The sequence below is a fragment of the Melanerpes formicivorus genome, unplaced genomic scaffold (assembly GCF_026170545.1).
Source record: "Melanerpes formicivorus ecotype bairdi unplaced genomic scaffold, bMelFor1.0.p_v2 SCAF_63, whole genome shotgun sequence".
NCBI lineage: Eukaryota > Metazoa > Chordata > Aves > Piciformes > Picidae > Melanerpes > Melanerpes formicivorus.
The window spans coordinates 684,923-744,430 of NW_027142415.1; the positions used below are offsets into that span (position 1 = coordinate 684,923).

The 59,508-nt window shown below is 45.9% G+C and overlaps 1 protein-coding gene across 1 annotated transcript; it reads left to right on the top strand.

Annotated features, from left to right (window-relative positions):
- The first annotated feature begins 3,629 nt into the window (after positions 1 to 3,629).
- Positions 3,630 to 57,639, top strand: DCBLD1 (discoidin, CUB and LCCL domain containing 1). Its single transcript, XM_068162292.1, has 15 exons — positions 3,630 to 3,995; positions 18,776 to 18,988; positions 30,908 to 31,045; positions 32,062 to 32,113; positions 32,858 to 32,930; positions 35,199 to 35,332; positions 41,369 to 41,409; positions 42,718 to 42,933; positions 43,536 to 43,666; positions 46,998 to 47,145; positions 47,709 to 47,825; positions 49,422 to 49,512; positions 50,497 to 50,546; positions 52,096 to 52,215; positions 55,190 to 57,639. The coding sequence occupies exons 1-15, from the start codon at positions 3,734 to 3,736 to the stop codon at positions 55,705 to 55,707; spliced, it is 2,304 nt and encodes a 767-aa protein (XP_068018393.1). The 5' UTR covers positions 3,630 to 3,733; the 3' UTR covers positions 55,708 to 57,639.
- The last annotated feature ends 1,869 nt before the right edge of the window (positions 57,640 to 59,508 follow it).

A 59,508-nucleotide genomic window follows, 5' to 3' on the forward strand; every position in this document is an offset into this window, starting at 1 on the left:
GACCTATGAAGAACAGGAACTCTCCTGTTAGCCACACAAAAGCAAGGCTGCTCCACTAAGATGAAACTTAAGCCTCACTGTATAAATTAGTGGGCTGGGGGTTTTGTTTGGTTGTTTGGTTTTTGGTTTGGTTTGGTTTTCTCTAGGACATGTACAAAACAAGATGGTTTTGAATGAAAGTATCTATACAGTGTCAAGCTTGCAAGACAAGCTTAGATAAACTTCAGCATGGTTTTCCCTCTTCCTCTGCCCCTTGCCCCAGACAAATTATCACCTTAACACAGCACAAGGGACACAAGGACTCATTTGATGCCGCTTAGGAGGAGCTCTTTCAGTATGTGTAATATACAAAGGCCTAACAGGTAATCCATGAAGCTACAGACTGTGAATAAAACCTGGGTATGTCCCTGACATAGTGACCAATCACCTTCGAAAGTGTTTTGAGCTGGCTTTGTCCTGAAGTCCTACCTCGCTGTCCATGTCTATGGCCAGACATCTATGAAGTAAACCCAAAATACCTCACTTACAGGTGGCTGCACCAGAAAAGCATCCATATAATGGATATAGGAGTATTTGTGTGATTATTGGAAATGTTATTATCTAAGTCATATGCTTGGAAAACTAACTGTGAAGGAAGGGCACATGCTCATGCTAGAAAGTAGCTTGCCTTTGCCCTTGAGTGAATCCTGTCTCTTCCAAATGAAGTCAGTGCTAGTGACCAAAATCAGCTGCATTAAGCTGTCAGAAGTGTTCTGTCAGGCAGTTTTCATGTTATGAAGCTCCTGTTCTGTAACATCCTCACAAGTTATTAGTCAGGCTCAATGTATGCCTCCTTTATGAATTAATCTTTTGCCTTGACTCAAAGCTCTTGCCTTTAAAACTGTATTTATATAAAAGCTGGTTTTAATTCTCCTCCTTGCAAAGGGAAACTTGGAAGAGTCTACTCAAAGCACTGTAGCAATGTGACAGGGGTTAAACAAGTCCTTGAATAACAGCTTTGAGAGCTATAGACTACTCCATTCATCTTAATGATTATTTAATCTTGGAAGCTGACAGTAAGTTCCTTGCCTACAGCATATTGAAAACTGACAAGGAGAGGGCATGATAAAGTAATGTGAATTTAATAGCAAAATAAATAATACAAAAGCTACTGCACTGATTGCATTTTTCATTATCCTCCTGAAGTCAATATGGAAGCCATGATTCCAACACCCTCTGGAAGAGATGTAGAGTTTCCCCCTCAGTAGCATACATATTTGCAATGGGAAACTCATAGCCTCAGACAACCAGCCAGCTCCTGCTGAGCCCAGGGTGGCAAGCAGGTTGAAAGGGAAACTGGACTACCCTTCCTTCCGCCAGTGCTCTCCTGTATGGTGTACTCCCTCACCAGTCATGAAGAGAAAACATACCACTCCCAGATGTTTTACAGCCCCAGTCTCAAGGGCATGACTTAGCCTTTTTTTACGAATCACTGCAATAAAAATTACTATGAAGGGAATTATTTTCTACCTATCTGTCCTAGAGGACATTGTCAAGCCTCCCACACCCAGGACAAAGAGACAGCTTCCTTTCCTGGCATCTGCCAACTCACTTTCCTCGTCTTTATGGGCCTCCTGAAGGTATGTGACAGGCAAAAACCATTCTGGCCTTCCAAGGCTGCCGACTTGCCTGTACCAACGACTCAAGTTCTGCTGAGAGTTCAGCACTAGCAGTGAGCACCATGGCAGAGGGTTTTGCATATTAAATTACCCAAGGTTGCCAGACCCGATTTATTGCATCACTACCTCCATGAGGTTGACTTGCAGGACTTTTCTGCCAGTATTTATGATGACCCTTAACATACATAGTTAAAACCTGGCCCTATGATGAAATAATGTATTTTAGACCTCAACCTGTGTGACAGAGCTGTTTTGATTGCTCACTGAGACTAGTACAAAACAGTGCATGCTCTTATGTTATACTGCCTTTCAGCAACTGTAATTCCTTCAAAGGTAATATATGTTTTGTACCATCTCTGTTGTCCTATTTATTTCTCTTCCTCATTTTCCTTTATGCTGGATCTCATTTGCAGGTTTTGAATCAGTACTTGGCATGGGAGAAGCTTATTTTCTGTGAGCACAATATTTTCACCAATTCCATGTTCTTTTTAAATCCACTCTTGGAGCTGTTGCAGTTTGACTGTCTCACCAGTTCCCCTCCATAATCACCTTCATTTGTATGGATTTGTTCTCCACGATCTCTGAGACAGATTGTGGAGAACAAATTGGATTGGATTGGAACAGGCCACTTCTATTCACATAGACATTCACGTCTTCAAAGGTCTCTCAGCCTTCAGAATCTTGAAGCAAGTGACCCATCACAACCTCCTTCAGCCAGAAGGATGCTGACAAGGTCCAGTGAGGATTAGTCTGACTGATGAGCTGCTGCAGCAACACTCTCCCTGCCTTGCACCACATTCAACATTTTAGTCTAGATTTCAAACTCTCCTTTGCAAAGAAGGGTTAAATCTCAAGTACTGAAAAATCTGTTTAACACCTATACCAAGAATATAATGTACCAGGTATATGGTAAAAAAAATACACCTGATCACATATGGTGTCTGAAAAGTTAAACAACAGGCAGTAACACAAAACAAGAGCTCAGTTTGGGGGGGGGGGGGAGGGGGAAAGGCTTACTAAATCTGACTTTTTCTGAGATACTAGAAAACCTAACAGTTATCAGTTGTCTCTAGGGCATGCCAATTAATTATGTGCTTCAGTTTAGCACAGTAGCAGAGTATTTCTGACCTGCCAGCAGTGTGCACCCACCTGCCTCATATCAACCTACCCCTGTAAAGACTGGATAGAGTCGCTTTGAATTCTCTGGCACACCTTGAAGAGGTCAGTCACTGGGGGCTGTTTAATGCGTGAGCTTCCCGTGGCTGCTGGCACTGCAGCCAACTGCTTACCGTGTACCTGCGTCCTCCCTGTGCCACAAGCCTTCTCCAGCCCCTAGCACCTGAGACTGGGAGCTGCCCACAGCATCCTTTAAAATTCTGTAATTTACCATCCCAGAACTTTAACCCACAAAAGCTTGCACACTTTGCACCCCTGCGTGAAAAATACCGCCCCGGGGGCAGGTTACAGAAGCAGGCAGCCCCAGCATCACCCCAGCTCTGCTGTAGGGGCTGGGCCTTTGCCCCGTCCAGCTGCGTGCCCACCAGCCCCACTCGTGTCCGCCGGCCTCGTGTCCGCCGCCTCCCTGCGCATCCCACCGCACCCCTTCTCCCTGTGGCAGCTGGAATTAGCTTGGGAATTAGCCTGCAAACGACAAAGATATTCCTGCTTTCTTTAAATTACATGTGTGTAAGCGTGTGTGCATGTATACGTGCACGTGTACGGCCTGCCAGCTTCGGGGGCGCGCAAGCGATGCGCGGGGCTGTGGGGGTTCGGGGAGTCCCCGACCCCGGAGCAACGATGGTTGGCAGAAACAGCTCCTGCGGAGGGCAGGCGAGGGGGCGGCGGGGACGAGCCAGCCCCTCGGTCCACGGCAGGAGGAGGAGATCCCCCGTGCTGCAGCCCAATGGGAGCAGTGGCTCTTCCCTTTCTCCCGCTTCCTTTCTCCACCCCCAGCCCCGGGCTGGGGAGGCGGGAGGCGGCAGAGCTGCAGCCCGGCCACCGGAGGGGCGCGGGGCCAGGGGCAGCCCTACACGGCCCTCTCTCCGCCTCCGCTGAAACACCTGCGGGGGGGAAGGATGTCGGGGAGCGGCCGCCCCCGTCCGCGGGAGCGCGGGCTGGCCCCGGAGCCGCCCCGGCGAGGAGGAGGAGGAGGAAGAAGAAGACGAAGAGGAGAGGAAGAGAAAGGAGCAGGAGGGAAGTGGGGAAGTTGTGCCTTGCCCGCCCGGTCGGGAGCCGGAGCCATGGGCCCCGCCGGGGGGGTGCGGGCCGCCCCCTCGCTGCTGCTCTCGCTGCTGCTTGGAGCCTCGGCCCCGCTCTGGCTGCGGGCGGAGAAGCTGGGTGAGTGAGTTTGGGGGGTGGTGGATTCGGAAGGGGTCCATGCTGCACGGCCCCTCGGGGCGTCCACCTTGCGCAGAGGAGAGCGGTGGGGTGCTGCGAGGAGCGGTCCACGCCGTCCTCGCCTTATTGCTGTGCGGGAGCGCAGCCAGGGCTCCTCTCGGGCTGTATATAGCTGACCTGGTTAATGCTCGCCGGGTTTATCCCCATGTCTGAGTAGCTGTGAGATTAAGGCGGTAACCGGCCCTAGGCTAAATGCACACTTGGGTTTGCTTCGGATTTCCTTAATTAGGATTTAAATTTTGTTTTTTTAAGAAGTCAGACAAGCGGAGCCAAACTCTCCGGCAAGTTGTAGACAGGGTCTGGGAGCGGCTCCGGTCCTTCCCGCGGCCACCTGGGTGCCTGGCCCCAGCGGAAGAAGTCCCGAGATCGGCAACCGGCGCTGGACGACCGGCAACAGCTCCGCCGCCCCGCTCCCCGGGGCCGCGTCCCTCAGCTGAGTCCCCGTGTCTCAGCCGGGCGCAAGCGAGTCTGTTCGCACACCGCCCCGCTGAGACCGAGCACACTCGTGTCGGGACAGAGCTTGGCAGGGATCTCGACAGCCCTTTTGTGATGCTGCAGCTCGCCCAGTGAGGGCTCGGGCTGTCCTTTCCTTAACCGGTGTTTTTATGCGGCTCCCAGTTAAGCTTCCTGTGTAAATTACAAGCACAGCCGACTGCTCCTACCGAGGAGTTGCAACCTTTTGGTTGTGGCATTTGCCTAGCCTGATGCATCCATCTTGGGGCAGTTCACTGACAGCTACTGGGCTGGTTAAATAGTTAACGCTGGAAATTAAGCGTAATGAGCTTGATCGTGCATTCAGATAAATTAATAGTCCCTGCACTAATGTTCCAACTTGGCTGCAAATTCCAGAACCGAGGGCATTAGCAGTGCATCCAGGCAGTGGTACAAAGTACTTTGTTTGGCTGATTTGTGCCTCTCCTCCACACGACTTCCTACGAATGGAGATTTTTTCGATATGGATCACCACAGAAGGGAGAATTTGGTATGAGTTGTGTTGCTTTTCCACTTGTCAGCTTCGTGCCAGCTTTGCTATTCCGTCCTCAGTATGTTTCCCTGTTTTGAGACTCCCAACTTGGTATGCTCCAGGAAATACACATGAACCAAAGGGGGGAAAAAAAATACACCCTCATTCCCCTGTTTTCATCAGTGTTTTGAGGGGTTTTGTTTGTTTGTTTCCTCCTTCACTCATGTCTGTCTCACGCGAGACGACAATATTTTGTTTCCTCTTTCACCAATGTTTGTCTTGCATGATGACAAGAAGCAGAAAGTTATTTGGAGAGTCAGAAACTAAGTTTGTTGCCATTCTGTGATTTGAGGAGGTTTCAGTGCGCACAGTCGCATGAAGCAGTATGAATCCTACTCCTAAATTAATTGGTGAAAGCCCTTAGGTTGCACTAGAAAATACTTCTACTATCAAACCAACAGCAAGGAAGCACAAGTAGTATTTTGTCTGGTTCTCTTTGGACCGAAGTCCAATGTATATGAGTCTGACCAGTGTCTAGAAAGCAGAAGAGATTCCGACCTCTGTCTTTCCTTTCTCCTCAGGGTGCAGCTATTCTATTCCTTTACTGATATTACCCTGTAAATTAGGGGCTAAATGTTCTAAAGTCACACCAGTGGAGAAAGGAGATAAGGATAAGTGGATCCCAACTTCCTGTTGCACAAGCTTCTTGACTTGACTTAAAAGTTGTGATGGAGCACGGGAAGTGCCCGAGCAAATCAGGCTCCAGTTGCAGCTAGTTCTGTATCTTGTCACCGCTGGTGCCTTCAACCAGCTGCTTCAAAGAGAGTTGTGCTGCTTTAAATATATTGATTTAAAAATACTCATTTTTAGAAATAAAGTAGCACATTTTCCTGGCTTCTCAGGAGCTGTCTGCACAACCTGCTTTTTTTTTCACCATGACCAGCTCACCTTCCTTTTCAGTTTTCCCTGAGGGATGCTACGGAACGAGGATGAAGCTGCTGTTACAGCTTCTGTTCTTTCACTTAAACTTCAAATTAAGGCAAGGGCCCAATTTTTTCACTGGTTACTTCATAGCATTGCTCATATCCGAGTGTGACCGTGCAGAGCCCAGGTGTCAGCTTACCACAGTGCCACCAAGGTTGGAAGAGACCTCAAAGATCATCAAGTCCAACCTCTTCTGCTCTTGAAAATCATTTCAATGTCTGTGTGTTGCCCAGAGCCATCTGAACTGTGGGATTCTGTTGTTCAGAGAGTGGTGATGGGGAAGGATGTGTGTTTAGGGATCTGACTTTAATTAAAACATTTTTATAAGCTTAGTAGGTCTCACCTGGGGACAAATATCACATCTATGACTGTCCATGAGTAATAAGTAGCTTTGGCATTTATAATAAAAGGTTCTTCTTTTCCCTTTTAATTCTGATAATGCGCCGATAATTTCTCTTGTGGTTCCAGTTGCCAGCTCTTTGCTGACAACAACATCTTGCTCCCTACATGCCAGCCTCACATGGATGTGCCCAACCTGGTCTGTCTTCTCAATCTCTCCTTCTGGTGGTTTAAACCTAAGGTAGAAAGGAGGGAAACCTGAACACGTTATCTTTGCCTTTCACTGCCTTCTGTTTTTTTTCCATCTGGTCTCATTGAGCAAGACCTTGAACCATGTCATTATGGAGGGCAGAGTTGAATCTAAGTCTGTCTTTATTACATTTCTGGCCAGTAGGACTTCAAGCTCACCTGAGGGCTGTTTGTTCGTAGAAGGGCATAATAGGAAGGGGAATTGTACTCTGTTAAGATTTAAGCCACTGCTCCTGCTATAACCCATTTATTTTCGCTTCAAATAAAGCAATGAAACTATTTCTTGTGGCATCTACCGATCAGCCTCTGAACATGAACTTTGCTTATGGGATTCCTGAGTCTAGTGACACTTGCACCCAGTCCCCAGTTAGAAGAATCGAAGGGCAGTAGACTCTGAAACATTTTTGGAGTGAGGCTTTTACTTAATGTGACAACAGCATATGCAGTAATTATGGGAGCTTATGCTTGTTCTCGGGGGTGGGGGTCGTACAAACCCCATACCAAAGAATATCAGTGTGATCGTGCTAATCCACTTTGCATGCCCATATCCAGCAGTCTGAAATGCAGAGAGAGATGAATCTTTCTTGTACCCACCCCCTTCCAGTTTCTGAGTATAAGTGATTGGTAGATTTTTCAGTTTGTTTGCATTTTGTCCTTATGTCTGCTTCTTTCCTTGGCTCGCTCTGTCTCGCCTTGTGAGTGCTGCTTGGAATCACTAAAGAGGGAGGCAACAGATTTCTGGTTGCAGTTCATAAGCCACATGAAAATGCCACATGAAAATGGCAATGTTTCCAGTTGCACAGGCTTTGCTATAAATAGCTTTAAGCCCTTTATATGTACTTCTCTTTAGGTTATCAGGGGACATATTTCAAACACAATCAGAGACAGGGAGGCTACTGGGAGTCTCACTGGCAAAGGAGGGAGGGAAAAAGATGCCTTGGGAAAGTTGTTACCTGCACATTCACATAACATGCATGGCTGTTGAATCATAGCTCATGCAAATTTCTTATTGATTTTCATATGCAAAGCCAAATCCATTTATATTTATCAGCGTGGTGCCACCTTTAGTCCACTGGAGCTGCATTTGTAGTACAGTAAAACATACTTTGTAAAACATTGACTTTGAGGATGCTTATGCTGCTGTATAGATGCCTCAGAACTAAGTCAGGTACCAGTTGTACAAAGCTGGTACCCATCTGAGCTAGCACACCGCCCCAAGAAATGTGGCCTTGAGTGGGGGCAGGCACTGAAGCCCTCAGCAGAGACCCCACTGTAGTTTGGGGCTGGCTGCATTGTATCACATGCTCTCCCGTGGCATGTACTCATCAACACATGGCTTTGCACCATCTGCTAAGAATAAAACAAGCCAGGCAAAATCAAAATAAAATCCTTCTGACTGGATTCAGTGGAATGGTGTTGGATCCCAAATATCTGCAATCAACCCAAAAGTTGACAGCAATGCATAAGAATGAGCACACAGCTCCCCTAAAAGCCTTAATTAGCTTTTCAGCTAGGATTAGGAAACTTCAAACTGGGACAATCTACCAGTGATGCTCAAATAAAATACAAAGGATAAGGGTTTGAGTAGTTTGAAGAGTATGCAGTGTCTTAATCATTGCTTTTGGAATAAATTATGAACTAGCTAATTAAATTCATTTAGATTGGGAAGTTTGCTGTGTGCTAAAGACATTTTTGAGGTTTGCTGGACGCTTGCATGTAGAGAGGCTGCCAGTAGTTATGGTTAGAATTGTTGATCCTGTATAATTAAGCCTGGGAGCTGAGGGTGTTATGAGGAGGAAGTACTTTGGTCTTTCATTCCCTCTCTCCCTGTCTCTTCTTTTGTCAGAGCCAGGGCTTGCCTCTCAGGAACCTCCTTCCAAGATATGAAGGTTTAGCTTGGTGGTGGTGCGACTTTTTCATCTTCCCTGAGCAGGATTTCCAGTCCCAGTGCAACCATGCTAATTATTTCTGTTCACCTGATGTCTGTTGGGCTGCTGTCTGTTGGCAGCAGCTGCCTGCCTGGTGGCTCCATGCTGGCTCTGCGTGCAGGGAGAGGGAAGAATGAGTATGCTCAAGCTACGCTGGCTTTGCACATCTCCAAAGAGCTTCGGTAAAGGTGTTTTCACGCATGAGAGGGACAGAAGAATAGAAGGGGGAAAGCAGAGCAAGGCTAGAAATCCAGAGCCAATGCTTCCTGGAAGACCAGAATCTTCATTTTGTTATTTAGCATCACACATTTAGCCTCAAGCTGCTAAAATAGCGTTCATCAGGCAGTTAGTAAAGCTCTAAAACACTGTTTCTTCTCTCAGCTACTGCAGAAACCTTGTTTCTATCACAGCTTTAATCTGTGATGTTCAAGTTTTTGGCACTTCCACGGCAGATTGTTCAGCAATATTGGATTTCAGTCTCGTGCTTTGACATTAAAGTTGAAGTCATGTTGATGTCATCTTCCAGATGTTCGTGTCTACTGAATAAAAACGGTGTTTATTTGTTTTATTTCCAATCACAAAACCACATGGGGAGTTCTGGACGAGATCCCTGATGCTGTACAAAGGCCTGGGTGTCCTGTCAGAAATCAAACAAAAGTTTTTCTTCATGGTGTAGTAGGAGAGACCTCAAAACATTGGAATTGTAGGTGGGTGTCTTCACCCATCAGAACAGAATGGCTTTGTTGTTGCAGCTGTGGTAACTGCCCAAAAGTACTTGTGTTCTGCTCTGGTGCCACGCTCGTTCTGTGTTTGACTTAATATAGTCAGCTATGCCTTGGTTGTAAACCAAGCTCAAAACAACAACAACAACAGGAAAGTCCTTTTTCTCCTCCAAGTATGAAAAACATTCTATTTTACCCTATACAGTCAAGCATCCTGCTGGTCACACTCTACTGGAGACTTTGACAGCGAGGTTCTCTGCTGGCTCAGGAGCTGTTGCTCTTCCTGTTGCCTCAGCTTGCTCCCAAAGCCAGGGATTTGTAGCATCTCATATTCCTTGTGTCAGCATGGTACAGGGGAATGGAAGTTGAAATGCCTGGAAGCCACAGAGCTGAAGGCTTTAAAGCAGAGCTTCAAAAGATAAGCTCTTATTGTAGTGTGTGTTGTTTTGTGCCACATTCAATGAGTGGCTGGAAGTGGCAAGGAGTCAGCACTTGCTGATCTATTAATATTTTGTGACAGACAGAAGAGCTGTAGTTAAACTTGTGGTCCTTAAAACTCACATTAATGTGTCACAGAAATGATGCTGTGGATCACAGTGGCACAACCAGCACTAGAATAGAATAGAATTGACCAGGTTGGAAAAGACCTTCAAGATCATCGAGTCCAACCTATCATCCAACACCATCTAATCAACTAAACTGTGGTACAAAGCATCCCATCCAGTCTCTTCTTAAACACCTCCAGTGATGGTGACCCCACCACCTCCCTGGGCAGCCCATTTCAGTGGCCAATCTCTCTTTCTGTGAACAATTTCTGATTTCCTTTCTATTTATTTTGGTAAATTATTAATTTCTTCACTAAATACCTCTCAGATCAAATCCATGCAGCCAAAACCAGCCAGGGAGCTCATAAGCTTCACTGGATTAGGGAGCTGCTGAATACACCCTTCTGGTTAATACCACAGTATAACTAACTAACTAAGGGTGGAAGAGCCCTCGAGGATTGAGTCCAACCTATCAACACAGACCTCAGGCCTAAACCATGGCACCAAGTGCCACGTCCAACCCCCTCTTGAACGCCTCCAGGGACGGTGACTCCACCACCTCCCTGGGCAGCCCATTCCAATGACATACCCTGACAATGAGCATCAGGCAGGCTGCTCACATGAGAATACAGGGGAAAAAAAGACATTTCTTGCTTTCAGTGTTCCAGACCAGCAGCCTGATGTAACTCTTTGACCATACCTTTGTCTTGGTTCAGTTCAATTTTGCTTCCATTCCCACTGGCATTGTAAGGAACCGCTTGTTAGATTGTGTTACCCATAGAGGACACTGCTAGTTTCCTAGAAGTTGGACTGACTGAGTCAAAAGGCAAACCAGAAAATTGTGTCTTGCTAATAAATGCCAATTACTGTTTCCTTACCAAGCTAATTAATGTTCTCTTGAGACACATATTAATTTCCACCTTGGGGATAATGGGAGAGGTTGCATAATTTGCTTTCTGCTGTCCTTTCTTACTAAAATATCATCTATTCCACCCAGGCACGCAGGCTAAAAAGGTGAATGTGTGATTTATATTCAAGTAAGGTGGGACAGGTTTGCTTCCCAGAAAAAAAAAGTGCACTCTTCATCACTGATAACTGTCAGTCTTGCTTGACTTGTGTCACATTAACAAGGGAATAGCATATTAAGGGGAAAAAAAAAGAGGCAAAAAGAGAGTGGTGGTTTCATTCTATCATGTTCAGCTACTTCCTCTTGCCCAAATTAAAGCTGTTTTGAAACCTTGCCTTCCCACCTGCTCCTGTAACTGGAACAGCTCTGCTTCAGCCTCTCCTTACCCTAGTGTCTCTGAATTTCCTGTCCCTGTGGGTTTGTCAGTCCTTAGCACTGCTGTGAATATTCCTATTTCTGTGCAACCCAATATTCAAGTCTGGCCCTGAGCTTGCAGCATATGTTTCCCACACAGTCCAAATTTGGTGCAATATACTGTAAGTTAATCTCCAGTAAAGCACAGCAAAGAGGAAAAACTTGGGGGAAAAAAAAAAAAACAGATGGAGAAAGTAGAGCAAACAATTTGCATAGATATGATGTGTCTCTCAGTTAAGATTAACATTTCCTACTTTGCCTGAAAAACCCTTAATGGAAATCCAACTGCATGTTTGGCCAGATCAGCAGAATCAGCAGAGGTGCCCTAGTGGCACAATGTTCTCCCAGCACAGAGGGGCCCCAGGATGAGGGAGCAGGCCTCCATCTCCTGCTGTGGCCTCACATCCCTGTCTTGTTGCTGGGATGCTGTAGGCAGAGGGACATGGAAGAAGCATCTATCTGAAGCTTCATGAGGGTCCTGGGTTACTCTGCATGGGGGCTGTGGGAGGAGCACAACCATCCACTCATTTATTTACAGCCCTTTAAGATTCCTTCTGGGCTTGGGAGTGACCTCCTCAGTGCCCTCCCTGCACTTGAGGTGCATCATGTAAACATATATCCTACAGTGGGCAGGTATTTGTTAGAAAACAAACAAAATCAGCTTCCTTTTAGCAAGCAGGGAGACTTTCCACTTAAAATTCCCCTGAAATTTCCATGCTTGTGTAATTCCACACGCAGAGACCAATAAAATGCTGAAGTGGTCAACCCCAGCAGCGCACCACCTCCATGAAAGAAAAGTGGTGAAAAACACTCTGCAGGAAATAAATCAATTACAAATCTCCTTTTTGTTGTTGTTGTGGTAGCAGTTGAAAAGCCAGAGAAGTTTTCTCACACCCTCAGTCTCCAGAGTGCTGTATTTAGAGTGCTGAAAAGCAAATTCCAGTGCTGAAACTCGCTTCTCTTGAGCACTACGTTTGGGTGCACTGCTGAAGTCCTGGAAGCAGCGACTAAAATACACTTCTTTTTGACGTGCACTTCAGTACTCTCTGTCTTTCACAGATTGTGATGGAACCAGATAGTGCTCCTGAAAAGCAAAGGCAAACCTAGTGTGCTCCTATTTCTGGGTATTTAATAGAAGGAAAGCAAGCAAACTGTATGGTGCTATTTACATTCCCGTGTCAGCCTTGTCCCTTATGTGTTGCAGGATCTTGTTCTTTGCAGAATGCAGTGATTTCTTAATCCTGTGTCCTCATGCATAATTCACAGCCAAAGGTCTGGCAGGCTGTAACTGCCTTCTCTCCTTCGGGCACTGTGACTTCTACAGTAATCTGAATCATCTTGCCACCGAGGTCTCATGCATAAATGCAGCCACGTAGCATAAGGTTTCATCCTGTCACGAGTGCTGAAGGTGCGTGTGCAGACCACAGAATCACAGAGAGTTAGGGGTTGGAAGGGACCTTGAAAGATCACTGAGTCCAACCACCCCTGCCAGAGCACTTAGAATAGGACACACAGGGATAGAGGATAGGATAGGATAGGGTAGGATAGGATAGGATAGGATAGGATAGGATAGGATAGGATAGGATAGGATAGGATAGGATAGGATAGGATAGGATAGGATAGGATAGGGTAGGATAGGATAGGATAGGATAGGATAGGATAGGATAGGATAGGGTAGGATAGGATAGGATAGAAAGAATAGAATAGAAAATGGAATGGAATGGAATGGAATGGAATAGAATAGAATAGAATAGAATAGAATAGAATAGAATAGAATAGAATAGAATAGAATAGAATAGAATAGAATAGAATAGAATAGAATAGAATAGAATAGAATAGAATAGGCTAGACCAGACCAGACCAGGTTGGAAAAGATCTTCAAGATCATCGAGTCCAACCTATCATCCAACACCATCTAATCAAATAAACCATGGCACCAAGCACCCCATCCAGTCTCTTTCTAAACACTTCCAGTGATGGTGACTCCACCACCTCCCTGGGCAGCACATTCCAGTGGCCAATCACTCTCTCTATGAAGAACTTCTTCCTAACATCCAGCCTAAACCTCCCCTGGCACAGCTTGAGACTGTGTCCTCTTGTTCTGGTACTGGCTGCCTGGGAGAAGAGACCAACATCCGCCTGGCTACAACCACACTTCAGGTAGTTGTAGAGAGCAGTAAAGTCACCCCTGAGACTCCTCTTCTCCAGGCTAAGCAGCCCCAGCTCCCTCAGCCTCTTCTCAGAGGGCTTGTGCTTTTGAAAGTCTCCAGAGAGGGAGATTCCACAACCTCTCTGGGCAGCCTGCTCCAGGGCTCTGTCAGCCTCACAGGGAAAAAGTTTTTACTTATGTTCAGGAGGAGCCTCCTCCACTCCAGCTGACCTGAGATGGTTGCTTTCCAGAGAGTTCTTTGGTTAAGCAGGAAAATTAGTCAAGTTTTCATAGAGACCATGAAACTGGAAAAGTTCCAGTGTGTCAGCTTCTGGGTCATATCTGTGTGGCTTTAAGTAAGACTCAGAAGAGACCTTGTTGCTGTCTACAACTACCTGAAGGGAGGTTGTAGCCAGGTGGGGCTTGGTCTCTTCTCCCAGGCAACCAGCACCAGAACAAGAGGACACAGTCTCAAGCTGTGCCAGGGGACAATTAGACTGGATGTTAGGAAGAAGTTGTTCACAGAAAGAGAGATTTGCCATTGGAATGTGCTGCCCAGGGAGGTGGTGGAGTCACCATCACTGGAAGTGTTTAAGAAGAGAGTGGATGAGGCACTTGGTGCCATGGTTTAGTTGATTAGATGGTGGTGGGGGACAGGTTGGATGTGATCTCGAAGGTCTTTTTCAACCTGGTCTGGTCTATTCTATTCTATTCTATTCTATTCTATTCTAGTCTATTCCTACTCTAGTCTATTCTATTCCTACTCTATTCTATTCCTACTCTACTCTACTCTACCGTACCCTACTCTACTCTTACTACTTGTTAAGGTGGCCAAGAAGTTTAGGGGAACACAGCTTCCTGTTGATGGAAGAAGTTGCTTATAGGGAGATTCCTGCTTCCTTTAGGCATTTTAGCAGCAAGTAATTAAAATCACAGCTCTCAGTTGCTCTTTTTATTTTGTTTTTGTCTTTGCAAACTTCTGCAAAGATGGGAGGTTTCTGGGGGTAGTAAAGGTTGCCAAGGGCTGTTTGTGGCAATCCAGCAGAGCTACTGCCCTGTAGGTCAGCGCAGCTGGACAGACCTCCCCAGCTCCTGGCGTGTGGCTGTGCCTGCAATTTGTAGAGAGCTCTTTTAACTCTGAAAAGTGGCAGTAGAGTTGTAAGCTCCTTTGCTAGATAAGGCATTTATAATGGTTGTCAGGGAGAGTTTTTCTGTGCTTGATGATGCTGATCATTGCTTGCCAAAATAGCTTCTGATACGTTTGAGGCAGAGCATCTCCTGAGGCTGGCTTCAGGGAACTCCCTGAGGGAAGCCAGCCCCCAGCCACAGCTGGGCAATGACTGGTGGGGGGTAAGGGGGGGGGGGGGGGAAGCATCACAGCTGGGCACGTGGTGGGAACTTGTGACTTAAGGAACCACTGTGGAACCAGTTGGAGATCATTTGCTGCTTTCTCATTCCTACTTTAAGAGGGACATTAAAGTAAATAATGTCTGTGAAGAGGAGGGGAAAAAAAATCATGCTGCGGTTTGCTTGACCTCCTTCTCCTTTTGCATCCCTTTGAAGTTGGTAAGTAAATAATCTGAGCAACAAGATCAGCACTCCACAGCATTGCTTTGTTTCTTCTGCTCTTCTGCCTTCCCTTCCTGCTCTCAGTCCTCCTCCCAGCCAATGCTTAGTTGGCAAAAGCAGTGTCCTGAGGAGCTGCTGCAGCACAGGGGTTAAAATGTTTCCTGGAAATAGGATAGGATAGGATAGGACAGGACAGGACAGGACAGGACAGGACAGGACAGGACAGGACAGGACAGGACAGAATAGAATAGAATAGAATAGAATAGAATAGAATAGAATAGAATAGAATAGAATAGAATAGAATAGAATAGAATAGAATAGAATAGAATAGAATAGAATAGAATAGAATAGAATAGAATAGAATAGAATAGAATAGAATTAACCAGGTTGGAAAAGACCTTTGAGATCATCAAGTCCAACCCATCACCCAACACCATCTAATCAACTAAACCATGGCACCAAGCACCCCATCCAGTCTCTTTCTAAACACCTCCAGGGATGGTGACTCCACCACCTCCCTGGGCAGCCCATTCCAATGGCCAAAACAAATTAAAATGCAATTCAAAGGAAATGTTTACACACTGTTTGTTTTTCCTTTTGTGCTAGAGCATGCTGCAAAGTGGGGGACTGCTTCCCTTGAAAATGTATTGATACTAATTTAAAGGCCATGGAAGATTGGAATGTGCTGCCCAGGGAGGTGGTGGAGTCACCATCCCTGGAGGTGTTCAAGAGGGGGTTGGACATGGCACTTGGTGCCATGGTTTAGTCATGAGGTCTGTGGTGATGAGTTGGACTTGATGATCTTTGAGGTCTCTTCCAACCTTGGTGATTCTGTGATTGCAGTCACTATATTTGTTGGTTTTTTCAGGTCATTAGAGACTTGCCTTAATTTTCCCTGGATTCATTCTTTATTTGAAAAGAGGGTTTTCTTTCTGTATCCACAAAGTCTCCAGAAGAATGTAAAGCTGGGCTTCTAAAAAATATAGCAACTAAAAAGAAAAAGCAACCAACCAAAATCAGAATTGTGTATTGGAATCTCATTATCTGGCTCTGGATTGACCTCTCCAGCTTTTCACCCCAAAGGAGTCACAGAATCCCTCTTGTGGATTTCTGTACTTCAAATGCAGGGCTCAGCCAGCTGCTCAGCTGCTGTAAATGGCATCTAACTCAGCTGCTTCTGAGATCACCACCATGTATCCTTGGGACTGTACTGAGGAGACAGAGGTCAGAACATATCCCAGCAAGATGAAGACTTTTCATTTGAAGGAGCTCATCCCCATGACATCTTGTAGTGGTTGTGTAACTGTTACCATTGTTTTCCCTTTTCTTTCTTTCTTTTGCAGCAGTAAGCTGCAAACCAAGCTCCAGATCGCAGCTGCTTTACTTTCATTAGCCCACCCAAAGCAAATGCTTATAGTTAAAAGCACTCAGTTTAATTTAAAGGCCCTGGGCAGTTCTTTTGTCCTACTCAGCTGTCATCTACACAGGCAGCAAGGGTGTCCTGTGTCCTGCTGGAAGTGAGCTAGTTTTGTGCTGTTTGGGCCTCCCTGGACTCCTCTCCAGGCTCAAAGTTGATGGCTCAGGTACTGTGTTGGTCCCTATATTAGAATCATAGAATCAGTCAGGGTTGGAAGGGACCACAAGGATCATCTAGTTCCAACCCCTCTGCCATGGGCAGGGACACCCCACACTAGATCAGGCTGCCCAGAGCCTCATCCAGCCTGGGCTTAAACACCTCCAGGGATGAGGCCTCAACCACCTCCCTGGACAACCCATTCCAGGACTTCATCACTCTCATGGGGAAGAACTTCCTCCTCACCTCCAGCCTCAATCTCCCCACCTCCAGCTTCATTCCATTCCCCCTAGTCCTATCACTACCTGAGATCCTGAGAAGTCCTTCCCCAGCTTTCTTGTAGCCCCCTTCAGATACTGGAAGGCCACAATAAGGTCACCTCAGAGCCTTCTCTTCTCCAGACTGAACAGCCCCAGCTCCTTCAGTCTGTCCTCATAGGAGAGGTGCTCCAGCCCTCTGCTCATCCTCCTGGCCATGCTCTGGACACGTTCCAGCACATCCATATCCCTCTTGTAATAGAGGCTCCAGAATTGGACACAGTACTCCACATGGGGTCTCACCAGAGCTGAGCAGAGGGGGAGAATCACCTCCCTTGCCCTGCTGGCCACACTTCTCCTGATGCAGCCCAGGATACTTTTATTCCTGTTGCAGAAAGTTTCTATTAAAAAGATGATCTGCTCAAGAGGCCAATTTGCTTTTCATCCTGAGCATATTCCTATGCATCCTGAAATGAATAGAGACTGAACAACTTGAACAACTGATGTGTTTTTTTTCAAAGCCTGTGAACAAAGAGATCTGCAAACCCATATTTAATTTGGTTTATGGTGATATGACTTTGGATCTATGTCTCCTGTTCACCTCTATTCCAAGCACGAACCTGCAACAAAATTAAATGGCAGGCAACAAAGCTGGTAATAATGACAAAGCTTCAAAATAAATGCTGTTGCTTGTGGAAAAGCAGCTGAGTGAGTTGGATGAAATGGCAGTGTAATTATATAGTAGAGAGTCAAAATTTGATGGCTTGGAGCTTATCTCTGCACAGCATGCCACTTTCCCTCCAGCCTCAGCTACAGCATGTTTCTTCAGCGGCACTTTGTTTCCAGTTGTTCACCTTTAAATCATCTCATCAAGTTGAAGTTTGTTCCTCCTAGTGAGTGTGGGAGGAAACTCAGAATGTAATTAAAACGAAGAGACCAAAACAATTTAACCAAAACATCCCCAAAAGTAACATCCTGGGTAGTTAAACGGAGCACTGTGAATCCCCAGCTCTGCAGGAGTCTTTCTTTTGTTAACACTTCTAGGACAGGTTTCAGTTTTGCAGGGATAACAGAGTACAAGACTGCCATGTGAAGAGTGCCTAACTGACCCAGAACTGGGGGCTGCCTGTTGTGTGCACCAGAGGCACAGCTGCAAGAGTTTCCATGAATTGAAAGGTTCAGCAGAATGAAATGGCTCCAGCTTGGGCACAGAACTTAATCTACTAGTACACGCTTAAATAGTTCACCAAATTTTTCTTCCTTTGCTAGTCAAGGTCTCTTGTCTGATATCTGCTTCCTTCCCCTCCATGTATGCTTCCTGTTTTCCATCTCAGCCCCCACATCCCCCCATGCATTTCCATGTGCCTTTTCCTGTTGTCATACATACTGCTGCAGCTGCTCCTCAGATGCCTCCACCAAGGAAAGGCTTCAAAGCCAAACTGGCTCCTACAGAGTGCCAGGAGAAAAACACTTTGTGGGAGCCCACCCTCACCCCTTGAGCAAGGAGGGAGCAGCCCTCCTATCTCTGGGCATGCCCCCATGAAGTACCCTGGGCACATTAATGATGCACATCCCACCTCTGAAGCCCCTCTTGTGTCTTTGCCTTGCATTCTTTGCTTTTTGTATTGTGCAAGTGCTGCCAGAAGGCCAGCAGGAAAGTAAGATGGCTCAGGTCCATGATAGTATGTGGTGAAGCCACATCTGTGCTTTCATTGTGAGTCAGTTACCCTCTCTGACAGCTCTTTCTATGAAAATAAAATGTGGAATGCTGAGTGGAAGAGAACTGCTTAAAAAAGGATCATACCTACTGCAGGTGGAAGTCCATCTTCAGGGTTTCAGTGGGGTTTGGCTTTAAAGCCTGGGAGACTCCACAGGACTGTCCAAAGGCATCGTAGTTGATGGGTGATTCCAACCCTCCTTTCTACTGCCCTACATGAGAAATGTGACTGTGTTTATTTAGGTTATTTATGTGCCAGCAACTATGGGATTGAGGTGGAGTGTTACAGACTGCTGTTTTCAAAGGTGGAAGTGCATGTGAGCCATGACTGAGTGGCCAGGATTTTCTTACACATTGGAGGAATATGTTGGGTTTCTATTCCTTGTTTCTTCTCCTACCGCAGGGGACGGATGTGGGCACGTGGTGATGTATCAAGACAGTGGAACCCTGGCATCTAAGAACTATCCTGGGACATACCCCAACTACACTCTCTGTGAAAAGAAAATCCAAGTGCCTCCAGGAAAACGTCTGATCCTAAAAATTGGAGACCTGGATATTGAATCCCAGAAATGTGAATCCAGCTACCTAACCGTTCAGAGCTCTTCAACGTTGCATGGTAGGTAAAAGATAAGGCAGTGGCTGGTTCATGAACTGGTAAGAGTGTGAATATAACCCAGCTCAACAAAATGTAAGAATCAGCACCCTTTGTCTTTTCCTCCTCATTTTTGGGTTGGTGTCATCAGCACATAAGACCATTGCAAGTACCTGAACCTCTATCAGCCCTGTAGCCTTCTCTGGTGGGCTAAGAGCTAGCTCATGAGCTAGACACAGACAGGAAATTGGAGTCAGCAGTCCTGTCTATCTCTATTTGCTAGGCAGTGTTCAGAGAGGGGATAACCCTTGTTATTGCTAGCTGTTAGTCACTGATAACCTTAGCCAACGTACAGGATTTAATACTTGCAGATACTAAATGCTTGCAGCCAGCCTACACTGTTGAAAGGGATTTGCACAGGAAGATCAGTGAGTAATCTGCTATAGCTGTGCACTTAAAACAATCACAACAACAGCAAGATCCTCCCCAGAGAACCTGAGTCCTTCCTCACATTGGTCTTCCTAGCCAGTTGTAGTTTGATCTACTCTTTCTAGAAGAGTCAAGCTGATTCTCAAGTTGGTGAGTCATTTTGCAGAGGTCCACTTTGAATTCAGAGCTGCAAGGAGCTCCACAATGCAGGAATAAACTTGTGAAGCAGTGGTTGATACCAATGCTGCCTGCTGGGAGTGGGCTGTAACCCTCCAGCCATCTGAGACTGAATGTGCTCTGCTGGGCTGAACAAGCAGAGTGGATTCAGTGGGAGAAGATGAGGAGGAGATGAACTACGGAGTCTCTTCAGGTTTTCCAGGTTTTCCAGCTCACCCAGCTCATTACTTGGCTCAGTAAAGTGTGTGGCTCTAAGATGAAGACTCACTAGATACCTTAGCAGGAAGGAGAGGTGATTGCCTTTCATTCATGAGAGTGCTGGGGCCATCACTCATCTGGTATAAGATCAAGTGAGGCATTAAAGCCTTGCTCGCAAATGAAGGTAAAGGTAATTACTGTTCTCACAGGGGAGGTGTTACATTTTGTAGCAGCCTTCACTAAGAGTGGGCAGTGATGCTTTGATGTCTAAGTCTTGCATGGAGCTTGATTCGAGGCCTCTGTTGGTGTGTGCTGGGGGTTTTTTTAATGGTGTTTAGAACTGTAAGTAATGAGTTGTGTTTGGCTGAAGCAGTCTGTGTGTACTTGGCAGTAAGAGTTCAGTGTTTAGTAGTGCATTATAGCTTTGAATAATTTTTATTGATGCTATCTTGATGTTTTTAATCAAAGCTTTTCTAGGAAACAAGGGTAAATCAACATATTAAGTGAAAAATGAAGCTTGGGCATTGATAGAAATTCTGGCTCCTTACACACCAGCCTAAAGACATCTTCACACAGTTCAGTCCTGCAATTACTCATACCTGGGTGTTATGCAATCAAATCCACATAATGAATTTCTTTAAAGTATTCCCACACCCATTTTCAGACATGATTGGTAATGTCTGATGCATGTGGACTGTAATTTGCATTCTCAGTAACAAACTGCACAATTAGCAGATTTTGCTTGTATCTGTAACAAGTTTTATAGCTTAGGCAGACATGCCATCTGTAATGGTTTTTGTGGTCTGCAGCTCGCTGTAGACTTTCTCACCATCCTACCTACGGAGTGTCTGATCTACATTCAGGTAAATCCATGTAGAACAGAGTGGAAATAGTGCTATGTGCATAAAGCCACAATATTGCTTCTCTTTTAAAAGACACAGGAATTCATAAATGAGACCAGAAGTTCTCCAAGTCATTTGTTTCAATAGGTTTGGTTTTTTTAGCTCCAGGTTTTACCATAGTATCATAGTATCATTCAGGGTTGGAAGGGACCACAAGGATCATCTAGTTCCAACCCCCCTGCCATGGGCAGGGACACCCCGCACTAGATCAGGCTGGACAGAGCCTCAGCCAGCCTGGGCTTAAACACCTCCAGGGACGGGGCCTTGACCACCTCCCTGGACAACCCATTCCAGGGTTTCACCACTCTCATGGTGAAGAACCTCCTCCTCACATCTAGCCTGAATCTCCCCACCTCCAGCTTCATTCCATTCCCCCTAGTCCTATCACTACCTGAGATCCTGAGAAGTCCTTCCCCAGCCTTCCTGTTAGCCCCCTTCAGTCTGTCCTCATAGGAGAGATGCTCCAGCCCTCAGATCATCCTTGTGACCCTTCTCTGGACACCTTCCAGCACCTCCACATCCCTCTTGGAATAGGGGCTCCAGAACTGGACACATTACTCCAGGTGGGGTCTCACCAGAGCTGAGTAGAGGGGGAGGATCACCTCCCTCGACCTGCTGGCCACACTTCTCCTGATGCAGCCCAGGATCTGATTGGCTTTGCAGGCTGCAAGTGCACACTGAGAGCTCATGTTGAGCTTCTCCTCCACCAGCACCCCCAAGTCTCTCTCCTCAGGGCTGCTTTCCAGCCAGTCACTGCCCAGCCTGTATTTGTGCCTGGGATTGCCTCGACCCAGATGCAGGACCCTGCACTTGCTCTTATTGAACTTCATGAGGTTGGCTTGTGCCCACCTCTCCAGCCTGTCAAGGTCCCTCTGGATGGCCTCCCTTCCCTCCAGCATGTCTGCTGCACCACACAGCTTGGTGTCATCAGCAAACTTGCTGAGGGTGCACTCAATGCCACATTTTAATATGCATTTGTGTAAGCAAGAGATGTTCTCTAAGCTCTTCTAAGTCCATTCAGTCTGTTAAGCATCCTTTTAGCTGGCTGTTTCTGAGACCAGAGCTCTTTGCAACCCTCCCCTTTTCATGAACATCTGCAGAGAGGTCAGCTTCCTCCCTTTGGCCAAGAAGATGCTGACCTTTGCCATTCAACTTCTTTCATGGGATGATGTAGAGTTGAAAAGATTTTTGCAGGCATTGAAAACATCTGAGCAATTAAAAGCTCATTTTCACACATTTGCTGTACTTGACCTGGGTCTGAAAAGGAAAACCTGAAGAGCTAAGTATGAAAGCTAGCAGTGTGAATGTTCCTCATGTTTCAAATCAGCCAAGCAGCCTTTGCTCTTTTAAGAGGTTTGCAATTACAAGACAATGAAGTCTAAAGGGAAATACGTTTTAAATACCATGCTAATCTCTTCAGCTCCGTGGAAGACATCAGAGGGAGCGTCAGCGTGTGTACAAACATCTATTAAGGACTGTATCTGAGGCTTAGAAAACTAGTCAGAGGAAGGACATGAGATTGTGTGTGTAAATAGAAAGTTGGTGTGAACAAGCCTTCAGAACACAAAGTACTGCTTTCCTTTCAGTTTTCTCCCAAGCGTTCTCTTTGCATTTGAAATCGTCACCGTTATAACCTTCTGCCGAGATTCGTGCAACACAGCAAGAATCAACTCAATGTGTGTTTGGGCTAAGAGGCTTAGTTGGTTGATTTCTTCACATTTTAAAATAGACAGCTACAGATTAAACCACTTATTGATTTATTTATTCATTTGTTCATTCATTCCTCACATTTTGTTGACTGGTGGAAAAATGCTATGACTCTCATTCCTTCCTAGAGGAGCATGTTGCATCGTCTGTGTGTTGAACTGGGACACAGACATGACGCTAGAATTCTTCTCACCTGTGATGGACCTGTGGAGGCAGCCATTGCATTTCAATTTCTCCAGTGATGGGATCAAAAGATGGTCACTAAGCTCTAAAACTGGAGATACAAAATGGCCAGACACTACCTCTGGGCTATTACAGTATCACAGTATCACCTAGGTTGGAAAGGACCTCGAGGATCATCGAGTCCAACCTATCAACACAGACCCCATGACTAGACCATGGCACCAAGTGCCACGTCCAATCTCCCCTTGAACGCCTCCAGGGTCGATGACTCAACCACCACCCTGGGCAACCCGTTCCAATGACGAATGACTCGCTTGGTGAAGAACTTCCTCCTCACCTCGAGTCTAAACCTCCCCTGGCGCAGCTTGAGACTATGTCCCCTTGTTCTGGTGCTGGTTGCCCTGCAGATTATTTTAGAATAGAATAAACCAGGTTGGAAGAGACCTTCAAGATCATCGCGTCCAACCTATCATCCAACACCATCTAATCAACTAACCCATGGCACCAAGCACCCTGTCAAGTCTCCTCCTGAACACCTCCAGTGATGGCAATTCCACCACCTCCCCAGGCAGTCCATTCCAATGGGCAATCACTCTCTCTGTGTAAAACTTCCTCCTGACCTCCACCCTGAACTTCCCCTGGTGCAGCCTGAGACTGTGTCCTCTTGTTCTGGTGCTGGCTGCCTGGGAGAAGAGACCAACCTCTGCCTGTTTACAACCCCGCTTCAGGTAGCTGTAGAGAGCAATAAGGTCACCCCTGAGTCTCCTCTTCTCCAGGCTAAGCAGCCCCAGCTCCCTCAGCCTCTCCTCATAGGGCTGTGTTCCCAGCCCCTCACCAACTTCGTTGCCCTTCTCTGGACTCGTTCCAGTGTTCTTCAGTGTTCACTGGAGGAAAGAACCTGTAGCAAGCCTTTGCTTTCAAACCATTCCCTTTGTATTCAGACTTAGATGTGAAATATTAATCATCAGTCAGCAAAGGTAGTCTAGCACCAGTTTTGGTGAAACTGACTCAACTTTGTCTGACAAACCTTTAAATGCCATCACAGCTTTGCATGTGTTGTCTCTAGGAGAAACAAATAGCTAACAAGGGTCTGTTTCAAGGGCATAGCTTTTGCACTGAATGAAAATATGGTGAGGGTTTGGGTTGGTTTTTTTTTTGTCCCACAAAAGGGATCTAGAATAAAAATGAATGTGCTACACAATCTCCCGGTGTAGATAACATCCAGCCTTCACTGAAATGCTTTTCTTCTTGAGTTAATTGCATTATCTGAGCATATTAAAAATACTCTGAATTAGAGCTTCTGAATTAGAGCTTCTGATTTTTTAATTAGTTAAAGGGATATGTGAAAACAAGATTAACCCTGTGGGCCCTGTAGTTCTCAAGAGCAAAACCTGCGCTGCTGCTGAACGTGTGACTTCAGTGTTTTTACAGATCAACAGCGACTGCTTTTAGTCAGCTTCTTCTCATGTCCTTATCAGATTTCTGTACCTCTTTTGACCCTTTCTTCTTGCTTTCCTCCCCCCCCCCCCCCCCCACTTTCTTTGCCCAACTAATGGCTTAGTATTTTTTCCCCTTAATTTTGTGAGATGATCAGCAGTCTTGACTGGAGAGATAGATTAAAGAAGAGATAAGTGCCTACTTTCTTCTCCATTCACTTGCAGTCAGTAGGAGGTTGATGTGCTCCTCTGGGGTGGATGTCAGCTCTGCTGAGTGACTAGCAATAATTTGGAGAGTTGGTGCAGTTCACTTGGCTCCTGCATAATTTACAGCTGGTAACTGGTGTGAAACAGAGAAGTTACTGAAAATGCTTTCTCCTCCCCACACCCAGTCACTAAGGGTTGTTAGACAAATTGAGCATTTACTGACGTGTGTGTGTCTGAGGATGTGCACACGTGTGTGTGTGTGTGTGAGGGTGTGCAGGGGAACCAAGTGCCTTCAGATGCCTCCTGCTTATCAGCATGACTTGAGGGGATTCATCAAACCAGTCTTTCCTTATTATGTATTGTAATAAGCATCTTGCCTGCATAAAGGGTGTGTCCAGGTTTCTTTTTCACCCCTCAAAGGAAACTTGTTATTACAGTATTGTTTCTGGTATTTCAGGAAATCCAGGGAATTGCCCAGACAAGTTCTCACTGAAGATCAAGTCAAGCAGTTTCTTAACAGTTAAAATTCTGTTCTAACAGTTGGGGTTTACCTGAGTGGTTGCAGTATGCCAAGGTTTCAGCTTGGGGAAAGGTTTAGTCTGCATTTGTTTTATCAGAGGGACTAATTTTTTTCCTCCTAGCTGCATGATGTGTGTTGTGTATTTTTCTGTAGGCTTTGTTAAACAGCTTCAGCTCTTTGCTAACTATTCCTAACCATTGCTGTGCTTGTGTCTTTGGGTTGGGCTAAAACCACGGTCAGGCAGAAATGGGTGGTCACACCTGGGGTCAAGCAGGCAGACCTACAGCCTGTGCAAGTGGCCCAGATCCTGCCTTTTTAAATGACAATTACTTCTCCAACCTGACTCTACTTGGATGCCTTTTTGCTTCTTTTATCACAGTCTTTGGCAGCAATTTTGAGAGAGAAACTGAAAATCGTTTTCCCTAAAATGTGAAATGCTTATTACTCAGTCTGAGGTCAGACTGTGCTGCACAGAGTAAAATGTTGAAGAGCCAGGCTGTCTCGTCCTGACTACTCTCTCAACTCATACCTACTGAGTGTTAAACACCACTCTCCCTGCATCTTGGCAAAGGAGACAGAGCAGCACTGTTTACCTCCTGGCATGTCCTTGCAGGGTGATGCTGGTTCTCCATGTACATGGAGGGATTGGAGTGAAGAAGTCCTCTTGCTCTCCCAGTTACTGCTTATGTATGTGAGGCAGGAGTGTGAGTGTGGGCTGGAGATGAGTTTCAAGAATGCAGATATTTACATACAACAGATCCTTGCTAGGTTTGTGAAAGACTTGCACTCTGGATGTGTTTTTAGCTCTAAAGTAAAGCAAGCTCAGTCCAGGTTCATCACAGCCTCTGTCCTTGCCCAGCTGCTGAGGTACTTTCAAATTGCTTTATTTGATAGAAGGCTACTAGAGGTACGGATCACCATTTAAAACATTGTTTTCCCCATACAAATGCTTTAGGAAATTATAGTCCTAAAGAGGCAGATCCATGGGACTGCTGCTGCTACATATTGCTTGCCAGCCATGGCTTACTCTGCAGGTAAAGACAGAAAAGGGAGAAGGTTCCCTGTTTGAATAGGGCATGTCGTGAGTCAATATATAAACTGAGTTTCTTAAAGACCTCTGTGAATGCCAAGCTGCAGATATCAAAAGAAATCAAAGGCTTTGGAAACAGAGTGAGCATAGCAAGCTGGACATGCACTAGCTAAAGGGGGAAATAATTGCTTTTAAAAGGAAGCAAGAGCCTTCCAGAAGAGGCAGACAGTCTTAAGAACTAGAGAAATAAACGGTATGTAGGCATTGCCAGCTGGTGTGAGAGAAGAGAGTCCTCTAGGCATAGTGCTTCTTAGGGGAAGTAGGGAAAAAAAATACAAAATAAAGGAACATAATTCAACAAAGCAATCTCAGGAAATATGCCAGAGCCTGGTTGACAGTGGAAGTAAACTAGACCTCATAATAACAGACAATGCTGTAAAGATCATCAGATTTGGAAAACACCACTATGATGAAAAGGACAAAAGCAGTAGGCTATGGCTAACATTTGAAAAATAAACAGCACATAAAATAGTCTCTTCAGTCCCCAGAGGAGCCAGCCAAAGGATATCCATGAGACAACTTACTGTGTACCTTGCAGGATGTTAATACTGCTCGGAGACAGCGATTCCAAAATAAAAGTGTGGCGTTCAAGCCACCCGAAACACGCCAACAGATCAGGAGTTCTGGATGAAAGGCATTAAATGTTGGTTTAATTATAGGGAATATTAAATGGGGTAGATTTGAAATCCCTAGCCCTCTAATGGCTCTCCTGCAGAACGTTAAAAATACAGATATTAAAGAGTCTGGAGTGAACAGACGGGTCCACAGTTGGGTCAGCTCGTTAATGAGACACGGGAAGAAGGAAAGGTCCTGGCATCGAGATGTAGCATGACTGAAACATGGAGAAGGCCTATGCAGTTCCATGACATGCAACACATCTGTTTATTAAGTTCTTTTCTTTGTTCTTGGTAAACAAACCAAATGATCCTGCCTCCTTACCCCAGCAGAGCTCCAGCCAAGTCTCTTGAACAGGAAACAGAGAGCAGCACTCACGGCTAGTTTTTCAGGCTGAACGTGCAGAACACCTCCCAGCTAACATTAGGAGATGAAAAACTGATAATGTGATCTGGCAGTTCCCAAAAGGGATCTTACCAATCTTTTGGCTTAGCCCCAGGTTTAGGAACGAAGTGTTTATCCAGCCTCAAGTCCAAATCACAGAATCACAGAATCCCCAAGGTTGGAAGAGACCTCAAAGATCATCAAGTCCAACCTGTCACCACAGACCTCATGACTAAACCATGGCACCAAGTGGCACATCCAATCCCCTCTTGAATGCTGCAGGAAAAGTTAAGAGGGCCCTATGAAGGAGTTTATCATTTTCATACCTGACACAAACCGAGGCTTTCTCCATCATCCCTCCTCTCCACTGGTTATACAGTATTAATAGAGCAGCATGGGGAAATCAATAAATCCTGGGTGGAATGGCCAGAGAAGGTGGGGAGCCTGCAAAGAGTTTTAAAAATAGATGATGAAGTCATATTCTTGTCACCTCAGCTGCAAGTGACAAACGGACTGGTAGAGTTTTCAGATGAACTCTAATGTCTATACAGTTGCTGATTGGTTTTAATCTTCTAGTGCCTATAGAAATCTCTCAGTACATGCATTCAGTGCATGTACATCTCTCAATAGATGTATTTAGGGTAATGGGTAAGTCAGTGGAGAAGGACTCTAGTAGATGTAACTGCACGCAGAAAGTGCATCTGATTCAGGCACACCACAATGCAATACAGGGAGCCTGGGAGCCTGACCTGCTGCTGGCTTTACAACATTAAAGGAAGCAGAGGACTGCTATATGGAAGTGCACAGGGAAGGCTACATGTGGTTAACATCAAAGACATTGTTTTGCTAAAGAAAATTAGGAAACAGATGAAAGCACAAAACTCTCTCATCAGTCAGCTGAATGCATTGCCTTGACCCTGAATCAGTTTTATGTCATAAGCATTACTAGTTGTGCCACTGGGGAATTTCTTGGAAGACCATCAGTGTAAAATAAATTGATTAGGGGGAAGAAATCACAGAAGGCTAGGGATTGGAAGGGACCTTGAAAGATTGAGTCCAACCCCCCTGCCAGAGCAGGATCACCTAGAGCAGGTTTTTCCTTATGTTCACGTGGAACCTCCTTTGCTCCAGCTGGTACCCATTGCCTCTTGTCCTCTCCTTGGACATCACTGAGCAGAGCCTGGCTCCATCCTCCTGACGCTTGCCCTTCACATATTTGTAAGCATGAATGAGGTCACCCCTTTGTCTCCTCCAAGCTGAAGAGACCCAGATCCCTCAGCCTTCCCTCATAAAAGAGACGTTCCACTCCTTTAATCATCTTTGTGGCTCTGTGCTGGACTCTTTCAAGCAGTTCCCTGAGGACCTTCTTGAACTGAGAGGCCCAAAACTGGACACGAGATTCCATTTGTGGCCTCACTAGGGTGGAGTAGAGTAGAAGGAGAACCTCTCTTGACCTACTAACCACAGCCCTTCTAACCCACCCCAGAATACCATTGGCCTTCTTGGCCACAAGGACACATTGCTGGCTCATGGGCATCCTTCTGTCCACCAGGACCCCCAGGTCCCTTTGCCCTACGCTGCTCTCCAACAAGTCAGTCCTCAACCTATACTGGTCCATGGGGTTGTTCAAATGCAAGGCTTCATGCTTGTCCTTGTTGTATTTCATTAAATCTCTCCCCACCCAGCTTTCCAGCCTGTCCAGGTCTTGCTGACTGGCAAGAGAGTGATTGGCCATTGGAATGTGCTGCTCGGGGAGGTGGTGGAGTCACCATCATTGGAGGTGTTTAGGAAGAGACTGGATGGGGTGCTTGGTGCCATGGTTTAGTTGATTAGAGGGTGTTGGGTGATAGGTTGGACTCAGTGATCTCAAAAGTCTCTTCCAAACTGGTCTGGTCTGGTCTATTCTACTCTACTCTAATTCTATTCTATTCTATTCTATTCTATTCTATTCTATTCTATTCTATTCTATTCTATTCTATTCTATTCTATTCTACTTCTATTCTATTCCACTTCTATTCTTTCTATTCTATTCTATTCTATTCTATTCTATTCTATTCTATTCTATTCTATTCTATTCTATTCCATTCCATTCCATTCCATTCCACTTCTATTCTACTTCTATTCTATCCTATCCTATCCTATCCTATCCTATCCTATCCTATCCTATCCTATCCTATCCTATCCTATCCTATTCTATCCTATCCTATCCTATTCTATCCTATCCTATCCTATCCTATCCTATCCTATCCTATCCTATCCTATCCTATCCTATCCTATCCTATCCTATCCTATCCTATCCTATTCTCCTCCCTGTCTTCTGCCCCTTTCTCTTTGTGGATCTGTTAGCACTTTACTTCTCCCACTGCAATCTGACACAAAAGACCTTCTCAAATAAATCACTCGTGCTGTTGTCTGGTCTGACACAGTGTCAGATGCTGTCTTTTTGATAAGTTCCTTTCCTAAGAAATTTGTTTAACCCCTTTTGCAGCCATTGTTTTCTCTGACTAAGTCGTGAGTCATTTTCAACAGGAGTACTCCAGGGAAATGTCACACTCTCGCTTGTTCCTCCCCCTGCCTGGCTTCACTCTGTGATATTTATAAGCCAGAAGACAGTGTTCATCCTTTGCTTTGCCCCATTCTGCTGACAGCTGGCTGGTGTTGGCTTCAGTTGGACTGCTCTCTAGGCTGCTCTTGTTAGAAGGCCAGTGAAGTGTTTGGGGAAGACCACCCCAGGGGTGTCAAGCAAAATGAAGCAGTTCTTAGGAGCCCATTAGGGAAGGGAACTACTCATCAAGTCTGTGTTCTGCTGTAACTGATTTCTTGTATTTCAGGAGTCAGCTCCAAGTTACCTTAAAGTGGCCACTACCCATAAAATGTGGTTGTCTGGCAAAACCCAAATTGCTGATTTTTCATCCCAAGGCCTTGTTTTAGGATGCAAAAGCTGTCATGTACCTCAGCAGAACAGATGGGCTGAGAGCTTGTAAAGGGTCTTGTTTGTTTTTACTTTTGGGGGATAAAAAACTGTTTGTCATTAAAAAAAACAACAAACCAACCACAAACCCCCAAACAACAAAACCCAAGAGAACAAAAAAACAACGCACAAAAGAACCCCCAAACAAAACCCCCTCTCACTTCTTAGCAGTTTATATTGTAAGCATCCTCATAGAGTCAAAAAATCTACCCAAACTGCTTTGGATCTTCTGTGTAATCTGTGCCTGAGGGCAGCCAGAGACAAGTGTCTGCACCCAGCTTACAGAAGGCAAGGGCAAAGACTGTGGCAGTCCCAAAAGAAAGCAGCCCTTGGGAATTGACTTGTGAAGAAGCAGATGTGATTGTTGAGAGTCCTGAGCATGCCTGCTGGCACAAGAAAGGAGTGTCCCTGAGACTGTTCCAAGATACTGCTGTGGGTAGCTATAAACCCCTTATCTAATCCAACGTCAGAGCAAGGCTCATCTACCTCCCCCTCCCCCCCATCTTCCCCTTTCTCCTGCTCTTTTTTTGTTTAAAACTCCAGAGACTTGAACTGTGTGCCTGAGTGGCCAATGGTGATTTTAAAAGGAAAATCAGGCAGTTTCTGAGTAAAGTGGCAGCACTGCCTCTTTGTCTGATTTGGCTTGTGGCACACAGGTCCTTGACAACCAGGTGCACTGCCCTGTGATCTTAATCCTTCCCGAATGGCTGCTGTGCTACAGCTGCATGAGCTGTCCGTGTCTGGAGAGCTTTATCTGGGGGACCCTGTGCAGATCCCTTGGATTGCCTTTGAATGTTCTGTTGTTTTCTCTAATGAGTTACTGCTGGCTGTAAGCATGCTGTACTTCAAAGGCCAAAGGGCAGTAATCATTCTCTTAGGGCTTATGTGATGAAAGATGTGGATGCTGGAGTTGCTACCATGGAGAGACAACAGGATCCTGGACTCTCCTTGTCAGGGTAACTTTGGAGCTCATGCCCACAAAGGACTGAAGCCAAACCCCTTTTGTCAACATTTGGATTGGTACTGAAGGAGGAGTGGGTTATGAAACTCTTTGCTAACCATGAGAATATTCCAACCTGATTATGTCATCTAAACTTCTGAAATCATCTTTGTTCTGTCTGTAGGGCCGTACTGTGGCAATGTGATGCCTGTTCCCAAAGAAATCATTCTGGACAGCAATGAAGCAACTATTCACTTTGAGAGTGGATCCCATGTGTCAGGACGAGGCTTTCTGTTGTCCTATGCCAGTAGTGATCATCCAGGTAAAGTGAAACCCAAAGGATTAGTGCCATAGTCCCCCTCTATTTCTTTATCTTCTGTACATGCATAGACTTTAGCCCAAATGTTTGGTCCTAAATACTCCCAGATTAGCATGAACCATGATATTTTTAACAACATTTGTGCAAGAAGCAGTTGTGATATTAACCAGATGTAGCAGCTGCTGAAATCTTACCTAGAAAACTTGCCATGCAGGCCCAGAGAAAATCAGGACCTTCTCCTTGAAGCTCTACTATATTATGGGCTCTAGTATCTACCTACCACACACTGATAATGCTGTCACTGGAGGGGAGTGAAGGGAGGGGAGACATTAAGATTTGATTCCTACATTTAATGTTCTGGAGGTTTGTATAACTTTGTTGAAGGTGTAGAACATATGAGTGGAAGAGGGAGATCACAGAATCACAGCATGCTGGGGGCTGGAAGGGACCTTGAAAGAGCTTTCAGTCCAACCCCCCTGCCAGTGCAGGATCCCCTATACCAGATCACACAGGAACTCATCCAGGTGGGTTTTGAATATCTCCAGAGAGGGAGACTCCACAACCCCCCTGGGCAGCCTGTTCCAGTGCTCTGTCACCCTCACTGTGGAAAGAAATTCTAACTCATGTTCACATAGACCTTCCTATGCCTCAGCTTCCACCATTGCCCCTTGTCCTGTCACTGGGCATCACCCAGCAGAGCCTGGCTCCATCCTCTTGGCACTCACCCTTTACATATTTATAAACATTAATGAGGTCAGCCCTCAGTCTCCCCCTCTCCAAGCTGAAGAGCCCCAGCTCCCTCAGTCTCTCCTCATAAAGAAGATGTTTCACTCCTTTAATCATCTTTGTGGCTCTGCACTGGACAAAGAACGAGGGAAAACTGTGGCCATTGCTTTCTATTTAGTAAAATAGTTGTAAGTATTACACAGAGAGATCTTTCAGTGTTTCATGTTTAGCCAAATCTTTGTCTGTATTCCTACCTCCTGCACTGGGGACTGACAGTTGTAACCTTTTCACAGATCTGATCACCTGTTTGGAACGAGCAAACCATTACACGAAGGCTGAATACAGGTAACGAGGGCTTGCAGCTCTCTGGCTTGCTTTGCTCTATCTGACAGCTGGTCCCCTGGTTAGAAAATAAGCCAGCTACAGTCTGGGGGTTCTGAAGAAAGGGAATGGGTTTTATTGAGGTCTGATGATGTTATAGTCCAAGGCCTGGTTGGGAGAAGCTGTAGTGCAGAATGGAGGGCTGCAGCCCAGGAAAATGAGGCAATGGAGTTACAGGGCTCTCAGCAATTCTGATTAGGGTATACATATACATGGTGTATGTATAAAGAGCTTCCACTTTGAAATTCAAAGCAGCCTGAAATTCCAGTGCTCCTCCTGAGAGCAGATCACATCCTAGCTGATACAAGATTATCTGAGGACAAGCTAGAATTTCTTGGTTCCTTGAACTTTGTGATAGGGTTTGAAATGGTAATGAATTGTGCTCTTCTGGCTGCTATCTGGATGTGCATTTTGTGTGCGTGCTTCTCACCTGGGCTGTGCTGACAGCTCCTGTGGTGGCATTTCTAGAACAAGAGAATTAAACAGAAATGCCCTTGTGGAGATGCATTTTTGGTTCTTCGTGTGCTGCTGTGTGCAGTTCACTCAAGAGCTCATGTGTTTAACTCCTAGACTCACTAGCAGCCCATCAGCCAGAACTTAGGGCTCAGATATTTCTCGGTTTGAGAGCGTTTCTTCTTGTATGAGCTTGTTTCTGTGTACTGTCACTGAAGTTCATCTTTTAAACACGCCTCTCTTCTCTCACTACAGCAGATACTGTCCTGCTGGCTGCAGAGACATAGCAGGTGACATTTCTGGGAATATTGGAGAAGGATACAGAGATGTAAGTACACAGGAAAACGAGGGGGAGTTTATCAAGCCAGTGGAGAGAAGCACAGCACAACTAGGTTTCACCTTTTGCTGCCTGACTCTTGTCAGCAATTCTGCCCCACTGTATTAGATATGCCTTTTATTATCAGGATATGAGTATCTTATCAGCATAAAAGCACACAGAGACACTTCTCAAGCAGACCAATCAATTGTGTGAGAATAAAGTCCACTGACTGTCAAATGCACCTCCTGACTTGTGGCTTCTGGCTTTCTGGAAAAATCCTGCCTAGTGTTTGTCCCTCTTGAGGCAGTGCTCATCGATGCACTAAATATTCCTACAGCTTCAGGCTTTTTCTTGCTTGGAGTACATATGTGTTTCTTTTCTAAAGTTATCTCTTGTAGGGGAAGAAAAAAATACATTTCAGTGTCAGTTTTCTTTAAGGTTATGCCTGCAGCATCCCAGCAATCTGCTCTGGGATGAAATAAACCTTATACACTGCTTAATCACATCCCACTGATAACTACCAATTTATAAGGCTGTTTTAACTTCTCATTCCATGGAGGAAAACAGTGGCCTGAATGGTTGCATTTATCCACAGCTCATATCACACAGCGCTCTGACCTCTCTGTGCTCCTCACCCTGGACTCTTCTTCTGTCATACCTGTGAAATCTTTACATCTCTCAGGGTGGAATAAGTTTAATCATGGCACTGATGTAAAATCCCACCCTCTCACAACTACAGCAGTTACTGAGGTTCCAAAGAGTCGGTGTTCACGTTTAACCTGTCCATCCAGTTGTTCCAGCTCCAGCCTGGAAAGTGGCAGGGAAACAAAGAAATGCCACATCACATTCTCATTAGCTGGAGTTATTCCTGCCCTTCGGTTTGGGTGATTGGGAAAGAAAAGCAGCACATGGCATGACCTCATGCAGATCTTATCTGTGCTGAGGAATTTTTGAAAGACATTTTCCCTCTGCCTTGAAGGGATGGGATGGGAAAACCTGTGGGGCTCCCCTGGAGACCTACTGCCTCTCCAGGGAGAGTTGGTGACACAAAGGCACCTCAGCCTCTCAGTGAGTAGTGCAGCCCAAGCTGTGCCAGTGTGAAGAAGACCAGTGTCTGCCAGCGAGCACCGAGGGTGTCTCCTTTGCACCTCTCTGCTGGTCCTTCTCTGCCCTAGCCCAGAGGTACATTATTGCCACCTAGCTGGCATAGTTTGTCCTGTCCTCTAAGTTATCCCACCTGAGATACTGGCAAAAGGGCTACTCTTAAATCCAGTAGCAGCTACCCCAACACACAGCCTAATCTCCTAAAGTATGCCATGACTCAAATCCTACAGGCATAGTAATACCAGGCTCAGCCTTCAGGCAAGTCCATTGAGTAATTAGCATTTTCTCTTCATAAAGACTTGCCTTGCCTTTGACTTTGCTTTCCCAAGGAGTGATGCAATGCTTATTAAGTTAAAGTCTTACAGCACCTTCTCAGAAGCAGGTTATTTCATCTGGGCAGAAAACAAAATAAAAAAAAACCAGAGAAGTGACTTTTGTAAAGGGCTTTTTCCCCCCAAAGCTTACTGCTCTTCCTCCCTCTCATGTCTCTTGCTTTTGCTGCTTTTTCATGAGCTGTGCTAGTCTGCTTTGGGAGCAAAACTACAGAATCACAGAATTAACCAGGTTGGAAAAGACTTTTGAGATCATCAAGTCCAACCTAGCACCCAGTGCCATCTAATCAGCTAAACCATGGCACTAAGTGCCTAATCCAGTCATTTTATGAACACTTCCAGTGATGGTGACTCCACCACCTCCCTGGGCAGCACATTCCAATGGCCATTCACTCTTTCTGTGAAGAATTTCTTCCTCACATCCAGCCTAAACCTCCACTGGTGCAGCTTGAGACTGTATCCTCTTGTTCTGGTGCTGGTTGACTGGGAGAAGAGACCAACCCCCACCTGGATACAACCTCCCTTCAGGGAGTTGTAGAGAGCAATAAGGTCTGCCCTGAGCCTCCTCTTCTCCAGGCTAAGCAACCCCAGCTCCCTCAGCCTCTCCTTGTAGGGCTGTGCTCCAACACCCCCCCCCACCCCAGCCTTGTTGCCCTTCTCTGGACACATTCCAGCAAGTCAACATCTTTCCTAAACTGAGGAGCCCAGAACTGGACACAGTACTCAAGGTGTAGCCTAACCAGTGCTGAGCACAGGGGCAGAATGACCTCCCTGCTCCTGCTGACCACATTATTCCTGATCAGCTTTTTGTCAGACTGATGCTCTGAGCTTTGCCTTCCAGACCTCGCTGCTGTGCAAGGCAGCGATCCACGCGGGCGTCATCGCGGACGAGCTGGGCGGGCAGATCAGCGTCACCCAGCAGAAGGGCATCAGCCGCTACGCGGGCGGCGTGGCCAACGGCGTCCCCTCGCAAGGGTGAGTACTGCCGTGCACGACGAGCCGCCCGGGCAGCCACAGGGTCATACAGTCATAGAATTGTTAGGGTTGGGAGGGACCTCAAGATGCTTCCAACCCTCCTGCCATGGGCAGGGACACCTCACACTAGATCAGGTTGCTCACAGCCACACCCAGCCTGGCCTTCAAAACCTCCAGGGATGAGGTTTCTACCACCTCCCTGGACAACCTGTTCCAGTGTCTCACCACCCTCATGGGGAAGAACTTCTTCCCAATATCCAATCTGAATCTATCCATTTCTATTTTTGTTCCATTCCCCCCAGTCCTATCACTCCCTGACACCCTAAAAAGTCTCTCAGAGAAGGTGGGGATGCTTTGCTGGGAAGGAAAAGTCCATAGAATCACAGGGTGGTAGGGGTTGGAAGGGACCTCTGGAGATCATCCACTCCAAACTCCACTGCCAAAGCAGGATCACCTTCAGCAGGTCACACAGGAACGCACCCAGGTGGGGTTTGAATGTTTCTGGAGAAGACAACTCCACAACCTCTCTGGGCAGCCTGTTCCAGCACCCTGTCACCCTCACCATGACGAAGTTTTTGCTCAAGTTCATAGGATCATAGGATGTTAGGGGTTGGAAGGGACCTTTGAAGATCATCGAGTCCAACCCCCCTGCCAGAGCATGACCATAGAATCCAGCACAGGTCACACAGGAACACATCCAGATGGGGCTTGAAAGTCTCCTGAGAAAGTGACTCCACAACCCCTCTGGGGAGCCTGTTCCAGCGCTCTGTGACCCTCCCATTGAAGTATTTCCTCCCCATGTTGAGGTGGAACCTCCTGTGCTGTAGTTTGTATCCATTGCACCTTGCCCTATCCCAGGGTGCAATAGAGAAGAGCCTGTCCCCTCCCTCTTGACATTCATCCCTCAGATATTGATAAACATTTATTAAATCCCCTCTCAGTCTTCTCCAGGGTAAAAAGCCCCAGTAGGATGGAACTTCCTGTGTTCCAGTTTGTGCCCATTACCCCTTGTCCTAATGCAGGGCACCACTGAAAACAGTCTGGCTCACTCTTCTTGACCTCCCACATATTTATAAACATTCATAAGATCCCCTGTCAGCCTTCCCTTCTCCATATTGAACAGTCCCAGGTATCTCAGCCTTTCCTCACAAGACAGATGTTCCAATCCCTTCACCATTGCATGGGCTGCCCAGGGAGGTGGTGGAGTCACCATCACTGGAGGTGTTTAGGAAGAGACTGGATGGGGTGCTTGGTGCCATGGTTTAGTTGATTAGATGGTGCTGAGTGATCGGTTGGACTTGATGATCTCAAAGGTCTTTTCCAACCTATTCTATTCTATTCTATTCTATTCTATTCTATTCTATTCTATTCTATTCTATTCTATTCTATTCTATTCCATTCCATTCCATTCCATTCCATTCCACTCCATTCTATTCTATTCTACTCTATTCTATTCTATTCTATTCTATTCTATTCTATTCTATTCTATTCCATTCCATTCCATTCCATTCCATTCCATTCCACTCCATTCCATTCTACTCCATTCTATTCTATTCTATTCCATTCCATTCCATTCCACTCCATTCCATTCTACTCCATTCTATTCTATTCTACTCCATTCTATTCTATTCTATTCTATTCTATTCTATTCTATTCTATTCTATTCTATTCTATTCCATTCCATTCCATTCCATTCCATTCCATTCCATTCCATTCCATTCCATCATCACAGCCCTCCATTGGACCCTCTCTAGTTGTCTCTCTCAAAATGTGGGGTCCAAAACGAGTTAGAGTAGAAGTGAGCTGTGGGTCTAGGGGCTTTGATGCTTTGTTTCTACAGCTTTTTACAAAATGCTGTTGGCACTGATGACTAGAAGAAGATGTTCCAAGTTTTCAGTAGCTCTACACCATGTAGGGCATGGCTATTTTTTGCCTCCCACTCCTTCCAACACATACTTGCCAACGACTCTGTCAGCAGATAGATGAAAGCACGATGTTCTGCAACAAACACCTTTAATCGGCGTGCTAATAACTCATGCTAAATTCACGTTCAAGCTTAAAAACAAACACAACAAAACAAAGACCAACCAGAGCCAGGGGAAAGAAAAAATGAATAAATAACAAAGTGCTGTTGAGCCCATGGGGGATTTAATGAACAGCTTCTTAAACATTGTGCTCTTGACACATGCGGAGTTTTTGTCTTTGAGAGTATTTATAGCGAGGGTGTTGCGTTCGCCACTTATCTTCTGACTTTTAATTGTGCTGTTGTTGGGAGTAGAAATAAATCCTCTAATCTCCATCCAGCACAGCAAGCCCTTCCAGCAAACTGACTCTGTCATTCCTGCCGGTTTATACTTTTTTTTGGTGTCTTTTCCAATGTTATCTGGATTTTACATAAGGCTTTTCAGGGTGGTGTTGGGGTTCTTTTTTTGGTAGGAAGGGAAATCTCCTCAGCCTCATAGTCTACAAGAGCTAAAGGAACGTGTCTTTCTCTCTGTTTGCCCCATGATAGAACAATTTTACAGAGTTTCATTCAAGAAAAAAAAAAAAAGAAGGGGGAAAAAATACCCCAAGCATTCATTTGGTCTGTTGCTGTCCTTACATTTCAGCATGGATTGAAAAGCTTTTTCATATCATGGCACTGGAGTAGGCAAGTGTATAGATGGCAAGCCAAAGGTCTCTAAAGCCTAAGGATTTTCTGTTTTGCTTGAAAGTTAATTGCCAAAGAAAATGAATATAACCTTGTCCCAAGCCAAAGCAGAACTGAGAGCTCAGCTCGGGCACCAAACCCCTCCATAAAACAAACAGTACAAATTCTTTTCATTACAGAGGTTGGCTTAGTGAAACCCTGAAGAAAATGTTTTGTCCATTATCTAAAGATGTTACAGAACTGTTTACATCCATTCCTATGTTTGTGATCCTTGAGAAGCCTAGAAGGAGTCACTCAGATAGCAGCACATCAAATGTTATAAAGAAAGGCAGCTGGGATTCTCATTTGTACTTTTTTGTCCCCACAGCACAAGAGCTAGTGGGCAATGAATGAAGTATGTCAGACAGCAAGTGGAGGGAGGGAAACATTGCATAATTAACCTGTCACTTTAACTGCCAAGCATCCTTTTAATGTTGCTACTCCTAAATATCCTCTACATTTCACGTGAGTAACAGGAATATCCACAGAGATGCAAACTTGCCTCTGTTCCACCAAGTGGGAAAACTCTCATTTCCTTGCAGGAGAGCTGAAACAGGAGAGGGTGCAAGGTGCACTTCAGGCTTCCAGTGCTGGCAAGTTAAAAAATAGTGCTTGGACAGCAGTGCTCTTGAGAGCTTTTTAGAGACCCTGAAATAAAAGCTTACTCGAGTTTTTTTAAATCTCATTTCCAGTGGATTTCAGTATTAAAGATTTAAATTATTTAGTGACTTGAGCTGAAATTGACCTCATCAAAAGCTGCTGCTGGAGTGCATCGAGCTGTTAACTATGAGCAGTGTAATGCGACAGTGGAGCCACAGCTCACCAGCCTGCAAGAGCTGACCTTGGCCTCCCTGATCCCATTTTTCAGTGCACTTGTTACTCTCACGGCATCTAGGAGGTTTTCAGTTCTCATGATCCATAGAATCATAGAATAGAATCATAGAATCAATAAGGCTGGAAAAGATCTCAAGGATCATCAAGTCCAACCTGTAACCCAACACCTCATGACTACTAAACCATGGCACCAAATGCCACGTCCAATCCCCTCTTGAACACCTCCAGGGATGGGGACTCCACCACCTCCCTGGGCAGCACATTCCAATGACTAACAACTCTCTCTGTGAAGAATGTGTGGACCCACACCCAAAAATGCTGTAATGAAGACCAAGTGGTTGGATTTATAGGGCAGCTCTGACACCTCAGTACAAATACAAGGGAGGGAGGCTTAACATTGTGATGTGACCTGGCCTGTGACTGTGCATCTGTGCACATGAAATCATTTGTCCCTGAAAATGCAGGAGACAACCTGGTCATGAGCTGTGAAAGATGAGATGTGGGTTCTCCTGCACAGTGTGTGAAAAAACTGGCTTGAGACTGACTCTGAAAGGAAGCAATTACTTGATGCTAACAGAAATTTATTATGGGAAGCAGCATCTTTTTTTATTATTACTATTTTGCAGAGCTACTGGCACAGATCTCCTGTGCAATCCTGCCACCAGTGCTCTCGTTGAGGCAGGATCCTGAAGGTTGTCAGGGAAATGAGGAGCACAGGGCGACACCATCCCTTAAAGGACAAAGTGAAATTTGTGTGACAAACGCCACCACTCACATTAGGAAACTGATGAATTGCCACTTACTGAATTAGTTTGTCCTCTTCAGTGACTTGAAGAATTATAGCAGGAATATTTCAGCTTGATTTCATAGCTTTATAGACCTTAGCCATGCTAACCTCCTCCCTTTCTTTCCTAAAATTGCAGCCTTCTATTTGAAAGGGCTAAGTGTGACTTTTTTATTACCCAGCCCTATCTCATAAATAAGTGCTCAAGGAGCACTGTGATTTCTGGGTTGGGGAGGTTTGGCTGAGGACCGGAGGTGTTTGCTTTCTTCTTTTCTCTCGAAATGAGTTGCTCTGCATTCACTAAGAAAACAAAAATTGTTTTGGCTGTAATGTCAAACTGGTTTGAAGCGAGCAGAGCACATCTGATCGCCCCTGAGGACTGCCTGGGGGGTAAGATGTGGGAGGGAAGGCGGGCTTGAGTTTCTCCTCCTAGCTACTCTGCCGCCTACATGCCCAAATAAATCAGTTCCCTCCCAGTGCTCTCCGCCATCTCTGAAGAGCTTCGTTTGCCTGTAGTCATTAGTTTTCCCTCAGTGACAAAAAGCAGCAGTGTTTTTATTGACCTTGACATGGGACCACTTTCCTATTCCCTGTTTGCAGTGCTCTCAAAACACACAGCCCTGTGCACCGCTGTTAGCCCACAGGTCGTACCTGGGGGCGGGGAGGAGTTTTCCCAGCCAGCAACAAAAGGCTGCTGAAAGGAAGCTGTCTTGATGCTGAGTGCAGTCACACCGGCCAAGACTTTCCAAAAGAGACAAGTGGTGCATGCAGCCAGTCAAAGTGATATTGAAGGGGTCAGACTTTACAGAAATCCAAACTAATTTCGCATTAAAGCCCAGGCTTTTATTTTTATCACACAGTCAGAGCGCTTCTGGCATGAAACATCAGGGCTATCTCATGGGGAATCAAAAGTGGCTCCAAGGGAGGCCAGGTAAAGCTCAGCTTTCCCTTACAGTGGTGATTTTATCTTGTCCTGCTTGGAGCAGGGCTGTATAGAGTAGGCCAAGATACTGCTTTCTTTCCTGAAGCAAAGCAGTCAGAAGGAGAAAAAGAAGAGGACTCGGATCTGGTCCTGTTAGTGGAGCAAAAAGAACCATTTCTGGTGAGAGCTGTTGGTTGTGAGTCTAACAGGACTGATTCCCACCCAGATGGCTATCATACAACTGTAACCCCAGTAGGAATGGCCAGAGCTGGCATGGTTTAGTCACCATCAGGTGTAACAATATCAGGGTGCTTAAGGCTGGATATTCTTCAAACTAGATGTGGACTTAGACTAACAGAAAGTCATCGCTTGCAGTGAAGTTGCTCTGATATAAGTTAGTATGAAGAGACTTGGACCTGGTGCTGGAGCCATGCACTGCTGGTAGCTCTAGGTCCCAACAGCTTTTCCAGTCCTGGCTCTTTTGAATGTTCTCACATTGCTGGTCTGAGGAGCAGAAGGGAAACCTTTCCAGAGTGGAACAGGACAACAGGCTAATGGGATGGGACGTCACTTTAAAGTATAACAAACACTCAAAAGCATTACAAACTGCTCTGAATTCAGTCACCTTGAGAGGTGCACAACAGTGCTCTTGTGGGGGTTAGGGACCAGCCAGCAAAGCAAGCAGCTCTCTGGGCAGAGATATTTTTCCTAGATAAAGGGTGACTGTGGAACTGGGGCTCAGCATTCCTGTGAGCACCTCCTGAAAGGCTGAATTACCTTCTTTTCCCCCCCCCCCTTCTCTTGCAGTGGCTCGCTGTCAGATAAGCGGTTTATATTTACTTCAAATGGTAAGAATAATGGCTTTATTTTTAGCTATTCAAACGTTACCTTTTTGGTGAAGCATTTTCTGTGAAAGGTTTGAAAAGTAATCAGGAGAACGTCAGGGCTGTGTCTAGGAAGAATATTTTAGGACAGCAGTTTTCCCTTTTCAAACCGGCAGGCGAATCAAAACATTGAAGGGAGGCGAAGCGAGCTTAGAGAGAAACACAGCAGAGGAATAGGTCATATGCACAGAGATGAGAAACAGAAACAGTGCCTTGCTGTCACATTTCTGGTGCCAGCAGATGAAGAATGGCAATCAGATAATTCCATTTTATGTACTTTAGGCGGCAGAAAATGGAAGCAGTTTCCCCCTCAGACATTTCTAAATTCCATCTTCGTTATCCGAGGATGAAAACATGGGAGGAATGAAGATATATTTACATTGCACTGATACAGAAGGAGTTTTTGTTTATGACTTTCCAAGATGCAGAAGTGTCTTTAATCTGTCAAGCTGCTCATTTGCATAAAATGGCAAAGGGGGGGGGGGGGGGGAGAAGTTCGCCCTCGTTCATTTGAATTATACTTCAGTCATCAGAGAGGAAAATCATTTACTATGCCACTGAAAACTGAAGAGCATGCACAGGCCTTTGAAACTGCCAAGGAATTATTTCTCACTTAATTGAAACCTTATTCCACTGGCCTGTTTTGGGTTGGGTTTTTTTTTTGGTGAAGAACCTTGATGTGCAGAAATGTTGTGGGTTCTTCAGGGGCGTTGCAATGCTTACCTGCAGCTATTATCGTCATGATATCACCTCTTGGCAGCAGTATCAAGGAGCTCCTTTAATGAGCCACTTTTCCAGCCCTAATAGCAGGTGAGAATCACAAAGTATTTACAGTAAAGCCTTGCTGTCGGCACAGTGCCTTCATCTGAGAGAGGGTTTGAGCAGCAGAATCGGTTCATGCCAATCTCCAAACATAAATATTATGGTTCAGCAGGAAAAGTTAAAAATATAAGAAGTCTTCACAGGAACGAGACAGAACTGCAAAGATGAAACCCCAAATGACAAAAATAGCAGGTGTAGTCAGAAGGTGTTGTGTATGTAGGAGTTAACATGGTAAAGGAGAGAGGAACTGCAGCTCTCTGGTACTGGATCATCCCCTGCAAACTGACTGGCAAACACTACAGCTTAATGGAGAGCATCAGCCTAGCACTAGATTAGGCAACATCTGACTTGGCTGTTGTGGGTGTTCATCATATGTTGCTAGCCTAATGTAAAAATATGCTGTGAAAACACAAAATAACTCCTTCTGTCTGTCTGTGTGGGGACTCCTAGGCTGCAATAAATCCCTCAGTCTGGAAGAGGGATTCCTCTCCAAGAGCCAGGTTACTGCATCTTCCTACTGGGAGGAGACCAACGAATTCGGGCAGCTATTCCAATGGTCTCCTGACAAGGCTTGGCTTCAAGTCCCAGGACTGGCTTGGGCCTCTAACCACAGCAGCAACCGTGAATGGTTGGAGATAGACCTGGGAGAGAAGAAGAGAGTAACAGGTGGGTCACTGTCTGGTTATTTGAAGCTGGAGAAGAGACCCAATGCAGTTGAAGAGCATTACATGCACTGTGCCTCTCATTAAGTGTTCTGTGTTGAGGAATAGTATTGTCATGTTTAAGAAATCATGGCTGTTTACAAGACTGCTCTTCCTCTAAGGATGTAGGATTGAAGTCAACTGTCATGCATGCCTGATCTGCCAACATGCTGTAAGCCCAGAACAAAATACAGGGATCAGTAGAGTCTGGAATGAGAAATGATTGCTTAGGACCTTATCAATATTGCAGTTCTGGAATGAATAAGTAACACCAAAGTCACAGCCTTTGAAACAATGGCCCAGGTGAAAGAGATTCCTGTTTCCAACTCCTGGTTTAGTTGTAGAAATGTAAACAACAGTTGCTGCCAAAGATCTGAAGACTGCTGATGTGGAACCATCACTTCAAGCAGGAATTGCCACTTCTGGAGTCAAATTAATGAGCTCCGTTAAAAATTCATCATCCCTCTGAAGTCTCCAAATCGCTTTGGCTGCTCTGTTTGCATTTGAAAATGCTCCTTTCCAAAATGACAGCTAACAAATGAAAGTGTATCTTCCATTTGTTAAAAGGCATCAAGACCACTGGCTCTGGATCCACTATGCTGAACTTCGACTTCTTTGTGAAGACGTTTACGATGAACTACAGAAATAACAACTCCAAGTGGAGAACTTACAAAGGGATTCTGAGCAACGAGGAAAAGGTAAGGGAATCACAGAATCACCAAGGTTGGAAGAGACCTCAAAGATCATCAAGTCCAACCTGTCACCACAGACCTCATGACTACTAAACCATGGCACCAAGTGCCACATCCAATTCCCTCTTGACCACCTCCAGGGATGGTGACTCCACCACCTCCCTGAGCAGCACATTCCAATGGCTAAAAACTCTCTCAGTGAAGAACTATCTCCTCACCTTGAGCCTAAACTTCCCCTGGCACAGCTTGAGACTGTGTCCTCTTGTTCTGGTGCTGGTTGCTTGGGAGAAGTGACCAACACCCTCCTGGCTACCACCTTCCTTCAGGTAGTTGTAGAGAGCAATAAGGTCTCCCCTGAGCCTCCTCTTCTCCAGGCTAAACAACCCCAGCTCCCTCAGCCTCTCCTCACAGGGCTATGCTCGAGGCCTCTCCCCAGCCTTGTTGCCCTTCTCTGGACACATTCAAGCACCTCAATGTCCTTCTTAAACTGAGGAGCCCAGAACTGGACACAGGACTCAAGGTGTGGCCTAACCAGTGCAGAGTACAGGGGCACAATAACTTCCCTGCTCCTGCCGGCCACACTATTCTTGATGTATGCCAGGATGCCATTGGCCTTGGCCACTTGGGCACACTGCTGGCTCATGTTCAGTCAGCTGTCAAGCAGCACCCCCAGTTTCCTTTCTGTTTGGCTGCTCTCCAGCCACTCTGACCCCAGCCTGTAGCTCTGCATGGAAAGCAGGAGGGGTAGGAAAACACAGAGCACTAATGTGTATGCTGCCCTGACTTTGAAAGGCAAGCTTTCACTGTCAAAAAAGATTAGGAGTTTCAGACTTGTCTAGACCTGGGTTGTCCTCATCAGTGTAATTTACAGCCAAGGAGTAGATAGCAAGCTTGTCAAAACAAGGAAGCTATCCAGGGCTTGCTGATGTTGAGACCCACACGGGGAGGCACGTGTATGTGTGCGTCCTTCCTTCAAAAATACTGTCATTGGGGTTGTACAACAGGCTGCTTGGGGAAGTCTTCAGCTCAGCACTTGCCCTTGCTAGGAACCCTGCCCCAGTGCAGCAACATTGGTCTGTATAGCAGCAGCAAAGCCCAGAGTCAGCTTCAGATGCACTGGGATGGTCAGCCCACCTTCCCTCCCTCAAGTGAAACAACCAGCTTGGGGAAAAATGTGCAAGAGGGGTGGACTAGATGATCTCCAGAGGTCCTTCCAACCCCTATCATTCTATGCTCTGTAACAGCACAGAGCTGCTGGGGGAAGCTGCACCTGCAGACAGAGCTCCTGCTCACCAGGGACTGCACCTCACTGGAGGGACTTTCTGACATGAGTCTCTGGACATGGGCTGTGTCCGTTAGGAATTGATGTATCTGAACTTAAAAAGAAGCGTTCTTACACCAAAATACCTGTCCACACAACAGCTTTCACAGACTCTGAGAGACTGTAGTACTGAAGAGGTGAAAGCAGTTCACCTAGTGCCTGCAGCTGCTGCACAGCATCATCTAATAACATTTTCCCCTGAAAACCTCATTTCCTTTCAAGCCAAGAAACCTCCAAAATCCCCCTCCCCACACCCACAGCATTCAAAATCAGACCTTCACTCAGCACTTCTGAGGGAGCTCAGCTTGCCTCAGGATAAAGCTCTTCGTAGTCCTCAGTCCTGATGGCAGTTTCTGAAAACTCAGGAGAGCTGTAGAAAGATTTTCTAGGAGCTCTGCTTTTCTTAGCTGGTAGGGCAGGGAATTTCACTGCACAATGTCAACTGGTTTCATATTTTTAGAATGTTAAACTTGGGGGCCAAAAAAAAGTGATAAATCCACCTAGCAGTGGCTGAACTGGGGAGGCTAGCTATTGAAAATCTGCAGCTTTGCAGTTTTCCACAGTGGCTTCTTGGATGCAAACAATCTTATGAAAGCATGGTAGATGATCTTAGTTTCAGCTGACAAAACCTGCCCCATCAGAACCCCGTGGGGTCTGGCCTTATATTTATGATGTGCTGAGCTCACTTCCCTGCCTCATCAGATAGAATAGAATAGAATAGAATAGAATAGAATAGAATAGAATAGAATAGAATAGAATAGAATAGAATAGAATAGAATAGAATAGAATAGAATAGAATAGAATAGAATAGAATAGAATAGACCAGACCAGGTTGGAAGAGACCTTCAAGATCATCGTGCCCAACCTATCACCCAACACCACCTAATCAACTAACCCATGCAACCAAGCACCCTGTCAAGTCTCCTCCTGAACACCTCCAGTGACGGCGACTCCACCACCTCCCCGGGCAGTCCATTCCAATGGGCAATCACTCTCTCTGTGTAAAACTTCCTCCTGACCTCCACCCTGAACTTCCCCTGGTGCAGCCTGAGACTGTGTCCTCTTGTTCTGGTGCTGGCTGCCTGGGAGAAGAGACCAACCTCTGCCTGTTTACAACCCCCCTTCAGGTAGTTGTAGAGAGCAATAAGGTCACCCCTGAGTCTCCTCCTCTCCAGGCTAAGCAGCCCCAGCTCCCTCAGCCTCTCCTCATAGGGCTTGTGTTCCAAGCCCCTCACTAACTTCGTTGCCCTTCTCTGGACTCGTTCCAGCAAGTCAACCTCCTTCCTAAACTGAGGGGCCTTTCCTAGACCATGCTGAAGCATCCCCAAGAACTCATTTTGCAAGGACTACTGTTCTGAAGGCAGGCTAAGCTCATTCTGGGAAATACTGTTTAAGTGCAGGGAAAAGGAGACACAGCTCTGCAGTTAATAGTCACTCTTCAAGCCTGATACAGAAAGCTGACCATTTGACAAAAGGGTTTAGAAACAGTTCAGGTTTTCCTTTGTACATTTTTCTCCCCTGCTGCACAAGTAAGGGTGCTGTAGTGCTCTGCAACAAAGAAATGACCAGAAATTACACAGATTTCTTCTCCAAGCTAACAGAAGAAGGTGGTCATTGGCCCGAACAAAAAAAACCAACACCCAACCGACCAACCAAGATTCTTTTTGTAGTATTTATTTCATAGACTCACAGAATGGTTTGGGTTGGAAAGGACCTAGAAGACCATCTAGTTTCAGTCATGAGCAGGGACATCTTCCACTAGATCTGGCTGCTCAAGACCTCATCCAGCCTGGCCTTGAACACCTCAAAAGAGGAGGCATCCACAATCTTCCTGGGCAACCTGTTCCAGTGTCTCACCATCCTCACTGGAAAGAATTTCTTACTTCTGATTTCTCAATTCCAAAATCCCCAAATCCTTAAACAAATAATGGGGAACTTGGAAGTTGCATGTTAGGAACACTTTGAAGAAAGAGACCTTGAGAACAGGGCAAACAATGTGCTTCTCTCTCGTTGCAGGTATTCCAAGGCAACTCCAACTCTGGTGACGTAGTACGCAACAACTTCATCCCTCCCATCGTGGCTCGTTACGTGCGAATCGTCCCTCAGACCTGGCACCAAAGGATAGCACTGAAGCTGGAGCTGATGGGCTGTCGAATAATGCAAGGTATGGGGTAAGCACTGCTCCACAGCCATGCTGCCTCCAAAGCCTCCTCTGCTACCATTGCCACTGATCATAGAATAGAGTCGTAGAATGGGTTGGAAGGGACCTTAAAGATAACCTAGTTCCGCCCCACTGCCCTGGGCAGGGACACCTTCCACTAGACCAGGTTGCTCAAGACCCCAATCCAACATGGTTTTCAACACCTCCAGGGAGGTGGCATCCATGACTTCCCTGGGCAACCTGTTCCAGTGTCTCACCACCCTCACTGTAAAGAATTTCTTCCTTAATAAGCAGTCATTCTGTGGTCAGGTTCAGCCTGGAAACAGGTCCCTATAAAAACCCTGTGGGCTGTTATTGACAGCTGAGGTGGTCAGCACAGGGCTGCCAGTTGAAGCCCTACCACCAACACTGTTCCTCCAGCCTACAGTTGGCCCTCAAGGGTCCTGACTCTGGCACTCAGAGCCTTCCAGATAAATCATACGCTGCATGTGGTGATGCATATGGTGATGTGGCGGACACCCACTGGTGAGGTGATGGTAAAGGTCATGTCCCTTTCTCTTTTACAGCTAATAGTTCATTTACCCATTCAATGTGGCAAAAGCCAAGTCAGAGCACAGAGACCTCCCTTGGAAAAGAAGACAGGACTGTTACAGAGCCCATCCCATCAGAAGAAACTAACTTGGGTAACACTGCCTAATACTACATTTCTGTAGGATGCGTCACGTCTTCAGCTCAGCCTGGGTGAACTTTAAACTTTCTCACAACCCAAAACTTCTGTTTTCCCTTCAGACTTTATTAAAGGTTAACAGCAGAAAGAAGAGGGAGGAGCATAGCATTCTTTTGTCTTAAGGCACAGAAAGAGATTGAAAGCCTTAATTTTCCTTGATGTGTGAAACATCAGGCTCTGCTTCCCCTGTCATATTGGTTTATTTGCCATGCTTGGTAGGTGGCTCAAGGGACTATACTGAGCATTCATCAGCATCTTTTTGAAGAGGTTTTTCCTCACTCTCTCTTCCTTGTATTTTCTGTAATATCACAGATGCACTGGGTTGGAAAGGATCTTTAAAGGTTATCTAGTCCAATCCCCCTGAAGTGCACAGGAACATCCCCAATTAGATCAGGTTGCTCAGAGATGCATCCAACCTCACCTAAATATCTCCAGGGATAGGACCTCCACCACCTGCCTGGGCAGTGATCATGGATAAATGTTGCCTTCTCCCAGAGCAGGCCCCCATCTCTAAGCACCATATAGCAGTGCACATGTGCTCAGTGAAACATTTTCCATAACACCTGTGTTCTTAGAGACTCAGACAGCCTTAATTCACATACTTCTCCCTGAATTTGCAGTCTTCATCCTTTAGTATTGTGGAGCTAATTTGGTTAGACCTTAAAAAGCAAACAAACAAAATTTGCTGCTTATCCTGACAGGTGGACCCATAGCTAGGCAGGAGTTACCAAACTCACTGCACCAAACACTGGCTACTCCTTAGGTAGCTGATAGATGTAGGAATGTCTCTGTGGAAAAAAACAAACCACCTCTGGTTGTAAGAAGCAATCCCAAATTCTCCTGCAACTCCATTGCTCTTGCCAAGAGCAAAGCTCAGCTCATCTGTGCAGCAATATGGGTAAATTGTATCCATGAAAACTGAATCCACTGAGATTTCTTCTGCTAAGCTGTAAACACCCCATGGACACCTAATTCTTACAGCCTGGGAAGTGTCTCAAGGAATGGTAAATGGTGCCCACCTGCCACAAGAGTCACTCCACTGCTAATTTTCAAATCCCTGCTCTAAACTATGTCATATTAGAATTTAACAGGAGCCAAAGGTTTTTTTCCCCAGCTCCACTCCTGGAAATCTTTGAATTATTTTGACTGAAGTGTTTCAACCAGTTCAGCAGGAGCCAGCTACTCAGCATGTAAAATTGCAGCCTTATTTGGCAGTTTTATAAGCAACTGAAAACAGAGCGTGTGCAAGTGGCTTTTTAGAAGCTACCTAGTGTGTAATAACAAAGAACTGTTCTTTGTAAGGATGCATACAGATGTTAAGTGTCAGCCTTGAGAAAGGATATTTAACTCCTTCAGCTCAATGCTGTTCCACATAGATGCATGGCAACCAACGATGGCTGAGGAGCGGTCTTGCAGATTTGCATCTTCATGCTCTCTTGCATGGAGCGTTCCTGCAAGATTATCTGCCTTTCCCTGTATTCTCTGTAGTAAAAAATACCAGCTTCAGAGTAATTTGCCTTTTAAAATGTTCCTTTTTTTTTCCCTCATGCAGGCTTAAAGCTTACAGCTATAATTGTCCCTGTCCTCATCGTGCTGTGTCTGTTCCTGTTCTCTGGAATTTGTATCTGTGCAGCCCTACGCAAGTAAGACACTGGCTTTTGTCAGAGGAGGTCTTTGTGGCTACCTAGCTCAGCACAACTGTGTGCCCTCTCCAGAGCCTCTTTACCAGGGAGCTGGAAACTGATCCTGTTCAGCAGCTTTCCTTTATGCAGAACTCATGTTGTGTTTCTGTACATTGTATTTCCCATTGTACATCTCCCATAGTCAGACTAAAATGAAGGTAAAGCACCCAGAACTGCACCCCCGCAGTTTACAATCCAAGGTGGCTGACTGTTCTCTTCAGCCTACACACACCCACAAATGCTAAGTTGTAAAGCAATCAAAGACAGAAGAGTCTCCACACCAAAGCCAAGTAATAACTTAGTGAAGGGATAATTTGAGCTATCTATCTGGATCGTTTTCTTCTCTCCTGTTGTGTTTCTGCTTCCTGGTCTCTTAACCGATCAGGCTGGAAGCAGAGCACAGCTGTAAGGAGTTGCACACCCAGAGGTGATCAGCTAAAGCTAAGCTACTTCATTTCTCAGGTCAGAGGGCTGGAAGCAGCACTGCTAACTGTGGCTCCTCCTAAATGGCCATTCACATGAACCTGCACTTGCTTGTAGAGCCAGGAAGTGCTTCTGTCAGCAGATGGAGATTTGGAAGTATAAAAGCAATGCCCTGGTGATGTTGCTTAATCACTACTGGTACCCAGCTCTGCCCTGGATTCCCAAAGAAGTCAGAAGAGCAAACATACAGTGACACACATAGACATGGACACATCAAACTGATGAGTGCCAGGCACAAGAAATTTGAACACCAGCACTCACAGCTTGCGTGTAGATGGGGAGAAATGAAATGTCACAAGGCTGGTTTGATTGCTTTAGGTTCTAGTAAACACCACCCTCCAGGGACTCGACCTGAAATGTTGTCCTAAGCCACTAAGACAAAGGCTCTCTCTGCTGGAGCTGAGGCACAAAGCTGAAATGCTGTGAGGTTAGATGTTTCTAAATGCTTTCCTCTCCTTGCAGGCGAGAAGCCAAAGGACTTTCTTATGGATTATCCAGTGCTCAGAAATCAGGTTAGTGCAGAGTCCTGTCCATTGGGCCAATGGGAAGGGGTTTCAGCAATTAAGCATGACATGCTTATGAAATAGCATCACGTTTCCTCCTTCAGATTCACCTCTTCACACAAGGCAAACAGCAAATGATAATCCCACTTGTGTCGTCCTAGCGCAGCGCCCTGAGAAACAATATAATTTGGTTTCTATGACAGAAAGGCAATTAGCAAAAGATCTATTATACAGAGTGCATAAATTAGCGTGTAAGAGTGCTCCCAGGTGCCCTCCCTTTCCTTCACTCCTCCAAAACACCTTTTTGCAGATATTTGCTGCTTTCCTTTTGTTTTCCCCCGCAGCAGAGGGGATTGCTTTTCTCCGAGAGAGTGAGGGCTAATAATCTTTGATGGCTTTAATATTTCCATCTCACTGCCCTCCCTGGTTGGAACTGTATTTATAAAGCCCAACAATACTGAGCTGTACTTCAAGTGTAAAATCTGAATATGAGATTTGCTTTAGGAGATGCCTGTAAAGCCCCAGGGAAGTACATTCTTTGTCTTGCTCAGTAATGCTTTCTGGAGTGGGGTCTCCTGTCAGCTTGGAAGTTGGGATTTAGCTGTTTTTCCTGGCCAGCCAACTCAATAGAGGAATAGCCTTCTGAATCTTGGCTTTCCATAAAGAAAAGGAACCTAAGCAATTCATGTGTCTCTTGACAAGTGCTTTGCAGTAGCTCAGCTCCGAAATTTCATCCCTCAGCAGGTGCTGACAGCAGTGAAAGGAGTGCTGTTACCCACTGCAGCTCACCCTCATTAGAAAATTAATTTCTACTTACCATCATATTTGCTAATATGATTTTTTGAGGTCACAGCACAAGCCTTTCTCACTTGCTAATGAGGACAAATCCCAAGGAATTGGAGATAGCCTCATACCCAGTCAGTTCATTTGTTGTGTGTGTGTGCTTCACAAATCAAGCTCCTAAGCCCCTGTGACTCAGGCTTGGTACTTGGAGTCAAAGCCACCTCTCCACACACCTCCTGTTGCAGGTTCCTGCCAAATGCCTGACACTGGGTTTTTTTCTCTTTTCTGTCTCAAGGGTGTTGTGAGAACAAATTAATTGATGAGAGCAGATGCTCAGATATCAAAAACATGGAAGCCATGTCAGCCTACTAAAAACAAACAAACAGGGGGGGAAAAAAAAGCCATTTGAAGCATTATTTTTGCCAGATAAGGCATGGCAAAAATATGTAATTGATTTAAAGCTGGTATTCTACTGAGGTACTTTAAGCCAGTAGTGCAGGCACCTACAGAGTTTGAGCCCTTCTTGCCAAGAAAATCCTCTAAAGTTTCATTTTCACTTGGAAATTCCAGCTGATGATTCACTTTTTCCCTTTCACCCTCCAAATGTAGGGGGCTTTTTTTTGCCTTGTAACAAACAGTCCATTTTAGTCTTGCTTTTTTAACTGCTTGAATATATTGACAGCAGGGAGTGCACCAGAAATTAAACTTTCTGATAAGCCTTCAGATTCTAGGCATTTAACTTGCTGATAGACCTATTTTTATTTCTTTATCATAGGTTGTTGGAAACAAATCAAGCAGCCTTTCACCAGGCATCAGTCAACTGAATTCACCATCAGCTATAATAATGAGAAGGAGACACCACAAAAACTAGACCTCGTCACCAGTGACATGGCAGGTAACAATTCCTCCCCCTGCAATGCACTCATTTTGCTCTGCATACAGAGCAGCTAACTAACTGGGGGAGGGCTGAAGCATTCATGTTACAAGCTCCAGCTCTCATGCAAGTGGAGGCTCAGAAGCAAGATTAGGCCACAGCTTGAGTCCTCTGTGCAGTTCTGGGCCCCTCAATTTAGGAAAGATGTTGACTTGCTGAAACATGTCCAGAGAAGGGCAACAAAGCTGAGGAGGGGTTTGGAGCACAGCCCTGTGAGGAGAGGCTGAGGGAGCTGGGGTTGCTTAGCCTGGAGAAGAGGAGGCTCAGGGCAGACCTTATTGCTCTCTACAACTACCTGAAGAGAGGTTGTAGACAAGTGGGGAATCGGTCTCTTCTCCCAGGCAACCAGCACCAGAACAAGAGGACACAGTCTCAAGCTGCACCAGGGAAGGTTTAGGCTGGATGTTAGGAAGAAGTTCTTCCCAGAGAGAGAGATTGGCCATTGGAATGTGCTGCCCAGGGAGGTGGTGGAGTCACCATCACTGGAAGTGTTTAGGAAGAGACTGGATGGGGCGCTTGGTGCCATGGTTTAGTTAATTAGTGTTGGATGATGGGTTGGACTCTATGATCTCAAAGGTCTCTTCAACCTGGTTAATTCTATTCTATTTATAGTGAAGCAGGTAAATATATTAGTGGGGAAGAGACTCAGAATTTTTGTTCTTGGAGTTGTTGGGAAAGATTTCCTGATTCTCACATTGTTACAGCTGAAGGTAACCAGGGAAGGCATTCAGGCATGGATGCAGTACAAAAATGTGCCTAGGACAGGACAGTTTGCATTTGCTGGCTGATTTTATTCATTTCAATTTAAACACAAAAGTCTCTAGAAATGGAACAAAATGTATTGCCCCTTGCTGCTAAGCACAGAAAGAAATTGCTTGGCTTGTGGGGGGATTTCATGCCCCTCTGGAAGCTGTGCTGAGATCCCTGTGTAGCTTTTCCCTATTTTGGAGATGAGACCCTCCAAGTGGAAGCAGGTAGATGAGAAAGAATGAAAACAACAACAACACACAACCACAGTGCTTTTCTTCTGTGCCAGTTCAGCTCCAGGTCACTGGTTGGATGGAGCAAATTCCCACCTCAGTACTACTTGAATCCTGGGGGGGGATATTTAGACTGAACTAGGCAGGGTAAGATGTACTGTCTGGAAAGGCCAATGAGACCAACCATCTCATGGGCTCAGTGAGCAGCAATCTTCCAGAAGGATTAATTTGCTGTTTCCAGCCTCCAGACCCTAGCAATTCCTTCAAATTTCTCCAATGTGTTTGGCAGAGAAATACATTTAAAAAACAAATGGATGGTTCCTGTAATTCCATATGGTGCTACCTTGGATATCTTTCAAGGATGGTTTCAATCCTTTGCAGAAGTTTTCAGTATAAATACACAGAGGTCTATAAAGCAGCTTCATTTCATGAAGGAATGGGATAAAGTTTGCTCACAAGCAGGGTTGTCAGGCTCCTTGGGCCGTGTCTGGGGAGCCTTTGCTCTCTCCATCCTCTCCTCCTGCCACATTTGTGTCTTAACTCCTAGCCTGGCCAGGCAGCTCCTCAGCCTCAGCATTTCACCTACAGTCTCCTTAAAAATGGTAAACATAAACATGTGAATGCAGCCCAGAAATGTGCCATTTAATAATTTAACTGCAGAGGGTATGCAACTTGCATAGAGCTTGATATGCCACATGAAATTCCCTCCCTTCGAGTCCCCGGCTGCCTGCCAGTTCTCAAAGGAGCAAGTGGAGATGCTTCATCCTGAGCGAGGGAAATTGCTGGGGATGGCAGCAGTGGTGCCAGGGAGAGCTGCACCACTTAGTTAGTGAAGTATCATCACACCCTCACCCTACATGCTGAAGTTTGGGACATAGCCAGGAGCTGCCAAAAAGATTCACAGGACATATGGGATCCAATTTGACGCTCATGTCAGATGAGCCACGGTGCCAGAACAGAAACTGCACTCCCTTCTTCACGCCTGCCTCAAAACATGATACTTTAGCAGTGTCACTTACCAGAGCTGTTCAGGCCACCCTCTGCATCCATGAGAGATTGTCACCAGCACCAAAGCGAGAAAGCTACAACGGTGAATTTTCTCATAATAGCTTCACTGGATTTTCTGAAACCCCTTTTTTAGTCCTGATCTCATATGGCAGCCTGGCATCTGCCTCAACTAGAGGTGCAAACAGGCGCTTGTGGAGGCCATGCTCTCTCCATCTCTCTTCTTGCTCCTCTTCAGGCTGTTTGCCCATCCCCAGCTCTATCCCTGCTGTCCGCCTTGACCAGGGCGACCGCCTGGTTCCTCTGGCGGCACTGGGCCCACCTCTCCTCCAGGACTTTTCTCCCCTCACACTCCCGCAGCAGTGCTGAGCTGGCTTAGCATGTTTCACACTTCCTTTGACTCTCTTGGCTGCCGTTCTGCCTAGCTCCATCCTTCTTGTCACTCAGCTACTGCAAAATGCCTTTTAAATAAAGCCAGCGCTTGGTCGGCTCGCTAAGAATCCTCCAGGCATTTTAATTATTCCAAAAGTGGAACACTCGGTGTTCAGAACCTCTCATTTGTGTATCTTCATGCAACATCCTTTGTCCAGTTTGCTGCTAATATATTGTTGGCTTCTTGTTTGGTTTTTTTTTTTAGGGCTTTTGAGTATACTGCAGAAATGATGTGAATTTACTTGGGTGGGCAGGAGGGAAGGGGAAGGAGGGAGCAGGAAAAGGGGAGGCAGGTTGGAACTCCTCCATGGAAGAGCTTCTGCCATGTTCTGCAAGACTTGCTTGCTCAGGGAAGTTATAGGACATGCTTTGGGGAAGGGTTTCCTCACATTCCTGATAACCATGTGTTTGATAGAATAACAGGCATTTCTTACCACAAAATACTTGTCCATGCATAAGTGTTAGACACACAAAATAACCAGTCTATGCCTTATTGAGCAGTTCTTGCTTCCTTTTAGATTATCAGCAGCCTCTCATGATTGGGACTGGGACAGTAACACGGAAAGGATCCACTTTTCGACCCATGGATGCAAAAGATGAGGGAAGAAGAGGGAGTTTAGAGTTTGAAAATCACTATCACTGTCCACACAGAGGTAACCGACACGAGTATGCTCTGCCCCTGGCCAGCCAAGAGCCTGAATACGCCACCCCCATCATCGAGCGGCACACGGCAAGAGAAAACAACTTCCCCTCTGAGAACGGCTACAACGTACCCGTGGCCTCGTCTCAGAAACACTCCCTCCCCGCTGGCAGCTTCTCTGCTTCAGCTACGACCGACACCAGGAACGGAGACTATCAGACACCCCAGAGTGTCCTGAACTACGACAAACCCAAAGCCAACGGTGTCCTGACCTCCATCAGCTACAGCACGGACTACCAGAAACCCCAGCCCAACGGCCTGGGGAGCGAGGGCTACTCAACACCCAGAGACTGCCTAAAGCCCATAAGCCAGACAGCAATGACAGCTCTCTTGTGATGTGCCCAGCCGGAGAGACCTGGTGCGCAGGAGCGGCACCGCACCGCCTTCTGAAGCGGGAAGCGGAGTTTGGAGGGACTCTGCTGTGGGAGGCAGAAGGCAAACAAGCCCTGTGTACATAATATTTCAGTCTTGCTGGGTTCTGACATCTGAAGAAAGCATATGCTGTTTATCACTGTTTATAGCAAGAGAGATGTTATCAGTGAAGACTGTACATCTTATTTGCTGTAACTGATCTCAGTGCTCCACTTGCAATGTGTGCAATTTGTACATAGCTTTTATTTAAGGAGAATTTCTTAAGTTTCCTTTTTCACCTGGAAGATTGAAAGGATTGCAGAAATGCCTATTTAAGACAACCAGGCCTGCCTCTCTCTCCATCTTTGTTTTACCTACTGTTGTGCTGGCAGCTGTAAACAGAGTATTCGAGAATTGTGATTCATCTCCTTTCCTACGATGACTCAAGACAGGGCATCACTGTAGTTCTTACTGGGAGAGCAGAAGTAAAACTACTTGAAGCATAATGTGCACAAGAAAAGGCAGCTGAGCATCCAAATACTGTGCTCAAAAAAACCACTTTTCTGACTGCTTTTTTAGCAGCAGTTCTTACATGCTTGAATTTGATCTAGCATATGAGCTGAGCCTAACTTGCTACCCATGTTAGAAATGGGTAGAAAGGCTGAAACCAGTTTTGGGTTCAAACCACAGTGATCACTCTGCAATACAAACAAAACAACCAAGCATCAAACCCAACACCTCTCAGTTCAGCTTTTCTGTTCTCCAGGAAGCATGTGTGGAACCAAAATGAGAATTTACAGCTGAGAATTAAATCTCATTCAAGCCCTGGCTGATGCTTTTGCTGCTCAACTACAAGGAAATTTGTTCCTTGGCACAAAGCAGCAAACTTCCTGAACTCTTCCTGTCTCCAGTAGGTATTTTTCTGTCTTACAACTGTAGTGTAACAATTCTATTTGAAATATTTTGGCTACATGAAACACAGTCTGTGTATGGCTCACTGTTGCAGTCAACCTTGCAAGGCAGCAGATCAGCACAGTTGTTTTCAAACAGTTTGTCTTTTGCAGCTAATGTTACCCTTCAGTCTGTTCTTGGACATACTTCCGCGGGGATGGGTGCAATGGATTGCACAGCAGCTGGTTCCCCTTCCAGCTGAAGCAAAACAACATCTGGTCTCAACTGGGACTGCGCGCTGCCCTTCCACCTGCGCTGCTCAGAGCATCACTTTGAACTCAAAAGCTTGTCCTAAGCTGTGATACACTTTTGGGAAGGAAGAATGGTGCTATATTTATTGTACAAGGTTGTGAGAAGAGACCAGGAAAACCTGAGCTCAGGGAAAGCCACTAGCTAAAGGCCCTCCCTTTCCTTGGGTGTAAATGGGAGGTGATTTGCAAAGGATGCAAATGAGGATTCATAGTCGGTTTGCAAAGTGCTTTTAGAGGCCTTGAGGAACCTGGTCGAGTAGGAGCTGTCCCTGCCCATGGCAGGAGGGGTTGGAACCAGAAGAGGTTTAAGGTCCCTTCCAACCCAAACCATTCTGTGATCCTTGGATGTAAAGTGATGCCAGAGTACAGACCAGTTGCAGTGATACTGCTCACAAGTGTTTCCAACCCCAGCCATAGCCAAGCTCTGTATGGGTCCTTTGCTGCATCTGCTTGCTTTGTGGCCTCAGTGGTACCAGTCCCTCGTGCTGCACACTATGCATGTGATTCCTGTGCAGAGAAGAGAGAGAGTCAAGGTAACCTCGTAGCCTGCCTGTGTTTGCTGTCAATACAGTTTCTGTGAAATGTCTAAAACACCTCAGGTCCTGAAGTGAAACAGCAGCAGCCTGTTTGTTAGACCGAGCCGGGCGGTGTTGTTTACCTTCTGTTGTTTACATGTCTGTGTAAATAAAGAACACTGGGATTTGTAAATCAGTCACACAGCTCTGCTGCTTCGCTCGGTGACTTGATCATCGCTGCACGCCCACTCTCGTCACATATCTGGCAGGGTGAGAAAGAAGAGCTCCTTACACCCTGCAAAAGTGCCAGTTGTGCTGTTGCGATGCATGGTCCTGGTGTGACAGGCTATAAAAAGCTTCTCTCGGTGCCCCATTTAGCCTGGCCATAAGCTCTGGAGAAGCGGCACCCACGAGCAAACGTCTGTGCCCAGCCCTGCTGCTGGATGCATATAATTGAGGGAAGGATGAGGATGCCCTCCTGATGAGCCTGAAACCAATACTCCACCCACGCAGCTCATTAGCCTGACTTGTCACTTTACAAACAAGCAGTAATCAGGGCTGCTCCCCACCTAATGAGGCACCTAGATAATGCAGCAGGGTCAGGCAGCAGATGACACTGCTTGTTTTATGATAATCTTTTCACATGCCTCCAGCACTCCATCTGCAGTATGCTACAAGTGTCAAAGGAGTTTTGGTAGCGTGTGCCCATTTCTGCTGCCATGCACGCCCCTCAACACAGCTGAGGTTAGCCCAATGAAAAGTTAGGTCTCAATTTGCACCTTGTTTTCACCCTTCCCAGCCTCAAAGAAACCCTGCAAAACTGCAAAAAGATGGCTTAAAATAAATCCCCAAACTTTTCCTTTATCCTTGTGTCAGTGGCTTGGTGCTGCCAGAGTGCAGCAGCTCGGGAATCACTCCCAGTCACTGCCATGGTGCTTCATGGTTCACGTCTGAGTGACTGCTGAGTGGGGGGAACATAAGTCTTCAGCCTCTCCACCTTGGGCAGGAAACAAGAAGTTTTCAGTGACCCTAGCAGCAGCTACTCAAGGGTACTTTCTACCTGTGTAGTGTCTCTGTACTGGGGGTAGTGGAGATACCAAACCCCTGCTGTAGGAGGGAAAGGGGACTGCTTGACTCTTCCCAGTGGTAGAGACTCATCCTCACGCCCCTCCTTTGATGGCAGCCTGGTCTCACCCTCAAAACCAGTAACAGGTATAACACAGGCTGCTTTACCAACCACTACATATTTAAAAACCATCCTTCCACAGTGCAGGTTAGAGGATGCACCCTTTGGAGACATCCACATGCTAAGGGCTGTGTTAGCTCTGCATACAGAGTTGGTGAGGGGTTTGGAACAAGCCCTGTGAGGGGAGAGTGAGGGAGCTGGGGTTGCTTAGCTTGCAAAAGAGGAGGCTCAGGGGAGACCTTATTGCTCTCTACCTGAAAGGAGGTTGCAGACAGGTAGAGGTTAGTCTCTTCACCCAGGCAACCAGCACCAGAGGACACAGTCTCAAGCTGTGCCAGGGGAGATTTAGGCTGGAGGTTGGGAAGAAATTCTACACAGAGAGAGTGATTGGCCATTAGAATGGGCGGCCTGGGGAGGTAGTGGAGTCGCCATCATTGAAGGTGTGTAGGAGGAGACTTGATAGGGTGCTTGGTTGCATGGTTTAGTTGATTAGGTGTGTTGGATGATAGGTTGGACACGATCTTGAAGGTGTCTTCCAACCTGGTTTATTCTGTTCTCCTTCCCAGCATCTCTAGAGACTGACTGTGCAAGAGCAGGGTCTGATTCTCTCTGGTCAGTGCACACTTTCAGGAGCATTTCCATGCTGAGCTTCTTTCCTGAGCAGGCACTCCCAGTAGGCTGGAGCAGGAAAAACAAGCCAGAGTTCACAGGAAGGTTAAATATTAACTGATCATATCACTGAGGGCCTGCCCGCCCCAGCTGTAGGTGACAGCAAGCCTCTGACTGCCAGGAACAGGGTCACACACTGGAACCACACATATGCCTTACCAGGAATTGAAGGAGCAGCCTCTTGAGGTAAGAAAGCGTAAAAGATGGTGTACAC

Excerpts from the sequence above, each read along its gene's own strand:
- DCBLD1 (XM_068162292.1), top strand. The coding sequence starts at position 3,734 with ATGTCGGGGAGCGGCCGCCCCCGTCCGCGGGAGCGCGGGCTGGCCCCG. Across the intron at positions 47,146-47,708 it reads GGGCTGTCGAATAATGCAAG|CTAATAGTTCATTTACCCAT; the intron begins GTATGGGGTAAG and ends TCTCTTTTACAG. Across the intron at positions 49,513-50,496 it reads ATCTGTGCAGCCCTACGCAA|GCGAGAAGCCAAAGGACTTT; the intron begins GTAAGACACTGG and ends CTCTCCTTGCAG.